Below are 61,894 nucleotides of genomic sequence, written 5' to 3' on the forward strand. Positions count from 1 at the left end.
GCATTCAGTACATTATTTCTATAAGAGTAAACAGAAACATGGGTGTTTTGGAGTATTTTGACACCAAATTCCCTTATGTATTCCTATCGATCACCAAGATTTCTATACAATTTTGGTATAAAATATGACCAGATCAATGGTTCAAAGGTCAAAATAGAAGGTTTCTAAAGGAATTTGGTATTTTTCTTTCATTAAAGTGAATAGAAAGTTGGGCATTCTGAATAATTTGGGACAACTTTGAAGTCCCTACGGCCAGTCGTTGATGAGATATTGAGATAATCCAAATTTATGGTCAAAGGTCAAAACAGGCATTTCCGACCATTTTTTGTTAAACTTTTCCATTACAGTGAATATAAATGTGGGTCTTCTGAGTATTTTGACACCAATTTCGCTTGTGTACTCCTATCGATCACCAAGATGTCTATAAAATTAAAATATGTCTAGGTCAATAGTTCAAAGGTCAAAATAGAAGGTTTCTAAAGGAATTTGGTATTTTTCTTTCATTAAAGTGAATAGAAAGTTGGGCATTCTGAATAATTTGGGACAACTTTGACGTCTCTACGGCCAGTCGTTGATGAGATATTGAGATAATCCAAATTTAGGGTCAAAGGTCAAAACAGGCATTTCTGACCATTTTTTGTTAAACTTTTCCATTACAGTGAATATAAATATGGGTCTTCTGAGTATTTTGACACCAAGATTGTTTACTTACACCTACTGGTTGTCAACATATGGTAAATAATTTTAAGATGGCCGCCATTTTGAAAAATGGCCCAATCGGGTAGAAGCACAACGGGGAAACCCGGGGACTTTTAGTATGTTGTTTCAGACAACATTAGGGACCTATCCTGAAAAATTCAGCTTTAGCATATTTATTTCTACCTCAAAGTCTAATACTCCTGGACTAAAAGTGTTTAATGAACGGAAGGCGCTAAGTAATTACGGTGACAGTTAAACACAATCTATTTCGCTTTCCTATCCTGATATATAAAATCTGGTGTCCTCCGAATCTGAAATAAAAGGAAGAAATATTGAATCCTAGCCCTCACAAACATTATGTTAAGTTAGGCCTATTGATTAAAACAATATTGAGTTGAATACAACAAATTCTTACAACATTCAATTAAGTCAGGATTCCCATTCACATATTGACAGGCATATTGTTTACCACCACACAGTTCTTCACAATCTAGACCGTCTGTAACTCTTTCCAATCCTAAAAGAAAACACTAATTAATTAACTCATCTGTATCGCAAGTTTTGAATTGTGCGTATTGATTACCTTTAAAATCAATAATATATACACTTGAACTTTTAAATAAAATCTCGCCAGAGGGATCCATGTTAGTAATAGGTATGGTATTGATAATACAAATGTTATTTAAATATTTATTTATTGTAATAATGACGATAATTAACCGTATCATGATGACGCAATAATCAGTGACGATGTAGATTATTATTACGAAATGTGAAAACCACCGTGAAAAACTTACCTTCGGTCATTGCTACAATTAGTATTGCAAACAAAACAGCTCGAAACATTTTAGAAACTGACGTGAATAACTGAATATTCTACGGAGAAAATAGAGACAACGGGTAACTAATATTTGCTAATAATAATAAATAATAACGCTAACTATTTATATAATTGGCGGAGCCAAAATGAGGGTAGAAGATTAGACCACGTTTGTCAGTATAAAAAGTAAAACAAGTATTCCTTTGAATAACACTCATTTATAGGTACATTATTGTAAACTTAGGCCCTTTTATTGTTTAACGCTTTATGCGCGTTGTGCAGTGTTGTCTAAATTATGGGTATGTGTCTCCTCCGTCAGGAAAAATCATGGCGTCACCACGAACAAATTACCTGGTAAAGAAATACTCGAATCTCAGCCTGGCCTGGCAAACATGAAAAAGTTTCTCAAAAAAGGATACGCCTATATTATTATCTGAAGACTTAAGCCAACTATAAATTCTAACATAAAATAAAACCCTCTAAAGCACCCAGCAGTAATGCCGAAGTAATAATAATAATGATGATAAAATCTATATAAATAATGAAACAACAATGTCCCTTTGTGGGACAACGTGGATATTGTTATCAAGTGAAAATATGTTCATAAATAAATAAATAAATAAATAAAATGAAACGGTAAAGAAAAGAATGCGACAGCAAAAAAAGGTTTGGCTACTTACAAATCAATTCTGTTGAAACGTTGTGAACTTTTCACGGTGGTGACAGAACGCAAACTATAATGTTATGAAGAGTATGGCACGATTTATAGTAGTTAACTACAAGTTTGTTTTAGATGATAATAGCTTAATAAAGCAATATTTAAATTCGCACATTAACATTTTGTTAAATAACATTGCTTTCTGTGACATTTAGATATTCGGTTGATCTTTTGTCCAATTGTCGATCTTATTAATATTAATGCTTATATATTTGATAATAAATTTGGTAAACATGTCCATATAAAATATTCTATTATATGGGTTCTCGTACCAATGCATTTTACCACTCTGTTTTTTTACCCTATATTGAATTGACTGATTTGTGCCTTTTTGGTTCCTCTAAGGTTTTCCCTGCCTTATTTAATGTATTTTGCTGTTAACTTGTTTTTGTCTGCACCAGAAGGAGAGTACTCGCATAGTGACTTGTTACTTTTCTACAATCCGCCAGACTGGTGTTTCTTGTGTTTGTATTTTTTTATTGTATTATATGTTTTATATGTCTTCTGGAAAATAAATGAATTGAATTGAATTGAATCTATTTCATTAAATTTATTATGAATCTAATCATTTCTGTGACATTTAAATTTGTCTATGACGTAATGGGTTTTTTTCACATTAACATTTTGTTAAATAACATTGCTTTCTGTGACATTTAACTATTCGCTTGATCTTTTGTCCATTTGTCGATGTTATTAATAATAATGCTTATATATTTGATAATAAATGATAATAAATTTGGTAATTAAAGTGTATTTGTGAATCTAATAATTTCTGTGACCTTTAAATTTGTCTATTATATCTAATTTTAACTTAATGGTTTTTTAAAATGATAAATGAAAAGAAAAGTGGATTTGATATATCGTGACTTCTTTCTTTACCTTCTATGAAGACAATTTGTTAACCCACACCTCTTAATCGATGACCATCACGTAATTCTGGATATTCGTCTTCATGCAACGGACGATGATAACATTTGTGAGTTTTGAGAATTGATTTACTCACATAACCATGTCAGAGCAGCACCATGAATTCAATCATTTAAGCTTGTTTCCCTGACCAATCGTCACGACGCGACAGATAATGCGTCGTGATTGGTCAAATCACTTACGTTGCGCTTGCATTGCGTCCTAGAGTGTGAACCAAGCTCAATCGCAAGCGCAAAGTACTGATAATGACTGGGGTAATAATGACTTAGAGAGCTTGCTTGTATGCGCTATGTAAGAATGAACTATTATTATTATTATCAAGTGGTTTGACTAATTGAAATCGAAGTGTCGCTTGTCATTGGTTGATGCGTTGCGTCTACGTCTATGCTTTGCGTCACTAGGGGCGGGACGCTTAAGACATAGATCGCGTGTTATAAAGTCTGTGAAAACCTACGTATACGTATAAGTATCCGTGTCACAATACGTATACGGTCCGGATACGTTTGAGTGTCCTATAGCTTTTTTCATTTGGGCAACATTGAATTTACAGCTTTGTTCATTTGGGCAAAATCAAACCTAGGTTCATCGCATTAGCGCATCTAGCCTACAGTCAACATTTTTTACTTCTTTGTTGTACATTTTTATACTTAAAATCTGTGTATAAGTTTTGCTGTTAAAATGTGTGTGTCGCTAATTTCAACGAATAAATCTTAAACGTGTGAAATGAAATCTAAACGCATTGGAAATCGGTATCTGTAATAAATTACCATTCCTTAACAATCCAGTAACATCTAAGTATCTACATGAACATTCTAGAATATGATGTTTTTATTTAAGAAACCATTTATAATTAATATAAGAACAATCAGGAACATTCCAGAAGTGCTATAGAAACTGTAATCCAATAGAATAAGAAGTATAAGGAATGATCTAGAAGGTTATCAACATATTGTATATAAGGGGAAGTATGACAATTGTAAGGAGGGAGAAGGATTTTTTTATTGAAGCATTTATTTTGAAGAAGGTTGGATATTAGATTGTAAAAGTTATTGTGAAGCTGTTGTTTAAAGTGCTTACTGGATTGTTGAAAGTTGAAGTTGATTGGAATTAAAGCTTTGTTTTTTTAGTTATTTTACAACTTTGTGGATTTTGTGTGTATACTTTTATGTCACAAGGGAGTTCCTAAAGTATTTTCAACCGCTCGGAAACATACGTAAAGGGAGTTCGTGACAGTATCACGTACGGTATTGATGTCACGCTATACACCTAATGTGTGTGACGTAGTTTACTTTAACATTTTAATACTGCAAAATCTACAGTCGCTTACATTAACATTTTGTTTGTTAAATCGTATATATTTGATAGTTAATAACTGCAATATCTGAATACGTTTGAATTAAATTGGTTAAATCGTAATAAATTAATATTCTATATTGTCTATTTGTCATTAATCGTATCTTTTGCTAATGATATTAACTCAATATTCCCTTAACAATGGTTATACGGTTATATATGACCTTTGTGGCCTTTAAATTAAACAATTACACATATACATATTTTTTTTATTGTCAACATATGATACAATAATATGCAAAGAAGAAGTACAGTAAATGTTATCGCTCGCCCCTTGGTCACTTATTACTTTGTTTCACGTTACTCGAATTGGAATTAATTAGGCCCTCTTTGGACAACGGAAGCCCCAGTGCAGTGGGATCGATAGAGGATCTCCTTAAAGCCCCCTTCCCTACGTTTTTTAGATCTAATTTAAGATCACAAACTATATTTAATGTAAAAATAATACTATATGGTCCTATTGCGATAACTTTTTTCGTCTTTAAACGGTTAAAAATGTGAAAAATAAGTTGATTCTAATAATTTTAGCGGCCCGCTATAAATCCCAAAATGCATTGCGCGCGGATTGATATTTTTGTTTTTCCACTGTAATTCGCCCACTTTTCGATCGATCGTGAGGCCAAAACAAATCGAAGACTCCTAACTTTTCAGCGAAAATACCGGGTTTTCCCCAATTTGTATCAACGGAGTCTGGCAAAAATAGAAAGACAATTAATGCAGCAACTATACAACGTCAGGCTAGGTATATAGCTAGCTTACGATGTTCGTACGTTACCGATGTTTACCAGCTAGGCCTACAAAACTAAGCCTAGCTAGGCTAGGCCTAAGACCGTCCACGAGAGGTCGATCGCCGCGAGCTACTTAGGTAGTGCATTGTTTCTCACTTTTTATCATAATTTACCATAAAACGTACATTTAAGACAAGGAATGACATAGTTTAATGTTTTTAAAGTGATATATATGTATTATTTTCCAAAAAACGTCTAAAATTGCAGGGAAGGGGTCTTTAAGCTCTTTTTACACTATCAAACTTTATGTGACAAAAAAATGTGATGTGCCAACATATGGTAGTGATATGCTCAAATATAGTAGTGATATGACTTCATAATGTCTTTATACGGGCACATCATATTTTGTTGTCACATAAAGTTTGATAGTCTAGACATGGCTTTATACTACTCTACTTGTAAAGAAAGAGAGAAACCTTAGCACAATTCTAAAGATAGATAATAGAGTTATAATAACGTTATAAGAAATCTGTGAGAACGAAAAATCGTCCCTGACTGAAGCGTTGGGTCTACTTACTAAACAAACCTTTCCTATTCTGTTGAAATGATGTTAATAACAACGTTGCTATTGTCAATTCACAACATTACTGCAATTTATATGTAGTACGTCATTGGCTTACATCAACATTTGTTTGTTAAATGGTATACATTTAATACACAGAAACAATCTTGATTGGTTCAGGTCGTAAACTCAAGCAGTTTAATTATGTTCTTATTACTTATTTAGGTCAGCCTATTGTTACGGGCTCGCTCGTTAGGCTGAAACCAACAATAATAACATAACAAAACACGTTGTAGTTGTCGTCCATCTTTATTCATCTCCCCTCTTTCTCTCTAGAGGGCTCACTTCCGTGTGACAAACCCATCACACTGTTCAACGTAAGACTTATTTCAAATATTTGGGGATTTCTATTAATTTTATGTAAATGTTTCCGGGAACCAGTCGCAAAATCCGTTGTAAAGAAAGCTTGTAGAAATAGTATATTTGGCGTCAATCTTCTTTTATTTTGGTTGGTTTCATGGAATTAGTCAAGAGTTTAAAAAAAATAATCACTTTTCAAGGCAATTTGATCTCTTCAAGAAACTATGACATGCCATTGGTTATCTAATGTAAAAGATATTTTAAATAAAACAAATTGTATAGACAAATGTAATCAAGAACCATCTATTATTGGTAAGGGTATTTTCGGAGGGTTATGCGAGATGCAATATTATACAAATGTTAATGAGTGAAATGGTACAAATGATTTCAAGAGGTGAGAGATGAAATTCTGTTTTCACGAGCCGACAGCCGAGTGAATTGAAATTTAATATTTCACCGAAGTTATTTGTAACATTACACAATTACAAAACATTCATTATATTATGTCAAAATTGACTATGGAGACAACATTGGAGAGAATTTCAATTTATCCAGTGCTTCTGTGTGAGTAGCAGTGGCTGATCTAGATTTTCCTTTCAGATACCTCTCTACATTTTCACTACGATATCTTTATTCGCTGTGTACAAGTCCTGCCTTAATACAGTCTTTTCATACTTTAAAAGTCACCAGCCTTTATTCCGGGTGTTAACATTGATATCCATTGCCTTCAAGGCTCTTTTACATGCATATTTGAAACGCAAAAATGGACGTCCTTTGGATCTTTTGCAATTCGCTCTCACCGTACAGCACAACCTTTGTATCATCCATTTTTCTGACATGAACAAGCCATCGTAGTCTTAGCTGTCGAATTAATGTAAACATTGAAGGAATGCTGATACCCCTGTTCTGATATTTAAGATAGTCCGTAGACAGCGGAGGTGAAATACATTTAGTTTCTTTTCTTGTCTAGCATAGGTTGTCCACGATTCAGCTCCATACAAGAGGACACTAATGACAAATGCTATATACACTTCGATCTTCACAGCCATATTATATTTTTGTTTTCCCAAACAGACAACTGAACTGAAGCTCTTCCGATTCGAATGTTTAATTCGCAATCAAGCGAGTTATAAGTTATAACTGAACCAATTTAAGAAAATTTACTAACATTTTCATTAAAAAAAATGTTAATTCTAATTCTGTCTTTTCCCTTTTTTTAAATCATACAAACAATCTGAAGCTAATTTAAGTGGTATTCTGGTCTAAATTAGTACATATCACTTTAGAAAAATGTAACACTAATTGAGTGCCACTGTGCCATTGTGGCTGTAGGCCCTAATGCAAAAATAATAGATGTAATGGGTATGGCGTTGTTGGATTTCACGAGTTAAAAGGGACTTTTATATTTGAGTGTGCGTTGTAGTCGACTGCTACTCGTCGACAGATATAGGAACGTTTAGATTAAGTAGATATTTACGTTGACGTGCCAGTGAACGTATGACGGAATGAACTTGGGATCCGACCTTTTAATCTCTAGTAGCGCTCGTCCGTGGAACTATTCCACAGCGCTGAGTCGGTGGTCAGGCTAAGTGTGTAGCTTAGACCGACTAGTAGATTCTTCATTTTCTGAATGAAGGCTGACGTTCTAGTGATATGACCCAGGCCAACCTGTATTATTAAAAGCTTTAATTAAAATAACCACAGTTTGCAAGTATAATTGACTGAAATTCAATTTACTACATTCTGGTACTCATGTCAGAAAGTGCCTTAGACCAAGTTGAGCCACCTTATTTTCTATGCATGATGTAATTCATGTTTCTCCTTATTTGGATGGCCTTATATATTTTGAAATGGGGCCAAAAACAGATTTCGGCGTAAATTGAATGTGACCAGTGAGGACATATACCCTCCCTGCAATTTGTAGCTCCGGATGACGTGTCAGACAAGAGATACAATTTTCATGAATTCTACGATTTCTTTACATACAGTAACTACATTTAATTTAGTGGTCCGTATTTGCCTTTCATTGCTGCGCATGCGTCGGCTGAAACAATATCCAGGATACAGTACCGACAATCTGGCGCATGAATGACACGTTGATGCAACGTATACTTTACAGAGATGTCATGGTCATGGCTTTACAACACGTAGTTGTTATGATAGGTATGTTGAGAGGACATCTTGGTTACAGTGATGTCTTTTTCAACAATTTTATACTTGTATTGAATGTTGTATGAAGTGTAACACATAGTAATTTACAACATGGTAGTATGTGCGTATATTCCTTTATTTTAAAGACATTAACTATAACTAAATAGGATTGTTTATGTCGTGAGGTATTATATTTTGAGAGTCAGGTGGTATTGTTAGTGCACGTGCAAGTGCATGCAAATAAAATGCAAATGTTATGGAAATGAGGAAAAGGTATTTTGCCTAACACTTTATATTATAGCATTAATTAGCGATCGTTATTCTACTTTTCCACAGAACCAGACTTTCATTATCCTCACAAATAAAATCTTACGCCATCTGGACCTGAAAAAAAAAGAATGATATAAATAGATACATTTCGTTGAATATAAAAATAGAAAGGCGATAAAATACTATATAAACTACTATTTACTACTGTAAAATGTTGCTACATAAGAATTCACCGGGAAAAATTTTTATTTTTTATTTTTGTTTGTCTTAATGCTAGCTGTGTACGTGTGATTAGACTAATTTCACTACAACCATGTGTATGCGAATTTGGTGTATGTTTTTTTAACCAGCTTTTCAACTAACAATAGTTTCAGTTGACTAACCATATAACAGCAACGCCAAAAAGAAACGGGTGAATTTGAAAGGAAATTGTTTTTTTTAAACTACTCGTATCAAAAAACCTGCACATTAAATCAAATTATGTTTTAAAATTACAAATCACAAAATTATAACTCTTGCCACTTGTATAAAAATGAATTTTTTTGGACAGGAGTTCTCGACAAAATTTCAGTTGTTACTTGTTACTTTAGACTGCTCGCCTGGTTTCAACTAAGTTGGCCGTTAGTGGCTATATCCATTTTAGTTTTTGTTTATTTTCGGATCGGACCGCGCGTGTGAAAGTACAGTAGTTAAAAAATAAAAATTATACTGCAAATTAATAAAGATCAAATTAAATATACGCCATAAAGCATCGGAGTATATTGTGGGAAATAGTATTATACAATTACATAGGTAGATCTGATGACGATGACATTTTGTTTAAAATCGGGTGAAATCCAGATAGCCGAGTTTTATTGAGTAAGCTGGCAGGAATAACTGTTGCAATGTGCCCATGTTGCAAGCCGTCTAAAACGTCTTCCTTCTTGGACCGAAACGGCCCACTCTGTCGCGGAAATTAGTTTCTAAAGATGTTTAAACTAAATAATGTATTAATTATACCAATTAGGATGGTATTTATTTGAATAAACGCCCAACACCTCCCCAATAAAACATCACTTTGAATAATAATCACATTTATACACATAATATTGTATTATATTTATAATAACACAATTATATTATTTGTAGTAGAATTCATCATTTTGTTATTCTTTTTCATATATTAAAGGATTTTATTTGATTATAAATGTTACCATATTATTAAAACTCAAAAATTAAACATATCCCTTGAATAAGCACCTCCCTCAAATGAACTCCGCCTCCCCATCTCCGCCCTATAAGGGCCGTACCAAACAATAAACACACTTTAAAATGTTATTGATCATCTAAGACACTGTGAAACAGAGTAAGTTTAGTTTTACGAATGTCAAGCACTTCAATAATGGTAACCGACCGAAAACGTCCTTCTAAAACCTTTGCTATAGGCCTACTTGCTAGCGATTAACTTAAGATTTTTATAAGCACTTTACTTACAATTGCCTTCCTATAAAAAATGACCGGGCTAATAATGCTATGTAAAGCGCCTTTGAGCATGATTACTCATGAAAAGGGAGCTATATAAATGTGGTATTATTATTATTACTATAAAAGTACAATACTTGGCAAATCTTGTGAGTAATAGCTGAATATAAGCATTTCTTACCAGTACACAAAATTTGGTTGTTCTCGAACGAACACGTTTCATCGGAATTACATGGATTTGAATCACACTCGCCTATGGCTGACGTTTGACCAAATCCTGAAAGTAACATTAAATTCAATCTCTTCATTATATCTGGCGGCTAACAAATTCTGACGATGTAAATGATGATGGCAACTGTAGGCATGTCAAGTAATCCGAACACAGGGCAGTGACTTCTCAAAAAGGCCGACACCTTTCATTTCTTTTAATTTCATTTGATATAATTTGATTTTGTGATAATATTCTTGTTATTATATATATATTATTTTGGGAAAAAACTACTTTTTGCATACATCTTTTCTCTCTCATTTTAGATTAGTAGCACTAGGCCTATTTTAATTTCCACAAGGTTTCAGATGTGAGGCAAATAAGTGTTTATAGCATGAATTTGTTTTGCACTGTTGTGGTTTTAACGTGTATTATGTTTTAAATTAAATATTTAAATTAAAGGCAAGTATTCATTGGTTGAGTTTTATTTTGCAGAAACTCTAATTGTTATTACTGAGACTATATGGAATGGCAATTAAGATTTAACCCTTTACTTGCTCCTTTCACAGCTTCCATGTAGGCCTATCAGAATCAGAGATTAGTAGATCTTCCTCAATACTAAATCAATCCTGATTATACAATATATAAGAAACCATAATTGTCATAATATCATCATATTAAGATTGTAATCTGAATCATTCCCCGTTTTACGAATAACAAAAAAAAATCTTACCTTCAGTCACTGGCATAATGACTGACATAATTAGTATTGTAAAGAGTAAAGCTCGGAACATTTTGATAGCTGATATTAAATAACTGAATATTCTACGACAAAAAAAATAAGGGATAACATATTTGAAAACAAAACCTACAAAATAGAATATGTATAAAAATTAAAATAAAAAATAGCATCAACATAAATCTCCTGGCAACGCATTCAATCGCCCTTGCCACTAGGTCAATGGGGCTTTTTAGGACATCTCCAATTCCTATAATTATACAGTAATTTATTTCATCTTTCTCAAGTGAGATATGAATGGACCTTAATTAGGCCTAGTTCTAAAAAAAGACAGAGAAGAGTGTGTGTAATTCCACTCTTCTCTGAAAAAACGAATTTACCCTGAACATGGATCGGTACGGTAGTAATTATTACTCTAACTAGAAAGAGAGAAACCAGGCTCTAATGAACTAGAGATATTATAGGGAGCTATAATATATCTATGAATGAACCAATGCTAAATAATAGTACAGTAATATTAATGATAAGAAGTGTGGGAGAACGAAAGATCATCCCGATTTAAGCGACTTGAAAACAAACCTTTCCTGTTGAAACGATTTTAACACCTCAGTACTGATACCGGTATCAACCTTTGCAATATATACATTCGCTTACATTAACATTTTGTTTGTTAAATCGTATACACTAATAGTTCTGTAATATCTGAATTCATTTGAATTAAATTTGTTATATCGTATACATAAATATTCTATATTGTGTATTTGTCATTAATATAAACTTTTGCTAATGATAATAGTTGCCAAAATTTACATAAGAACAAAATCAAACATAAATTCTTTTTTGTAAAAGTCAATATTTCCTTAACAATGGTTATATTGTTATATGTGACTTTATGCGACCTTTAAATTGAACAATTATACATATAAATATGTGTTTATTGTCAACCTATGATATGATATGAAGAAGTTGAATTTTATCGCTCAACCGATTCTGTAACCGTTACTAATTGTTCAACGTTGCGCAGTTATCAAGATACTGTCTGTCATCGGTCACCAGTGACGAAAGTTATGAAGATACTGTCTGTCATTGGTCACCAGTGACGAAAGTTATCAAGATACTGTCTGTCATTGGTCACCAGTGACGAAAGTTATCAAGATACTGTCTGTCATTGGTCACCAGTGACGAAAGTTATCTAGATACTGTCTGTCATTGGTCACCAGTGACGAAAGTTATCAAGTATTATCAAGTTGTCATGTGTATTAAATTTGTAAACTAGGACGGGTCATGCTCAAATTATAAACCCCAAAGCACGTCTGGGAGAAGAGAGTCTATGAAAACATTTGCTGATAATACAAAATACCAAATTATAACAACATAATCTATACCACATGTTAATTATGAAATGACAAGTAATATCTTTGACAAATTTTGTAAACTATTCTTAACAATTGCATGGAAAGAACGCGATGAAATTTATAATACTTTTAATTACTTGATTGATTTTTGTACTATATATTTAAATATACAGTAGGATATTTATACAGTTTTTACTTTAATTTGTACTTTAATTTCAGTATTGTTTTTTTTTTCCTTTTTAAATCCCTTGTACTTTTATTTTTATTGTAATCAATTAAGTGTTTACTATTATCTGTGTACTATTATATTATTTTGTTGCACATCTCTAGTGGATAGTGCCTCTGTTAAATAAAGTTATTATTGTTATTATTATTACTAGAGGGTTCGCTCGCTTCGCTCGCGCACCCTCTAGTGGGTGTACCCGAATGGTCCTCGAAAACATGACCAACGCCTCTGGAAATTGAAGCCCGGGTGACACCTATGCATATGACTGATGAGTAATGTATGTTTATTTTATGATGTTTCATGGTGGTCCATAAATTAGGTACGCCAAAAATATCGCTTCCAGGGTAATATAGCAAATTAGAGTTTTAAAAATGTACGAATAGAGAACAATATAGGATAATTATTATATTCGGTCTTGTGTGTGTGAGATTTGAACCTGTACTGAAAATAAGTTTGATAAGATGCGAAATGTATACCAATTATGATTGATTACGTCCCCTGTCAGTAATGATGTATGGACACTTGACAGCAATCGGTGGTTAGGAATTAGTAAAATTACTAAAACAAATTGTATTTCACGTAAAGTAAAGACCTTTATAATTGATATTTGAATATCTAAAACAAATAAATTGTAGTTCACGATTCAGTTGAATCACTAAAATCACATTGTAGTTCACATAAAAGTAAAGGCCTTCAATAAAAGTTAAATTACTAAAACAAATTGTAGTTCACGTAAAGTAAATGCCTTTAATCAATATAATTGATTAGTTGAATATCTAAAACAAATTAATTTCAGTAGTTCACGATACCTTGAACCACTAAAATATGTTTTTATTTAATATTGAATGGCGCCACCAACGGCCATTTTGCCGGAAGTGACGTACCCGGAAGCCAGTTGAACAACAGCGCGAGTGTGTGAAAATAACCCTGTGATATCCACAAATTTCGATAGGTAACGCTAAATTTTGTCGTTGTAAAAGACAAAAGTGGAACAATAGCGTCGATGTGAAAACTAATGTTATCAAATCTACGTTTCGCGGTACATCTGAGATAGATAAGGTAGGTATCCAAGTCGGAGATTTGTACCGAAGTTTTTGCATTGTGCTCGCCTATGTCAGAATTAACCATAATTTATATATAGATTACAGTATTATATAGATGCATGTAGACAGTAATCTGTAAAATCTTGTTCAATAAATTAGCGTTTTTTGTAATAAATATTTCTTGTTTACATTTCCACCTTTGGCCAGCAACACCCACAAACATTACTGTGGGTTACTCATTAGACCTTTTAAAACTGATGAGAACCTGTAAACCTGAATGCCATATTTCATGTATATCCTTCCTTTTGGTAGGCCAACAAATTAAAACTTTTAGCTAAAAAAGATACACTATTTGAATTTCATCATGCATTTTACAAACTTACTACGCCAAATGAAGCAATAGATGATGGTACATTGTGTTATGCTTGTCCTAAGGTACGCACTTTTATTATTAATAATTTGTTTAAATTACAACTACCTGGTTGCATGTTATGCTAATTGCTTTTATTTAAAGTAAATTGATTTTAATTACATGTAGAATTTTTTTCTTAGGGTAAAGGAACAAAAGTTATTTCCATGGATGCAAATTTTGGTCTTATTAGAAGGAGGAAGGCAGGAACAAGTTTGGAGCCACCAAGGTACAAAACAAATTTTTTCTTGGAAGACGAAGAATCCAATCAATTTGTCGAAAACTACAATGACAATGACTGTAAACATGTAAACAGTACACAACATGTGCCATACTATTTATAGAGTACTGTTAATTAACACCATCAATATTTCTGTAATAATGTTGTTACTTACATTTATCTCATTACTAATTTATTCAACCGAAGTTGAGTTTATTGCTTAGGACTTGTAGATCATAAACTCATCACCAGCGAATAGAATTGCCATTGGAGTTACCGAATCATACACGTCAACATAACCGTTTCTTCTTCAATTTTAACCTTCTTCAATTTTAAGGAGCAAACTTCATAGTTGAAGGCTACTGCTCCATTAAGGGTCCCATTGTGACATCGGCAGCCAACTACGGCGCCAATTCGTCTGTCCACGACAGTGTGTGTGTATGAACGTTTTATTAGTTACGCACCCTTGCGCGAAGACGACGACCGGCAGTATATCTCTCTCCCTTCTATGTCTCGTGGCGCGGGGCCCTTCTGAATTGCTTGGCTTGGGTGATGGCCTAGCCTTCCTAGCTAGGGCCTCGCATTTGAACGCCGCTTTTAACACAGCCATTTTAACCCAATAAAAATTGTTTTTCATTAAACAATTAAAATAGAAGTTCAAATATTATTTAGAGTTTTGAAAATTCCACGTTAAAGTGTAATTTAAACTGTATATTTAAGGTTATATATACATTATTTCTAGTCGTTATCCGTAAACGGGAAAATGACAACTTATGACAACTTTGTCGTTCTCAAAAAGTTAAGACGACGGAATTTCATGCTAAGCTCCGCCCACTTTGTTAAAGCTCATGCATAAATTATTCATGAGCACCGTCCTATGGCTTCCTGTCGTGTTTCGTCCCTATTGTATGTATATTGTTAATTTGTCATGAAAGTGGACAAATGTTGTCATATTTGGAGATACAGCACCGAGAATCGGGTGATTTCAGTTTGGTTATCATTAGTGATTTAATTAAGTTGTGATATTTAAAAAAAAACTCGAATAACAAAATAATAGTGTGTACATCTCTTTATTTCATACAAGAGGAGAGGATAACCTAAAATGTTATTATACTATTTGAACTTATGGTATGGAGTTGTTTATAAATTAATGGAAATAATTAAAACCTTTTCCTTATCCATTGGGGAGAAAAATAAAGTTTGTATGTTAACCATTACGTTGATAGTTGTATATATGGTAGCAGTCATATAAACAGAACCACAACATTGAATATTTCTTGTATTCTATATTTTGCTTCCCTATCCTCCAATATAAAATCTTGTGCGCGTGTTTTCTGAAGAAGAAAAAAACAACACAATAATGATAGCACTGAATGAACGCTATAACATGATTTGATATGTAAATAGTAATATACAGTATAGTAGGTGATAAAAACAATAGACCTATATGACTACAAAGGCTTACGGCATAAAATCTGGCCATTAGGCTCAACCGAGCACGTAAAATTTGGTCCACATGTTGAATTTTGACACAGTGTTGGGTCAGTTCTTCCAAATCCTAAAAATTAAACATTAACACAATTATAAAAATGAAGTGTTACTATCATACTTTCCAATCCTCAAATTGAGGAACCGAATACAATCTCTCCACCTTACATCACAAGTTTTAATAAAAATTAATAATTGTTAGCGATTTCTAGAAAGGAATACATAGACACAAATAAAGTACTTCGTATATATATTGATTGATTGATCACTTTATTTCAGAATAAGTATTCCATATATAGAACAAATAACAAGGCCATATAGATGGCTGCAGTCGCGTGCTCAAGTTAGTGTTTACCGACCGACCGACCAACCGACCGACATAGTGAGCTTACTAAAATAGGATTTTCTCCCATTTAGTGAAGAGATTTGAAGATCGTAACAGATAGTTCGTAGCACACCTAACAAGATCATTTTCACTATATTTAAAACTCTTATTCTTAAACCATAGACGCACTTGCGTACATGCAAGTATATATGTATATATGTAGAAAATGTTGCATTTATTGTTTAAAAATAATAATATTTATAAAATCTATAAACCTCGATGGTGCGTATAATCCTGTAAAGCAGAGATAGAATCTCATCGAGAACCATCTACTCATCCCCTGCGCACTGTTACAGTATTACGAGTAAAAATAGAAACAGTATGCAGGCATTTACCTTCAGGAATCACCGACACAATTAGTATTACAAACAGTAAAGCTTGAAACATGGTAGATGATGTTAAATAGATGAATAATCTATGACAAATAAGACATGGTAATAACAATTTATATTGGACACAGTAAATAACATCCAGAAATATATACAGTAGGCCTATATATACAATACAATATTGCCACAATAGCCAACTTTCGAACTTAATAATATGGGTGAAACTCCCCGATTCATGAACTGTATATGGCATTGTCTGTTCAGTTAGTATATTCTATACAAATTACAGTATGTAATACAATTTCACATAATGTATAACATGCGGTGCTTGTATTATGTTAAGGGTTAGGTTACGCTTATGTTGTCACAGGCGTCACATGTGATACATGTATCACAGAATCATATGATGCAGAATAATAGATACAGTGATATCGAGAGTCGGCCAGTAAAACAGTGCCGTAGGCCTAATATAATGTGAAACGGTGAACGAGAAAATATGTATAGGCCTATAAGAGTAAACGAATCAGTCCCATAAAGGTTTGTGTACTTACCTTTCGAATGCAAACGATAACTAATCTGTGTTATAATGTATTTGTCAAACGAACATTTGTTTGCTATAAAATACATACATAATATTTTACTATTTATTTATTATGAAATTTGCAAAATCTACATAACTATTTATATTTTAATTTTAAAGTCAATATAGCAATTTCCTTAACAATGTTCTGTGACCTTTGAATTTGATTATGATTGAATAACATGAACCTATAAATGAAATCTAATTTATAGATAAATGGTAATAACATGGTTTATATAAGTTTAATGATCTGTTTCATGTACCATAAATAAGTTTACAAATACAAATTGCATTATGGTAATATGGAACATATGTTGTAAATGACATTTATGTTTAATTTGATGGTAATATAATTGGCAATAATTGGTAATAAATATGAATTTTACACAATAGAGATTAGATTAGATTATAGTAATATTGAACTTGTTTTATTGTCTATCTCTTAATAATATTAATTTATTTGATGATAAATTGATAATTGACAAAAACCTACATAAATACAGATATACAATGTAGATTGATAATAAATGTGTAAATATCTATATTAAATATACGTAACACTTGCTTATTATTATGTTATTAAGTGTTACATGTTTATGAGTGGTACACTGACAGGGTGACTGTCGACCTTACCAGAAAGAGCAGCTTTCGTTAAAAGTGTTTGTACGTGTACACAAACACCGATATACAGTATTGTGCAACTTTTCCCCCTGCAATCATTAAGAACCAGTAGGCCCTACAGATCACTAAAAAGTTACCCATGCATAATTAACGTAATGTCAATCAGTGTTTAATCGTATTGTGTTGTTTGAAATTATTCTTTTGGTATAGGCCTACGTAGACCTATCTAATGAGGTCATGTGTGAAAACCCCTTTTGCAGATATCCACATTAATTTTGTCAAGCGGATATATTGACCTGTACCTTTGACATACATACATAAAAAAACTTACTTCGAATTCTCCATCACAATGTAGTGGAAGGCCCATCTTCTTTTTTTTTTTCTTTAGCGTAAGACATGATATTCATACAATTCCATGCTGCCTTAGGATTTTCAGATTCCATGATGCAATTCTAACTATCACCTAACTGATATCACCGCCATAGTTGCCCTATTCAAGAGTAGAGTATGTGAAACAGAATACCATATGAAATGAATGCTTTTTTCCAATTGGTATAAGGTAAATTGCCTCCTGCTAAATGAAAATAAAACCAAAGAAATAATAATTGATTTTGGAAAGAATTGCACTCCACTGGCCCCATAAAAATAAATAATCAGGAAATCGAATATGTTGAAAGCTACAAATATAGGTGTGATTTTTGATAATACATTCATTTGGGTACAGAACACTTTAAAAATACTAAAAAGGGAAATACTCGGTTGTTTTTTCTCATAAAATTGAGAAATTATGGGATAGATAGAACTGTATTAAATGTATTCAACTCATCATCGTCAAGTGTGCTCACTTTATGCTGCGTTGTCTGGTTTAGTGGATGTAGTGAGAAGCGAAAATCAGATTACAACGTATACTAAATAAAGCGGGCCGGATCACAGGATCAAACCCTAATTTAGTTGACCTATGCAAAACAATTGTAGTTAGGCCCCACCCTAATAAGGCTACGAAAATATGATTTAAATCTTCCTTTATATAAATACTATGATAAATTGAGATCAAACATACTTAACTTGCTGAGATCATGCAATAGTCGGACAAAGAGATATTTTAATTCATTTGTACCATATTCCATCAGACTTTTAAATGACGCACAATTTTGTGACTTAACCTTTTTTTTATATACCATTTTGATGTTTTTATATTTTAATGAAATGTGTATTATATAAGTGCTTTAACCTAATGTTTTATATATCATATTATATATATATATTCCTTTTTAATGAGGACGAAATAAAGTTTAAATTGAATTGAAAGTGTAGTAGCCTGTGTTACAATCTGTACAAAAAGCACTGGAAATTACATTTTAAGAAGAGGAATGGATGATTCAATATGTATAACTCTTAAAGAAAAACATTTTCCTTTAAAGCAGGAAATTATTACGTGCTAATATGCACAATTAAAAGTAATAAATATTGTGACGTCACCCGGTCCATTCCACCTGTAAAGTGTTTGCAGCAGCACTACGGAAACAATCACACAACCTGTGTTTATAACTAGAATATGGATCGATGCATGTATGAATAGAGCTTGTATAAGTTTATCACGCAAACCTGCAACGCGTTCACAGTGGTGATGACCATCATAGAAGAGCGTACGACTAGAATCACGAATGACGCTAGGAAATCAACCACGTCTGTTATGTAGCCTTCCACGGATCACATGTACAACATTTTTACTATAGACAGGTAAGGGTAAACTTACATTATTATAAATAAGTCGAGCACTTAAACTAAGTATGTAAGAATTAAGTTAAGTAAAGCAGCGTAGTAGAGATCACTTCAGTGTATTATCGATCTAATAGACAGCCTCTTTTGAAATAGGCCTATATAGATAATTGGAGTGCAAATCGCCGTTGTACAGGAAAGTAGGTCTTCATTAGATATAATATACATGATCGATTAATGACGGTTAGCCTACACTTTTATAGAAACTACAATATATGAGTGGTATTGGATTTCTCATCAGCATGTCCATCCAACATTCGATTATGGTAACGTGTTACGACAGAAAAAAATGAGTTGACCGAAATTTGCCTACGATTATACTATACATATAGAGAGATACAGCACTGGGAATCTGGTGTGCTTGGTTCAATGGACAAGTGAATGAAATAATATCTGGTTGTATATAAAACGACATTTAAACGTAAATATCACAGTACTTATTTTTCCTCAAGTGTTTCCATTACACCATGGGATCTTTTACAAGTGAAATAAACAAAGTAAAACCATGAATAAATTAACAAAGAAACTGAAATAGAAGAAACTAGAGAAACCATTTTGTGTAAATATAACACATTGTTTGGTCCAGTGATTGCTGATATAATTTTAATATATAGAATAATTAGTAATCCATAATTTAACTTCTGGGCCGCTATTGTTATATTATTCTTATTTGTGTTTAAATAGTATTATGTCAACTGATGGTTTGAAGAAGGATGTGTTGGGAATCAACAATACTTGTTAAGTGTTTATTTACCAATGGTCTGTTGTTAAGACCGATTTCAATATGTCCGTGTTTAAACTAATGCCAGCCTCATTCATTACATTATTCTTCTGAGACTTCAAACAATAGGCAATGTAAAATTGTATAAAACGTGATTTCTCAAAAGCAGAACGAATTTACATTGAACACAATCAACCGCACACACGTAAAATTGCTAAACAGATTGAATACAAATTAGGCCTAAGGTTAAGAGATATACTGTGTAGAGATTGTAATTAGTTTTGTTGGTTTGTTATTTATACGATGTGCATAGGGTTATGGTAGTTGGCGTGTGTGGCCGCACCGGCCCAGAATAAATATGTTTCAAACAGATAGTTTGTTTTTGTTGGTTCTTGTATGGGGTGAACGGGGACTGACATGAGATATAGAATATACTTTCTCTATTTGAGCCAATTTACACAGACGAGCGGTAACGGTAAAACGGAAAAACGTGTCCCACATAGAATCTGTATCTATATCCTGAGCGGGTTTTCGCTCAACCACCCACCGGATTAGCTCCGCGTTTTGTGTAAATGGGCATAAGAAATAATTAACATAGATTCTATTATGTTTGTTTTCCGCTAGCCGTTTACCGCTTACCTTTACCGACAAACGGACTGGATCCTTTAATACAGGGGTTACAGGGTTATTCTACTGTGCGTTAAATTTAAATTCGATTTTTATAATTATGTATTTTTTAAACTATCATGTTGTTTCAAGCTCTTCCTTTAGTGTTATTCTGCATTTGTTTTTTTAAATTTTAAAACTTATATTTTAGACCTGCAAGCTGGATTGAAAGATACGCTTGAGTAATCTCCATATGATGACTTGGCACACGTCTGACCGACAAAACAGACTACGAAGTAGAAGTCTACACTGGATATTAGATGAGCAAAGATCTATGGGCAGACAAGCAATGTACTTTAGTAATATGGTCAATAGAAAAGATCGTCTGCTAACTGCAGAACATTACAACACAAAGCGCGCCATATCCAGATTTGAAGGCAACTGGTCATCTCAAAGACAGCGATCCAATACATCACCTGCGCGACTTCAATGTAATAGTTCTCGCTACTCCCAACTGTCACTGCCTGCTCCACCTATTATTTTACACGGGCAAGGAATATTTGAAAAAGGACAAGAAGAAACGAATGGACATACACTTGTTATTTCATCTAAAAGTGTTGATAAGTCTGTAAAGAAATTACCTTTCCAATCTTTAGATGAATACATGAGCAAAGTTCGCTATTTCGATCAACAAATAGTAGCGGCTGAAGCTAAAAAAACACTTCTACCACATATATATGTTGAAAAAAAGCGTCAGCTTACACCGGCAAGAAAGCCGACGAAAGATAAACAACTCGACCAAATAAGTAGACACTATCAGAAAATTAGTTATCGAATCGAAGACGAACCAGAATATTTTGTGTTACCAAAATGCAGAGGGTTGACATCTAGGTCTAACCGTTTGCCGTCTCTCGAGTATCTGTACAATAAAGGAAGAGAGCCTAAATTCAATACTCCAACACCGACACCACAAATATCGCGGCAGAATTCTTACGAGAATTTATCAGATATGGTATTAACTGTTGACGACGAATGTGCCTCGATACGAGGAAAATTATTTGATCACTGTTTGTCTCATTCATTAACAAAATTAAAATGCTCTGAATTATTAACACATGATGTAAATAATGATAATAAAGCTGTAAAGGTTTTAAATCATTCAGTTAATATACTGAACTCTGTTAAGAGTCTTCCAAAAGTTACTTTACAATTGCCAGAAATAGTAATAACTCCACCTGTACATAAAGATCTTGAATGTCAATTTGAAACCTGGCAACAATGGAAGCTTCAAAAGTTGTTATGCCAACGTGAACTTCGAAGACGGGAACTAGTTCGATTGATAGAAGATATTAAAGAATTTAATGATTTAAATAAAACATTAGCACAACAGCTTTTCACTCAAACCTAGGCCTATGTATGTTACAAGTTCTTTGATTTTCAATATGACGCATCGGTTTGATTGAGGGATTCCGATGAATGGGAAAATAAAAAAATAAGGTCGGTTGTAACACAAAATATGGATGTTAATAATAAAACATAAACCATAAAAAATGAGGCTCGACAAATGGACATTGTTTAAAACCATGATGGAATTTAGTCCATCAAGGTAAATTGTGACGTAACGACAACATGATGTAATCTCTTTTCATCATGTATCAAGGAGGAATCAGTATGATCATTTACCAATAGCATTTAGATAAACATTAACCTTGTATTAATCTGCATATACAAAATGTAATTAGCATAACTATTTAGAAATAGATGATGCTCCTTTCAAAGAGGAATAGAAAGAATGGACCAAAATACAATTGAAGTAACCGACTGTGTTCAAGCTTGGGAAGAAAGACAACAAACTTGAACAAACATATTGTTAAAAGTAAAGGCTGGTTTGACAATTCCCTTGGTTTGGTAATAAATTGGAATTGGAAGCAAAAACTTGCTAATTGTTTTTGTTCAGAATCAATGTTATATGAACATTAATTGCCCGTTTATCTTACATTCTAAAATATAAGACTATTACAGGTAATTTTGGATAAAAAATGGATTTGAGTTTAGTGTCTTGTATCGTTTTCAAGAGAGCCTCCCCAAATCTGTAGTACAGCAACCATTGTACAATATTAGTAAATAAATAGCAATCCGTTATTCAAGGCGTGTTATGGAAGAAATAATATTGAGATGAAATAGACAGGGTTTTGCTTCTGGCATTGTTCTAACTTCATTAAATCAAATATACGTATTTACTGTATACATTATATAAATTTAATATATTTAATTATTTTATAGGCCTAAATAATTTTTGCGCAATGTTACTATAAAATGGTTTTCTTAAAGTCTTAAGAAGAAATATTCCTTACAAAAAACGCCGCTCGCTTGTTGACGTAACAATTTGTCATTTTATTGTCACATAATAGTTATTCACGTTAACCAAAAAGTATTTACCTGAAAAAATACTTACATTGTCTGTCAGGCAATGGTTTTTGGTTAAAATTAAACGTTTCTTTTCTCTTTTTTAAGTGAATAATTTTGTACTTGTTACGGAAGTGAATAACTTTTGTATTTGAAGAAAGTACAAGAATAATACTTTGATATCACCGGTGTTGATATGTCATAATTGTGCAATTGAAAATGAAAAATAAAAAATACTGAATCTGTAAAAGATGATGTGCTTATTAAATAATTTAAATAAAAATGATGTCTAAATAATATATTAAAGACCACTAAACAGACTCAATTTCTGTCACTTTAGTTTATTTTATTGCTAAGTCGGGGGGTCACTTTATCAAGCCTACATGTCAACAAGTGATAAATTACAATATCGGCCTAGATTGACAGTCAAATGGGAGTCATTGTAAATACCCATTGCCTACTTTAAAACAATGTTTACCATTTTTTCAGTTGCAAAGATTTATCAACTAAAGTCAATTATTTTGTAGAGGTTTATAGTAGACCTTTATGCCAGCACCCATGAGAAAAATAATTTATCACAATGGCACTTGAAAGTAGTTGCTATAAAAAAAATTGCTATAAAAACATAAAGTATTGAAGCCAATTGCCCGTTTTTTTACATTCTAAAATATTAGACTGTTAGAAGGGATTATGTTAGGCACCCGTTTACAAAATTGACCAAGGTAGGTAATTGTAGACGTACCGGTTGCCTATAAAAATTAACCAATTGGAACAACGGCATTTAGCTATCATTGTTATAATAATCGTACAAGCATAATATTACAAGAACCGGTAATGAGTATTAAACCAAAATTCGTTTGAATATGTGGATTTATTTACAGTGAGTGTACGGGATGGCAAATAATATAGGCCTACATGAATACGGCCAAGATGAAGTGGACTGGCTTAACTGTATATCTGCCATCGATACAAGTCGCGGAACAGTTTTCTTCTGCAATCGCAAACTCTTATCTTTGCGGCAGGATCTTCAAGTTGTCGGTCACTTTGGTCAGAGTGGACAGTTGATGCGTGGCGTTGTAATGTATTCAATAACAGCATACAATCCTATGAATAAAATAATTGAAGTTGTCGAAAATGTTAGACGTAACGAATTTTTAATGGAGGATTTACACGCCAAACTTCAGGGTTGTGAGATTTTAAACAATTATTCATTTTTTCCAAACTGTCCGAAACATTTTGAGAGAGGATTCACGATCGTGTTTCCCCTGGATTATCCAGTTAGTGACCATGATGGAATTGTCTGTGAGTTGGCGGTCAAGTACCATCAAGCCGCCTACTTTCGCAGTGTGATACACAATAATGGGGATGTTGAACAGAAATTGATATTAATGATTGATAATAAACCAAAAGAAGTGAATGAAGAGCTGATGGTCATTGAAAGAATCAACTACCACCCGGCGTTTATGCACCATACAAACCATTCCGTGTTTCATGATTATAGAATTGCTCTCGACGTCTTGTCCCGTGTAAGTGGATTATACATTATTAAAATATACAATAAAATAATTGACAGTTCGAGTAGGCCCACGTCTCCTCTGCCATTATTTAACTGCATGATAACGTTTATTCGTAGACAGGTATAACCAAAGGTCGTTGTCACAAGTAACATCAATAATGTATGTAATGAAATTATAAATACACTGTTAACATAGGCCTAATTATATATACAGGATTGAAAAAAACCCTCTTTTGGTTTCAATGTATTCAGAAAAACAGTTGGGATGGATTTGTTAGGGTTTTGTTTGTTGGCGTACATAATACATGCCGCTTTTTATAAGTTCAAGTAGGCATGGAATACATTGTGCCATTACACTAATTGTGACAATTACATATACTATTTGTATAGCCTCATCGACAACATTATTGAATTACCAGACTCATAAAGGAACCAAATAACTAATAAAATGCAGTATACAAAGTGTTGGCCTATTTTTCAGACAACTAAGCCTAACAATTGTTTAAATACTTTCCGTGACATACTTGATTTCAAGTACAAATTTAAAATGAAAGTAACAAGTGAAATAGACATAGAAAATATTACAATTATTACAGGTAATTTTGAATACAAAATGGATTTGAGTTTAGTGTCTTGTCTCGTTTTCAAGAGGGCCTCTCCAAATCTGTAGTACAGCAACCATTGTACCTATATTAGTAAATAAATAGCAATCCGTTATTCAAGGCGTGTTATGAGATGAAATAATATTAGGATGAAATAGACAGGGTTTTGCTCCTGGCATTGTTCTAACTGCATTAAATCAAATATACGCATTTAGTGTATACATTATAAAAATTAAGTATATTTAGACATTATTGTATATGCCTAACAATCAATATACATTTGTAATGTTTCAGTGGCAATCTAATTGCACCGCAGTGGATGAGTTGATCTCAATCGTTTCATCTCTTGACGAAAATGAAGCGGTAGTCAACAACAATCTCTATCCTATTATTGCGATAGAAGGTCCAAAATTAAAAGGTAGATGCGATTTTCTTAGACTAAATTAATTATTATGGTTCAAATATCATACACCGTGTCATCCGTAATCATACTTGATATTATGACTATTTCCAACATTCGTTTCTTGCCACGAGTCTAAATATATATTTAAAATACTTAGCAAACAATATAAGTTTGTATACACCATCATGCGTTCAAATGGTTTCTAATATCACAACGTTTATGTATAGCAGACTTCATAAGAATTATTATGGAAACAACCTAATGTACTAATTTTTGTTCTGAATGCGTTACATCTATAGGAATATGCCTAGGTACAGTGTGCAGGCAGTTGGGTTCTTCATTAGGGACAGTGTATTTGAATTCGATTCCTGTTTGTCTACAACACCTTAAAAAATCGTTCGACGCCCAACCTCAGTTGATTCGTGGTGCATTCTATGCGGTCAGTAATTACATATTGGGGCTGGAGCTTTCTACAAACGCAAAGAATTCACCTGTTTTTGTAGATAGGTATGTCATTAGTTAATTTTAATTAATGTGATTTTATGAAGAAAAAAAATGGAGAAGATTGGCTAACCTATTCTGGGAGAACCACATGTGGCTGAGTGTATACGGCTTAATATACTATATTAACCTACGTAACAATCAACAATGTTTCAATCTCAGTTTCAAGTTTAAATAAATTTTTTTCCAAATTGCTTATTTATAAGATAATTTGATATAAATGATTAGGATAAAGCAAACATGGAGGGCAAAAAACAAAAGAGCAAAGCTCGTTTTTTAGACAATGTAAAGTTAACCAGTACGTAACAACTTAATTTCTGCTACGTTGTTAAAATTAAATTGTTACGCTAGGTGTCGATTTTTGTTTATACGTTAGTTGTGACATTAGTGATTGATTATCGATCGTTACATTATATTATTATTAGTGAGCGATATACGAATAAAGGAATAGTGATGGAACAGGATAAAAAACGTCAAATATTGAAATATAAAATGATATTGTTGTACTTTACTCACTGTAAGAAGAAATCATAGGATTGTTGACTTACTGTGAACTTAGTTTACAAGGTTACTTTTTAAATTTCTTTTGAACAATACGCTAGCTTGCAATCCTAATCTATTATAATGCTTTCCAAATTATACTTAAACTCTACAACAATGAATAGGATTGAAATGACTAATAAACTGAATCCCCTTTACCTTTATCATCCTTTTATTTCGCATCAATACAGTATGACCTAGATATAACAATGGAATATTCACCCGGAGCGGTCAATTGTTTATTTTTATTCCATCAATATAAAAATAAAAGCTATTTGCGTGTTGTCATGTTATGATCATGCCTATTTTGTTTGTGTTTATAAACTCGGTTTAGGTACTGGAACAGCACTGTTGCACATTGTATTGTTAACGAAGTTGGAGAAGAAATTGGAAACCTACCACCTAAAAACCACATGGTGTATGACTGGCCAACTCATCTACCAGAACCTACTTCAGTTGTCCTTGTGAGCTGCAAGAAGAAACTAAGACAAATGAAGGAGAGAAGAGGAAAAACTACGTATGAAAACATGTAAGTTAGAATAAAATTGGATTTATATATATATTTTTTCGATGGGTTTTACACAGAACTGCCTTATTAAACGACGGTGAATGTGTTTGAAACATTGTCTATCCTTAATCGAATCGGAAGATACAGATGCATTGTCCGGTTAGATTTGGACACATAAAAACATGAATTTTAGCATATGGATTGAAGTATGGATAATTCAGCATGTTTATTGTTGTTGTTTTTTATTCAGGGTTTTCGAAACTTTTCAGCGGATGCGAAATCAATCTTGGATTGAAATAGACATTGCGCAACAACAATGTACGGATACTACCCACGTAGTCTCACACATTATCGATAAACTCCGGGAAGAAAACTTGTTCTGTATTAAATTGCCAACGTCATTCTGCCCTAGCACTGGGCTTCATCCATAAATCTAAGATACCCTTGCTTTTGAGAATTTTCCGGAAAAACACATAATAATAGACGATGGAATGGCACATTTGCATATCAGTTTTTTGTGCTGAACTGTCCCGTCTTTGATTCTTAGATCCGGTGGACCAGATAATACAAACACATGAGTGCGTAATATTTCATTGATTTTTTAGTAAAAAGCACAATTCCTCCATGGACTGACAATGAGGGACGAATGCATATTAGACAATGTAGGCCTATACCTTGTTTTGCCGCCTGTGGCACAACAGTGGAACACAAATTATATATCACACAGCAATAATTAAAAAATAATACCTGTAAATGATGTATGAGTATTATTAATATATTATACAATTTGTGCATTGTACATAATTTTTAATTCGAATTAAATTTTAAATTTTTATATATATTGATTATTTTTAATAATAATGAATAATTTATTGTATATTAAATAAATAAAAATAGACAAAATAGGCCTAATTTACAAAGACCAAACCATAATTTTTTCATCTTTCATTATTTAAATAAAAATCTGCTTTGTTTTGAACTTGAATTAAAGAATAGGGCCTATGCAAATATTAATAAAATCATTATTAAGCAGCTGTTTAATATTTTGAAAAACAGTAGGCTATACGTAAAACAGCAGAGGGCTCTATCACGCGACAGGTGCATGAATTACATCATCATTTTCTGTTTTTCAATATGACGCAACAGTTTGATGGATTCCAATGAGAACCGGGATATTTATAACAAAGCCAATTACTTGCAATAAAAAGAAAGGATGTTAATATAGATAACCATGATATTACCAATTACCAATAAATCATATTCATCATCATGTATGTTTGAAACTGTGAAGTACTGTATTAATTATGTGGTTAAATTTGTATAATAACATGGAGCCACCGTTTACAAAATCGACTAGGCTAGTAATTGTTGTCATATAAAAATTGACCAATTGGAGCAACCTTTCTAGCACGCTTCATTTAACAATGTCATTGTTGTATATTAATCGTCTACATACAGTATGCTACGAAAAGCGCCGGTGTATTAAAAAGTGTATATGCGTTAAGATGGCTAATAATATGGATGAATATGGTCAAGATGAAGTGGACTGGCTTAACTGTATATCTGCCATCGAGACAAGTCGCGGAACAGTTTTCTTCTGCGATCGCGACCTCTTGCCTTTGCGACAGGATCTTCAAGTTGTCGGTCACTTTGGTAAGTCTAAGTGTGGACAGTTGATGCGTGGCGTTGTAATGTATTCAATAACAGCATACAATCCTATGAATAAAAGAATTGAAGTTGTCGAAAATGTTAGACGTAATGCATTTTTAATGGAGGAGTTACAAGCCAAACTTCCAGGTTGTGAGATTCTAAACAATTATTCATTTTTTCCAAACTGTCCGAAACATTTTGAGAGAGGATTTACGATCGTTTTACCCTTGGATTATCCAGTTAGTGACCATGATGGAACTGTTTGTGAGTTGGCGGTCAAGTACCATCAAGCCGCCTACTTTCGCAGTGTGATACACAATAATGGGGATGTTGAACAGAAATTGATATTAATGATTGATAATAAACCAAAAGAAGTGGACGAAGAGCTGATGGTCATTGAGAGAATCAACTACCACCCGGCGTTTATGCACCGTACAAACCATTCCGTGTTTCATGATTATAGAATTGCTCTCGACGTCTTGTCCCGTGTAAGTGGATTATAAAATATAATACAGTTTATAAACGTACACTTAATCTGCTATTATATTACTGATAACGTTGATTCGGCCAGTCTATCGAGTATATAGGCTAATTGTATTTTTTAAATATATTATAAATACATAACAAAATATAAGCTAAATCATATATTCTCATTTAGTGTATAATGTTAATATTATATATTTCAGTGGCGATCTTGTGCTGCAGTGGATGAGTTGCTCTCCATCATGTCATCTCGTGCCAAACATGAATTAGCGATTGCTCACGACAACAAAGATCTCCACCCTATTATTGCAATAGAAGGTCCAAAATTAAGAGGTACTTCACGTGATTCTTTTATAGTTTAGCATTATGGTTCATACGATATTATAATCATGTAACATTAACATTATATATTATGGTGTATAAAATAAGATGTACATTTTAGATTTGTTGTTTATGTTTTCTTATGTTTTTACCTTTTACCTGTTGTAATGTACAATTACATAAAATGTCCCTTTCTTGTGTAAGATCCATGCTATTGCCTTTTTGGTGGCTAAATAAATGTGAACTTGAATGTGCATCATGTAACAACGGTAGAGAGATTTCGATTTGTGACAACCTAGGATACGAACATATTGATTCGTTTGTCGTGGCCTGAATCCACTGGTCTAGGTTCTAAACTGTGTTTCTGTTCAACTTAATGTTAGTAGAAGATAAATATTTTGGAACATATGATACTTCATACGTTAGTACGTATTTTCCATACACAAATTGAAACGCCGACTGGTTGGCGAACATAAAACAAACACATTTAATACAGACTTGAGGCAAGTCTAGGAATCTACCAAAACTGTGTCAAGAAACCAAGATCATTGATTATAATTGATATCAGAACCATCATTATGCGAGTCTTAAAAATGCAAAAATGATTATAACAATTTCAATTTTATTTTTTCCAAACATGTATTACATAGGAATAGGTGCAGTGTGCAGGCGGTTGAGTTCTTCATTAGGGACAGTGTATTTGAATTCGATTCCTGTTTGTGTACAACACCTTAAAAAATCGTTCGACGCCCAACCTCAGTTAATTCGTGGTGCATTCCATGCGGTCAGTAATTACATATTGGGACTGGAGCTTTCTACAAACGCAAAGAATTCACCCGTTTTTGTAGATAGGTATTTCATCAATAAATTGTAACTTGAAATTATTTGAATTATAAAAATGCATTAGTATGGAACACATCAGCTTGTGTTCATATACTAAATAAAGGTTGATTCGTTAACCATTTGCATCGATTTTGGCATTTTTAGTGGCCTATTTTGTTTATGTTTATAAAATTGGTTTAGGTACTGGAACAGCACTGTTGCACACTGTATTGTTAACGAAGTTGGAGAAGGAATTGGAAACTTACCACCTAGGAACCACATGGTGTATGACTGGCCAACTCATCTACCAGAACCTACTTCAGTTGTCCTTGTGAGCTGCAAGAAGAAACTAAGACAAATGAAGAATAGTGGTCCCAAGAGAGGAAAAACTACGTATGAAAATATGTAAGCTAAAGAAAGTTTAAAACGGTATTTCATATTCATTGATTTGAGATACGATACAAAATCAGTAATCCAAAATAAACTGTCTTACCTTTTCTTTATTTAGTGGAGAATTGATTTATATATCGGGTTTTTCTTTTGTTTTACTTTGATCTAGGGTTTTTGAAACTTTTCGGCGAATGAGAAACAAGTCTTGGATTGAAATCGACTTTGCTAAACAACAATGTACGAATACTACCGACGTAGTCTCACACATTATCGATAAACTCCAAGAAAAAAACTTGTTCTCTATTAAATTGCCAACATCACTCTGCCCTAGCACTGTGCTTCATCCAGAAATGCCTCATGATACCATTGCTTTTGAGACATCCTTACCAGCAAAACATCTACAAATAACAGACGATAGAATGGAACATTTTGCATTTCCAAGCTGCTCGTGCCCAAGTGTCCCATCATAGAGGTTCAATTTCAAAACTTTAAATCCAGATAATAGCATTCCTACGATTGGTTCTCACCAATAGGTTTTTCACGACGTCGGCGTTTTATAGATTCACCTCTTCATGACTACAGTGTATAACATTTCGTTGGTTTATTTATTCATTATAATAAACACTGGGTTGGTCAATTGTTTTCGATAGTTTGGTTATAGTTTCTTTAAAAATGCATAAAACGCACAAAGGATCGGTTTATTTACAACAAGACAACAAACGATATTGTATGTGTTATTATTACTTATTTAATTTACCAATTAACCAATACCGTACAATTTTCGAAGTAAAATCAATTACTACAATCAAAGTATCATTATATTTATTATTGTTACCTATTAGAGAAATCTTGATCTATTGTAAACGTTGTAATGTTAAGCTTATTTCAAATTAAAATCATCATACTTTTATTACTATTAATTATTTTTATTAATTATTATCTAAACTATGTAGATTCATGATTAAGGCTTAGTTCCTACTTGAACGCAGGGACGTAAGTACAACGCAATTTAACCAATCATTCAACAATTGAATGCAAAACGTTATCAAAAATAATGTTGCTTGTAACATTAATCCATTATCCATTCCAGTTTGTTAATACATAGTCTCGTTGATAAACTGAAAAATGAAAGATGAAATGAACATACATTTTCCTTAAATGTCACAATACAAAGACAAATTGTATTATAAGACCGTTTATAAAAATGTTTTACTTGAAATGTTAATGGGCCTCTATGCATATAAAAAAAGTCGTGAGCCACGAAACAAGTCATACAGACAGATAGAAATTAAAATCATTATATTATGATTAGTTATTATTAATAATGGTTATTTTTGTGTTTACTTTTTCGCACTGTTTTCATTCACACTTACCTCGTCCAATTTAAATGTTAAATGTCCATTTGCTGAATACTTCTGGAATGTTTCTAAATTGTTAACGCAACAATAATCTATTATCATTACTATTTTATCCATTTCTATTTCATAAACATTTTCTCATATACGTTTCTTAAATCCTCAAATTGAACAAAACATATACTAGAATAATGTAACGTCCGAAACATTATTCCTTTGGCAGATGTCTTCTGGTTATCATCCATTATCCCTACAATATTTTCTAGGCTTATGTACGTCATACTTCTCTCATACAAAAGTAACATTTTACATAACAATAAAAGCAAATGATTTCTTACCATTCAAATGTCTGAGCTTTATTACGCATTGAATAAAGTCATCAATACCTATGGTTTTTGGACCGAATCTAATAACCATCGCACTGACTAAACGGGTGCTCAGACGAAATCCTTAAAAAAAAAATGTTTACATACAGTAAAACTCCTCCATTAGATTTAATGAACACATCTGGTGAAAGGAACGAGGGAAATGGTATCTACAGTACAGTCAACATTTTATGGGAAACTCCCTTTCAGAGGACACCTTGTCATGGGGTAATTTCCCGAATGATCGAAATCAAAACGGTACTGGATTTGCTCCCAACCTGTCATCTATTCAAAAAGCACTGATGGAGAAAGTCTATCCGTGGCCACTATATAATGGTCCCGAGACATGACTATACTTCCGCTTTAGTTTAAAGAATGTTGAAACCCCTTCATAGAGGTTGTACTATATTTAAACAACATTTTTGTGAATTTCCAGTGATGGTACGGTTAGGCTGAACAATGTAGTTTAAACAATAGTCATTATCCGCAATGTATTGGTAAGCTACAATTCAAAAATTCATTAAAAAAAGTGTAATATTAATCAATGTCAGTACAGTAATAAAAACTTCTTACCAACTTGTTCAAGAGCTGGTTGTAATTCTGTTACATTGAAATTTCCACTGCGGTCTTTATCATACTTTTTGAAGATATTCTAAAGAGTGACAAATATATATATATATGTATATGCTTAGAACCGACTTGCAGATGACTATACGGTATCAACAAACTAGCGTGGAGACGTTGTTCGAAAGAAAGACTGACCTAAAGATTGAACTAGGACGGCTAAATGAAGCAGTGGGTAGGATTAGAATTTGGTCTAAACAATTATTTAGTCAGATGTTTCCTAAGTCGGACGTGAATACCAACGACACATCAACGCAAGCCTCACGACTCGAGAGCGTCATCATTCATTGATTAGTCAACCCACTTGCGTTGCATTTTATGTCCCTCCCTGCGTGGCACTTTACGTCCCTCCCTGCGTGGCACTTTACGTCCCACTTTACGTCCCTCCCTGCGTGGCACTTTACGTCCCTCCCTGTGAGGCGCTTTACGTCCCTCCCTGCGTGGCATTTTACGTCCCTCCCTGCGTCCTTCCTCTAGTTGCGTCCTACTATTTGCTATACTTTGTAAATGGTACTATATAAAAACAATTACCAACAATTCCTTTAATTCCATCCACACAGAGAAGAATTCGTCGAAGTCCAGCATACCCACGTTCTGAGTAATTGTTGTCAAAGATCATCAGTTATTCATAATGTTTCTTGCTAAATAATATGTGAGGAGGAAAAATGATGTTTTGTATCGACGTAATCCACACAACCCATCCGGTCCGGTGTTGTGGGTAGTGGTTTTTATTTTCGGTTGGTAGTCCTAAATCTTGGTTGCCACACAGCAGGCCTATATGACGAGCAACGTTTGACAAGTGACAAGTGAGAAATTCCGACAATTATCGCCAAAGGGCGTGTCTTCTAGATTACAAGTAAAAGTTCTACATTATGTGAAACAATATTCGATCTTGCTTTGCGTTCTAGTGGGAAAATTCACGTGAAAACACACATTCTTCCTCCTCCAAGAAAAAAAATGACAATCGTTTAACTATCCGTTTCTGGATTGGTTATCCAGACATAGAACTCCAGCAGCTTAACCAAGAATTGCACAGATCCATGAAACTACTACAAAGCAATAATACATCTTAATGTAAATAGTAAAGGATACACTTTTGAGCGCCACTATGCTTCTGCAAGTTCCCAGGCTAAACTTGGATGAATCTAGAACTGAAAAATAAATGTGTCATAACCTACGGTACTCATTTAAAATTGAATTAATGAAATTGGTAACGACATGTTGAGACTTGATAATATTAAAATATTTCCAATCAGATTTAGTGTCAATAAAACAATTACAGTAACAAATCTAAAATATGATGCTGCTACAAAACATACGACATCATTATTACTTTTTTGACATTCAGGGGTTAAGTTAAACATATGTGCGCTATTAAAATCCCAGCTATTAACAAATATTATTTCAAGAAGCTTTCTTTCAATTAATATGAGTTTAAGCAAAGGTAGTTCACCCAATTGTTTGTGGAACTTTTTTTCACGTACTGATCGGAATTGATAGACATTTCTGCCATCGCTATTACTGTTGACTATAGATCTGCGTTCGAAAATCAAGCTGTATAGTGCGCGTCTTATAAAACATATCACCCTGTTCAAAATTAGAGTACTAGCTTCCTGGTCTAGTATAGCCTTAAAAAATAATGGAATGGAAACAATGATCATTAAATAAACGTTTACTTTAGAGCAGTACCGGTAGGTATGTTGTAAAACATAATACTTTCTATTCGTTGAAAGTTCCATTTAACTTGTTAAATAGAGAAGTAACTAATGAATATTATGATTAAACATTTTTATAATAATTTAAAGCACCAACCCGATTTGAAGGCAGAAGTCAAACATTCTTGAAGTTCAACAGAATCAATGAATTCCTTAAAAATATTAAAACATTTGTTTAAACAGATCAATCAAATTACCTCATTCAAAAAGGAAATACCTGATATACATGTATACGTCGTTACAATGTGATTCATCATTATGGGTAATCAAAAAATAAATACTATATATTATCTTAATTATAACTCCTAATTTATCCAGTTATATTACTATCAATTACATAACTCACATCATTTCTAGTTACTTCAGTTATTATTACAAGTACTTTAGTATCGTAATAATATAACTAATATCTTTTCCAGCTCTTTCGATTATATTATTATAACTCGCATACATTCCAGTTATTTCAGTTAATACAATTATGATTATAGCTCAATTCTTTTCCAATTATATTATTATAATGATAACTCACATCTTTTCCAGCAATCTTGTTGTAAACTGTTTCAAATTTACTTTTCATAGCCTGTTCTTGTTCTAACTCTTCATCAGTCTTTTGCTGAAAGTGTGTAAAAGAGTAATTTGAAAAACTTTCAATTCAAAACTTAAATTCAGTGTAGTAGTACGTCCTAAATTTTTTTGTATCTATGCTTGAAATAACGTTAGAGTTAGATAGAAAAAAACGTTACCTGAAAGGTATCGAAACATTATATAGGCATATGATGTTTTTGTATACTGTACCTGTTTCGTAGTCACGATGACACCGGTTTGTTGATCCATCTCGCTGAAAGACCAAATATTTATTATAGCCTAATAATGCGAAGTTTGCGGTACATTAAGTATGTATAGTTCTGAAGAGCTTTAAACAGTTTTTCAGTACTACTGACGCTAACTTTTATTATATTGATTTTTGCCATGCAAACCTCCTAACAATATAATAGTTAGTTTGGTACATTCTTATGATAATACAGCATTAATAGAGAATAAAACCAGTATGAAAAGTTGTCTTCTGTTAACTTCACAAGATTAGATTGAACGTACACAATTACAATAATAAAAACAATAAGATTCGTCATCAAAATAGTAAATGTTTACATTATTACTTGTTTTGTTTGTTTGTATGATTATTTACATGATAATGACAACTAGTTATTGTCTCCTGATTTTAACTAGCTATATACCAAAATGTCTATTGATTTTCAGGATATATTGGGTGACTCATTTTGCCAAATAGTTCACTTAGTACATGAGAGCCTAATATCTATGTTTAGTGTTTAACGAAAGACAATAACTACCATTCTTCCGGAACTCAAAAACTCACCTAGCATTAGATTTCTTCGAAGAGAAGATTCTCAAAATATATTCTCCTACTTCGTTTGGCTTGAAAGTTGAAGGTATAATGCAATATTCTCCTTTTGGCAGTTTGAATCGACCAATGATCTCTCTTGAATTCACGAACTGACATGAACGAGCAGTTGATTGGTGATACAGAAAGAAGTCTTGTGGTAACTTTTCAAACTGTTTGAACTCGTCGTCTATCTGAAAATTCAATAAGCAAAATTGCCATAACATTACTCTACCTTTTATGTAACTGTTTGTCCCGCGTATTGTACAAGTTTGACAAATATTAATCATATTGAAGATTAATAAGGAGCTAATCATTACCAATCTATAATTTCTCCTATGTTTCATAATTTTTAAGATTTTTATTGTGCCACACGATTTTGTTGAAAGTAAGTATTTTCATATCAGTAGGAGAATAGTTCAAATTACACAGTAAAATCTCTATTCATTTGTACACAACTTTTGAAAATAGATAGGCATTTTGAAACAATTAGGAAAAATAAACGGTTTGGTATAAATATCTTTTTTTACATTCATTGTGTAATTTAGAAAGACTTAGTTATTGATTTGTATAAAAATATATTATTTATGAAACATACAATTGTAGCCGATTCTTCTTCTTAAAATCAGATAATAGGCAAATAACATGTGATACAGCATTGCAAGTGTTTCACATGTATCCCCTATATCGTTGACCCTAACCTAACTGTTAACCTATACAGACATATGTGATAAACATGAAATGCTGTATATAAAGATCTTCCATATAACATGATACAGGGCAAACACTCTGATTCCCAGTGGTGTATCCCCGAATACTATCATATGAATATTTGGTAATACAGCATTCTCATTCATATCACATGTGGTGCCTGTAAGGTTAGGTTAGGTTACTACTAGATACATGTGAAACACATGCGATGTTATATTAGCAAATACATAGATAATTGTCATATGTGAAGAATTTTAAATTCACCTCGTAGATGGCAAATCCAATGGTCAGGTTCTGGGCTCCTGTGCTCTTAAGCCTGCGACGACTTTTCTGCATCAAACAAACAACTAATGTATATCCTTCTTCATCGTCGTCATCTTCCTCCAATTTCACTCGAAATTGAGGGTTTGTATGAAAAGTGTCTAAATGTCGAAAATTGTATCATTATTAATCACCTGTTGTTCGTCTTGTAATTCAAAGTTACGCCTACTAGTTTCTAAACAAAGTCATTAAACATTGTAGATATATATTTATATACTATACATAATATTGTTAAAATTGTACATTGTTTTAAAAAATTGTTAAAGAGTTTTCTTTTCCCTAAGGAATAATTTAGATTTCTCCTACTGCTCAAATTAATGTACAGCGCTTTGGACTTTTTTTTGGAAAAGCGCTTTATAAATCTGTATAGTATAGTATATAGTATACAACTTTTTGAAATTTTATATTTGTAGTTGTGTATCTTCCCAGGGAAGAACAATCATGAATTGATCTGGATCTTCGTGTTGCCCCAAAAATCATGAAAAATAACGATTTATAAAATCAGACTTTGAATAGGCCATTTTCCAGTATTAATGAAGTTATTCACTTCCATAAGAAAAAAAACGAAAATAAAATATGATTTCCCTTATAAAAAAACAACATAAACAGTTAAATTTAACAAAAAATTCATTGTCTGACATACAATTTGACTAATTAAATTACATTTTTTTAATAATTTTTTGACCCAATTTTTGGACATTAAAATAGCATATTACACAAACAAATTTAAAAAAAAAATTTTTTTTTTAAATTAATTTTTCAGGGGGAAAATATATGTTTAAATAAATTATTTATTATAAAACAACATAAACAGTTAAATTTAACAAAAAATCTATTGTCTGACAGACAATTTGACTATTTAAATTACATTTTTTAAATAATTTTTTGACTCAATTTTTTATCAAAGTAAATACCTATTGTATGACATTAAAATAGCATATTACTCAAACAACTTTAAAAAAAAATTTTTATTAAAAAAATTAATTTTTCAGGGGAACAATATATCTTTAAATAAATTATTTATTATATACGTGCTATGTTTATTGGTCTTGTTTCTATTTGTATAACAATTATAGGTTTACAACCTGGGAAATTCCTGCATCCTCCAGCGGTAGAACCCTTCACCCAGCTGTGTTGGTTAAGACTCATTTCATAAGACATCGTGCTTGGTGCTGTGATTTCCGGTGAAAGGCTACACATTTCTAGTTTGGAAAATTCTTTGGTGAAATCGTCAAACGACATCCTAGATACACAAAATTATCATTACGTTATTTAGTATTTAGTCGCAAACAGCAAGACAACAAACTATGATCTTAACCTAATCCAAAATATTCTTAACCTTTAATAATCGTGAAAATTAAGCATGTATTACATGACTTATGAAACGCTAAAATCTCAAATGCAAATAATAAACAGTACTGTTCAAAGACCCAACCCCAGCATTTACCAGAATTCCCCATCATCTGAAAACTTCAGAGCAAGCTGTTTCTTTTCTTCCGTAGTTACCAACGACCACTCGGCGGATCTGACGATCAGAGAGATAAGTTTAAAATAAAATCGATTATAAAAGCAAAGTAATGTATTTTTTGGTTTTTATATTTTATAAAGATAAATATTTTCTGGTTTTATTCACAAATTCACAAATAAAAACATACAGATTAATAAAATTGGCCATAGTAATAAGATTACAATACAACAAGTACAAAGAAGGCCGATTTTAAAATATAATTTGTTATAATATGTTATGCTGTTCGACAGTCGTCTAGCCCAAGTACTGTAATAATTTATTTGAATAGATTCCGAAGTACATCGTACACTCTGATTAGTGTATAGTATGCGTTGCAATATTACTTACTTATCGCTCCAGGCACCTGTCCATTCACTTTCATTTCCATAGGGATTGCGGATCCTAACAAGACTGACGTCTAACTGACCAGAGCGTGTTTTAGCATTGACCTGAGAAAAGATAATTAAGTTTAACATTTTAAACTGTTTTCTAATGGAAATTTCCTTATGTGGGCATACTATGCGCACTTCCTTTTATAAATCGTAGAGGTCAATGTGACTATCGGGACCACACTAAAATCCCAAGCAGTACACAGTGTAGGAGATATAAATGGAAGAATACCCTTACCTTACTTACACCTGTGATTGCATAGGCGTGTCCCTTGATGAGCCCATTATTCAATTTAGCCTCTATTTCATTAGGTTTAGCATCAATGCTACATCCCATCAGAGAGCATCTAGCAAACCCTTCCTGCATTATCTTAAACAAATCCTTGGGAGCCTTCGAAAGTTCAAAAGTTTCTACAATACCTCCAGTAAAGTCAGTCATTGCTTCCGAGGTTTGACCTCCTTTTAATGATTCATATGAGCCACATATTCTATATTAGAGGTTCAAAGTAAATTAATTACAAATGTGTTGCTAAGATTTCATATTGTGTGAGGAATCAAATCTAAATAAATTTGAAAATATATTTTGTTTAACGTGATTGTGCGAGTATGCATGTATGTAGTTCTTACAAATTTCCTTTAAAAAAATATATACAATATATCCATCCCATCGTGGAGGGGGAATAGGTAGGAGGAGAAGTAGGAGGGAATAGAGGTAGTACTGTAGAGTAGAGGTAGTACTGTAGGGTAGAGGTAGTACTGTAGGGTAGAGGCAGTACTGTAGAGCTTTGTTGCATCCGTATTGAGTGTTGCCACGGAATCGAAGAGAATGCAATTCTACGTTTAGAAAACTTGCTTTTCGTATATTCCCTGTAACCATTCTAATTACTTCTATTACAAATGATTTATTTGATTTTAACTTTTTTTGTAAAAAATTATCTTTGCATACTTTGCATAAGCCTTCTCCATAAGAGCACTCCAAAATTCATTGTTATTTTCTGAATGGAGAAACACTAGTTTTCCATTGTAAGTTGGTAGACGGTCATCTACAACTACATCAATCCACTCGCCAAATTGCCAGAAACGAAAGTGGAAAATCCCGGCATAATCTACTTTAAAATTTTGATCAACTAGACAGACCTTCTGAAAAAGAGATTGATTGGTACACAGGGACGAAACAGCCGACAACAACCAGCAATCACCTGAAACAAATACAATTAATAATTAGAAAACAAACCAAAGGGGGTCTTATTTGTAAATTTAAAAAAATATCATTTTAAAGAATGGAGAAATGATCATTTAAAATAAGGGTAGCTGAAACTTGCCCTTTGGCTGTATTAGGGAGTATTGAGATTACAGATTTTATTCTCGCTTTTCTCATGGTGGCAATTATTTCTTTATTGTTTTTTAGTATTGGAAATGAATTATAGGATTTAGGATTAGTCATCACCAGAAATAAAAACAGAAAAAAAAACAATTACTTATTGGCTTTATGTAGGATTTTCATATTTTTTATTTCTTATTTCAAGTTTGCTTTAGTCTGCAATATTCTAATACAATTTTACTTAACCAAGCATTCCCTGGACAATGTCAAATCGACTTGCTCCTTCCGCAATAAATTCAGGATTTGCAACAATTTCCTGAAAGTAATGTTTAAAATGTTAGTTGTACTGAACAATCTACATAGAACCTTCCGTTTGTTTCAAGGAAAAGTTTCCACTTAACATGGTCCTCCGAAAATGGGTTACTGGTTTCAATTTAAGCCAATAATTATGTTCTGTGGGGGATGAGTGTGATGGTGCAATTCAGCCTGTTGTTGAAACTCATAATGTATAAAGCATTCAATAATTAGACTTAAACACAGGCCATGAGGTCAGTTGAATAATTCGACCAACCTTAATCCTATTTCCATTACAAATGAGCTTTGTTATGACTAATGAAAGAATGTTTTGAAAAATTTATATTCAATTTAGACAACCTTATTTAATGTTTCATTATTTTTTTGGTATACTATTACAAAGACTAAGCACAAGGGCAACTCATTTGTGGGATTTTTAAAATCTGCATATATTAGATATAATAGGATTATAATGCTTTGGATAAGACCTAATGGATTTCCGTGTGATTATAAAAAACACCAATCCTGATAATGACTATGCATTTAAAAGCCTGTGTACTCAAATCTCTAAAAAAAATCTTAAGCCGATCTTTTTTCAACTTCCTTTCCTACACTAAACTGGGAGTTTTTGAAAGTACAGTAGGTCTATAACTGGTCATGGTTGATGATTTCAGATTAAAAGTTATGTAATAGTTATTCTTATAACCCTGCAATGCTTAGGCCCCATAACAAATATGTATACTTACACTCGGTCGCTTCCATTGAAATGGTTTTGGTGGTTTTCTACTATAGAATAAATTTTTATCGACTGCTGGGAATTCTTTGTCTTCAAATAAGGTCCCGGTTTTCAGGCATCCCCTTTTTATTTCTTTGTAATCTTGGCCTTTGAACATTTTGAATATCCTTCTTTATGAAACTTCTAAAATACGAAAGAACACGTTGATTTTCCATTCCAAATTTTATTTGTTTACGCCTGATATATTATGCAGATTGTAGGAGAAATGGGTGCACGCCAGATTTGCAGGAGTCAAGAAAGTCTTAAGTAAAATGGCGGATCATTTATTTGCAAAAAATGTATTAAGAAAGACAAAAGAAATTAAATTGAAGGCCAGTAAATGGAGGATATTGGATAGTTTTTGTTTTCTTGGTGGTAGGCCTACACTTGAACAGTGGAGGCGGTTGTGAAGTTACAGTTGCAAGAAGAAGCAAGTTTGGATGGACAAAGTTCAATGTTCTGGTCACGGTAGGTTGAGTGGCAAAAGATTCACATTGGGAATGAAAGGGAAGATCTGCAAAGCCTGTGTAAGATAAACGATTGTATATGGCGTCAAAATATGGAACATAAAGCGAAGAAGAAAAAATGTGGGTATGGATCACTATAATTTCTCCAACGTGCAAAATACACTCTGATCTCCATGCTATAGAAATAAGTAAATTTTATAATTGTTTCAACATCTTGACATAATATCAAGCATTAAGTAGATCAATAATAATAAAGTTTAGAATTTATTAAATAACTATTATAAATATTAAATACTTACTAGCTTCTATAAATAGTATTTTAAGATTACACAACTTGCTTTTCTACCAGAATCAAACACAGGTGAATCAGGCGGCGTAGTCACAGTGTGTGTTTATCCCGTCACTGTATAACTTCTTGAAAAATGTATTCTTTTAAATGAGATCTGTTATTTCAATCAGGTCACCGTAATATTGAATCTATTCTAAATCAAGGTTTGTATTGTTGTCTCTTTGTCATTTCGATTACCAAGAGTGGCACACAATGTCTTCTTTTGCATTGTTGGACCACTATCATATATTAACTGAAGATCTTGGTTTATTATCCCATAATCCCTTCCTTTATGATGACAGTAATAAAAAAAAACCTTACTTGCACGTACGTACTGTATCGGTGGAGACGACAATTGTAATCCAGAACCATTTAAAGTATAGAAATAATCCCAAACCATTCGAAGTATAGAAATGTAATAGAACGGCGGTGGTTTCTGTCAATATCGCCTTGGCCCGACAGGATTTGTGAAAGTAGCGTGGGAAGATACCGGTATACTGTATTCGTCAGGATTATCGAATTTTACTTATTGTGCCGGGAACGTTGCTGCCATATAAAGACCCGGTCTGATTCAAAATTCAAACTGATCATAATGTAGGCTGGTTCATACTAACGAATCTATTATATTTTAGTACGGTATCAAGGTGCGCGTGCAAAAAAATAGTTTCTAGTGAATAACCTTAGTGACAATAACTAAGTTTTTACTTAGCCTATAAGGCTGTTTTTCCATAATAATTAGGACTTACCTTAACACTTACCTTAAATGAGGTTTTAATATCATGTATTGCCTGATGCTGTGTTAGGTCTACGGACGTACTATTGTCAATAACGAATGTGGTGGACGTCTGGAGAATGGAATGTATAATTTGCAGTTGCAATTAGAAACTGGGCGATTCTTGGTGCATACTATGTCGGTTGTCATAATAAGAATATGCATACCACGTGGCCTGTGTTAAGAATGCCACACTTTACGCTGTTTTCAACCTAAAATGTTTCTATGGTCAGAATCTCCCTGATGCCTAAATTTGTACAGCAGCTTTTTGATTTAAATTTTATATTTAATAAGGCCTATATACAGTATATATTTTTTTTTTTTTTTTTCTAATGAGCTCGATGTATTTTTTCCTTTTGGCTTTTGACGGAGCATTATGAGACGTCCTATGTATAGGCATAATAATGAGATTTGGCATAGACGAAAACAGACGGTATACAAAATATTAATCTGCGCATCCGTATAAGCCCAGTATACTCCGTTCTGTTCATTATCGCGATGACTGTATTTGGTTGATTTAACCAAGGCAATTATCTTCATTTAACGTTTGGTCCGCGATAGAAGAAGCAACGTTTATGACGTCATTAAACTTTTCAATAATAAAAAATGGACAGAGCACAATAAATACCACTTTTGTGCATTTTGATATACAATGCAAGTTTCTGATCGAGTTTCTTCGTTTTTTGAGCGATACGAAAATCGCTAGGCAACTGAAACTAATCTAGACAAACGATTCCATGTTTTATGGGTGACCCCAATAAATTAATCAAAATCATACAAATGATTTGAATCCAAGTAAAGTGCTTTTTGGTCTGAAAATTTTAGTTCCGATCGAGTACCATGTTGAATGTTATTGTTTATGCCAAAGCTCAACAAATTGGCGGCGCTCATCGGATTTCCACCGCCGAAATTGCAATACAGTACCCCATTGTATTTACCGTCGTGAGTGCTTAATAGGCCTAGACTAGTGCAGTTTATTCATGTGACCCACAATCGTCAAATTAAATAAAAGAATCTACTTAGATGTACACGCCTGCTTCTATTCTTGCCATTTGATTGGTTAACGCATCAAACCCATAAGCATAATTTGTATACGATTTATACTACGGTAATTTATATGAAAAGAATCTTGTAATTTGATTGGGTATCAGCGGGTTACACTATACTTGTTAAACGATTGATACTCATTATCTATTTTGCTAACCTAGAAACCGAATATAATTAAAAATGTAGAAAAAACAAATACTGGTCTAAAAATGAATATTGAGATTGATTAAATTGTATTCGCTTATTTGCATACTTATACATTAATACTATTAATTTATTACTGTATATTTTATAATAAAACTTCAGTTTTGCATGATAATGCCAAATAATGAATGTTTATGATTTATAAACGGCACAGCTCGAATAAAATAGTGTAATTTGATTGGACGATATCGGGCCACATTACATTGCGTCATTGAATTGATATTAGTTTTGTTTTGAAATATAACCCATTGTAATATAAAATCAAAACTTATAAAATGTATGATCATCAATCAATCAATCAACGCTAGCTACAGTTAACCGGAGTTTCGACTAAAGTAAGTGGAATTTTACTTTAAACTAATAGTTAAATAATAATTTAACAGTTTGAATATTGCCGTACATTAACATTGAGAAATTGTAAAACAATTGTTTAAAAATAATTTTAGATAATTGGAGAAAACATTTTCTATTATTATTATTATTATTATTATTAGGCCTATTATTATTGTTGTTGTTGCTGTTGTTGTTGATTATTATTTTGTTTTATTTTATTCAAGAAACAATGCTTGGATTGACAATAATCGTAATGTGCATATTATGCTATCAGCCTATAAACGCTAGACCACCAGGTTGGTAGTTTTCTTTTCTATTTATAAAGAACTTTCCGTTATTGAACCTGTATTTGTTAGTGTTAATTAATATTAATGTGTGAGATATATTATCATAATGGTATATCAATATTACAATTATCATAGCCAATTAATACAATATATCTTAATCAATTAGAATTGAGGAATATAACTTTCTGTATATTTCGATGTTTTATGTTTCTTTTATATCCATGTAGGCTGAAACGTTTTACTGTGTAAAGAAGGTCCAGTATGCTCTACTGAATCAATTGTTGTTATATTTTAGGCCTACATTTAAACTGTTTGATATGATCTAAAATTAATATCAAACTTAGTGGCAGTTGCAGGAAATTGGAGGAGGGGCATAAAAATATGGAATAATGTGCTGAAAATTAAATATTTATATATTTATTTTAATATTGAATTGCGTAAAAACCCCACCTTACTTGCCCACTCTATTTTTAATATATTTTCAATGCTGGCTACTATTTGAAATTTTTGTTTAAGATATTCCCAAATCAAACACATTAAAACAATATTTTATCTATGAATTATACAAAATCTACATTATCAAACTAGTGTGATGTGCCAAATCATGGTAGTGATATGCACGAATAGTGATATGCATAAATATTGTAGCGATATGACATCATCATGTCCATATATGGGCACATCACATTTGTTGTCACATAAAGTTTGATAGTGTTGACAGAGCTTTACTTTAATCTGTTTATAGCCAAATCAGACGATACATTTTGTAGTTTATGTCCACCAGGCTATAAATGCGATGCGGAGAAGAAAGAATGTAGTAAGTGTTAATACATGTTTTTAAAATGTGTACACAATGTCAAAACACCGGAATTTAATCATCGTAAATGTACGGAAGCGTATAGTGACCACGACATGTTTAAATCCTTTAGAAGATATGGCAATTATAGTCTACCACATCATTTAGGAGACCGCTATCAATGAAATATGTCTTATTCTTATTATTATTATTGTTTATTAATATTATTATTATATAACAATATAAATATAGCTTTCAGTGTAATATTAGTTAAATTACTAAAACAAAGTAGTAGTATATATACTAATCAATATAGTGAATTAGTTGAATATCTAAAACAAATAAATTGTAGTTCACGCCTTATTTCTAGAATGTTTACTCGATGGTATAAAAAGTTGGTTCGTACCTTCGGTACTGATTTTAACCACCTGATGTAACCCTGTTTACAAATTAAATTGAGTTCGATAATTAGTTATTGACAAATAAAATTAATTTAGGTTCAACGATTTGCTCCAAATAGGGGTGTTTTCCTTTACGTAAGGGCAAAATTCGGTAAATCGCGCCTTATTTCTAGAATGTTTACTCGATGGTATAAAAAGTTGGTTCGTACCTTCGGTACTGATTTTAACCACCTGATGTAACCCTGTTTACAAATTAAATTGAGTTCGATCATTAGTTATTGACAAATAAAATTAATTTAGGTTCAACGATTTGCTCCAAATAGGGGTGTTTTCCGATCGTGGTATACACTGTCTAATGGATGTCCATTTTGAAAAATACCCGCACACAATAATACGAGGTTCAGGTTTTGTTATGCATGTTACAACCGCTAATGTAGAAAACGCCAGCTAATGTCGAAACAACCGTTAATGTAGAACAATCCACCGCTTATGTAGTAAAACCTCCAGCTTATGTAGAAACACCAACAGCTAATGTAGTAAATAAAAATCAACACCAGCTAATGTAGAAACAGTCAACAGCTTATGTAGTAACGAAAATTGCCTTCCAGCTTATGTAGTTACTATCGCCAGCTAATGTAGAAAATGCTAATTCATGTGCAAACATCGATCTTTACTTAGCTATCTTTCACCTCTCGTAAGCAACCGACTTTCTAAAACGACCACACATCGTAATAAGCTACCATCTCTGTTAAGGGACCGCTTCTAATAATCGACCACCTCTCTTAAGGGATCACCTCCTCTCATAAGGGACCGCTTCTCATAATCGACAACCTCTCGTAAGCGACCACCTCTTAACGACCATACCTCTCGTAAATTACCACCTCTTTAAAGGGACCACGACCTCTTTTTCTCTATTAAAGGACCGCTTCTCATAATCGACTATCTCCCGTCACAACGACCTCTGGTAAGTAACCACCTCTATTGAACGTCCACCGTTTCTATTAAGGAACCACTTCTTATAATCGACCACCTCTCTCGTAAGGGATCACCTCCTCTCATAAGGAACCGCTTTTCATAATCGACCACCTCTCGTAAGCGACCACCTCTCTTAACGACCACACCTCTAGTAAGTGACCACCTCTTTTAAGGGACCACGACCTCTTTCTCTCTATTAAAGACACAACGACCTCTGGTAAGTGACCACCTCTATTGAACGACCACCGTCTCTTTTAATGGACCATTTATCACAATCAACCACCTCTCGGAAGTGGTCAATGATGAGAAGTGGTCCCTTAACAGATACAGTGGTCGTTCAATAGAGGTGGTCACTTTCGAAAGGTCATTGTGATGGGAGATGTCGATTATGAGAAGCAGTCCCTTAATAGAGGTGGTGGTCCTTTAAAAGAGGTGGTCACTTACGAGAGGTGGGGTCATTAAGAGAGGTGGTCCTTTAAAAGAGTCGTCACTGACGATTATGAGAAGCGGTCCTTTAATAGAGAGAAAGAGGTCGTGGTTCCTTAAAAGAGGTGGTCACTTACGAGAGGTGTGGTCCTTAAGAGAGGTGGTCGCTTACGAGAGGTGGTCGATTATGAGAAGTGGTCCCTTAACAGAGATGATTTTTTACGATGTGTGGTCGTTTTAGAAAGTTGGTTGCTCACGAGAGGTGGAAAGACTGATAGCTAAGTAAAGATCGATGCATTTGCACATGAATTAGACATTTTTGTAAAATATATAACATTTTCTACATTAGCTGGCGATGGTAACTACATAAACTGGGAGGCAATTTTCGTTACTACATAAGCTGTTGACTGTTTCTACATTAGCTGGTGTTGATTTTTATTTACTACATAAGCTGTTGGTGTTTCTACAAAAGATGGAGGTTTTACTACATAAGCGGTGGGTTGTTCTACTAACGGTTGTTTTGAAATTAGCTGGCGTATTCTACATTAGCGGTTGTAACAATGCAATTTGATTTCAGACTTAATGTCCACTTATAATAATACACTTTAATTATTATATTTTCTCAGCTCTGCGTGGGTTTACCACCGTCTTTGGCAGCTTTCAAGACGCGGCAAGAGTAGGTTGAGATGAAAATGGATAGCAAAGACGTTACGTCTATCACGCCTCTTCTGTGTACATAGATATATTCGGTGAACAGACCGCAAGGCAATGTTAAAATAAAGTAACTTACGAATAGTTCTGCAGTGTATCTTTTTTCCTTATTTCAACTCGTCAATTTCCATTATATCTTTGTAACTATAAAGGGTCGGTTAACACTTATTTGGGAAAGCTAACCGGATGTCCAAAACATATAAAATCCTATTAACATATTTATCATTACATTACTCATTTGATCTCATTTCGACTCATAAACTGTAGAGCATTTTAGGGGGTATACAAGACATATAAAACTCATATAGAAGGACCTGATCAGGCTACGACAGGCTAATTTCTCTCATTCATTTGTCTTAGGGTCGTTTTTTATCATTTATTGTTTCTTATCTACCACATTCTGGAGTAATCTTAATATAAGTTATGGTCTTACGCAGTCCAGTTTCAGACGGCGATTGTGTAATACTGTAAAACCTCGAAAAAAAGCCCATCTCGAAAAGAAGCCTATGTCGAAAAGAAGCCAACTCTCTTTGGTTGACAAAAGTAATCTCGAAAAGAAGCCCATGTCGAAAAGGAGCCAACTCTTGTTGGTTGACAAAGTAATCTCGAAAAGAAGCTTATATCAAAAAGAAGCCCATATCGAAAAGAAGCCAACTCTCTTTGGTTGATAAAAGTAATCTCGAAAAGAAGCCCATGTCGAAAAGGAGCCAACTCTCTTTGGTTGGCAAAAGTAATCTCGAAATGAAGACCTTATCGAAAAGAAGCCAACTCTCTTTCGTTGACAAAAGTAATCTTTAAAAAGAATCCCATAACGAAAAGAAGCCAACTCTCTTTGGTTGGCAAAAGTAATCTCTAAAAGAAGCCCATGGCGAAAAGAAGCCAACTCCCTTTGGTTGACAAAAGTAATCTTTAAAAAGAATCCCATCTCGAAAAGAAGCCAACTCTCTTTCGTTGGCAAAAGTAATCTCCAAAGAAGCCCATCTCGAAAAGAAGCCAACTCTCTTTGGTTGGCAAAAATAATCTCTAAAAGAAGGCCATCTTGAAAAGAAGCCCACTCTCTTTGGTTGGCAAAAATAATCTCTAAAAGAAGCCCATCTCTAAAATAAAGCCATTTCTGAAGCAAGTCCACTGGGTTAACCCATTATATTTTTCTCTTATATCAGGACTATAAGGACTATCTGTGTAAATTGGCCTTTAGGCGGTAAATGTTTGAACGATCAATATGTTAAACGATTGACATTCATTTTTTTTTTATTGCTAATTAACCTTAACCAACGACTACGCTAAATTTAGTTTTACTTACTTATTTGCATACATTTACAAACATGTTATTTTAATTGTGCTAATTTATTAAAAATATATGCTATATGATATTTTATGATGATGTCAAATAATGAATACAACCTGAATATATTTTTTAATTGACATTGTATTGATAAACGATTTATAATAATTTAGGTTTTGCTGACCTAACTGAAAATAATCAATAATAAATGTACTTTGTTAGTTTATTTGATTATTTGCATAAATTTACCAACATTATTTTTGTATTATACTACGGGATACGGAAATTTATTTGTATATGATGTAATTAAAGAATCAGTTTTAATAGTCATCCAGCTCTGTACAACAGCAAGCGGCTAGCTACAGTAAATCCGAGTTTCGACTAACAGTAAGTGTAAGTTTACTTCTTTGTTATCATTTTTTGTTATTATTATTTATTTATTCAAGTTTCTGGTAGATAAAAAACAAGCAGATAAAAGGTAAGATAAAGATAAACAAAAAAAATTAATCTACAACATCTACAAGAAATTGACCAGCAAAATGTCTGTCGTTGAACAAAAAAAAAGAATTTATGAGACAAATGACAAATTTAGTTGTTTAGCATCATCATCGCAATATTGCCATATATTTTTTTATATTTACACAATATTTTTATTATAATAATAGAATTGAGATTTATTGTAAAGTATTTAATTATACATTTTTCCATAGATTCATATGAGAAACAATGCTTCGATTGACAATGATCGTAGTGTTCATTTTATGCTATTCGTCTATAAACTCTGAGATGTCAGGTTAGTATGTAACACTGTTACAATTATTTATTGTCATTTTAACAACGAGGTATAAATGAAATGTGGTTGGTTGGTTTACATTTTGAGTTACATACAATTATACAATGAATAAAAAAAACGTGAAATCAATGAATCTAAAGAGATCTTACGAACTTGTTATTACATACGACTTAGTGGGCTTAACTCTCAATTAGTATGTACGACATTAATCAACCATCTTTACTTGTGTGATCTGCTTTATTATAATACTTAAAGGAGACCTGCGCAGGGGTGCAGAATGTAAACCATCAGCCATGTGTATTAATGGACAACCTATTATTGGTAAGTAAGTTATGAATTGAGTTGCGTGATTCGAACGCAAATTTCGTCGTTAAGTTAATTTTCATACACATGATAGATATTTTGTTTTTGTCGAGCAAATATTTAGTTCATGCAGGGAAGAGTGAAATTAGTAAATTACACTGAAATTCCACTCTTCTGTGGTTCATGTGTGCAGGCCTATTATTCTCTCAATGATACACTAATATTCTATTATCTTCTTATTGCAGGAACGACGTACAGAGTCTCTATGTTTTCCAACAAAGCAGATGTTAATAGAGCATTGGGATAAAAATAGAAATAGGTGATACATGTGTGTAGTCTTTTTGTGAATCGTTGTATTCACTGCTGCTGAGGCCCAACTGATTCTCGATGCTAGAATAAAATAACATACGCATATTTTTGTTTTGTTTGTCTTTCTTTTTGTTTGTGAAAAGTTTAGAAGTCACGGTTTTTATTGACATTTTTTTAAACCCTCAGGATAGATAGAATCCGAGATCTCAGCTGTGAGAGGCTGTATAGTCCGGTGGCAGGAGGGGAATATCAACACCCGACGGGTGACAAATTGTCATTCAACTTTTCTAGACCAGAATTTTCCGTATATTACGAATCCGAATCAATCAGGCTAAGAAAGCGTTTTTGAGATATAAGGGGTCAAAGTTCAAAATTGACCAATTAAAAAAATATAGTATATTTCAATTCACGTTTTAGACTATCTTTTATTCCAAAAGCAATATGTTTAAGTCAAAATTTAAGAGAAATTTTTAACTCGATATTTTAATTGTTGCAATATTTGTATTTTTTATCGTCTTTTTACCTTTTTTTAATGTCTTTTTATAAGTATTTTAAATGTATTTTATATCCTGTATCTTGCCAAAGAAGACAATTTTCCAAAATAGTCTCTTTACGAATAAAGTGTATCTATGTGTAGTCGTTTTTTGGATAGTAAACGCCGTCATGATAGAAACTGTATTACGTTATGATTTATAATTTGAAAAGAGAATCCTGTAATTTTATTGGTAATCGTGTTACTGGCCTACTTTTGATATTCATTAGTATATTGCTAACCTTATGTAACCGCTAATTTTAATGACCTTGTGTTTATATGTAATTTATTTCTCTTCATCTGAACACAAAAATACAAATATATAAATACAAAAACAACAAAAGATTACAGCGAGAGAATAAGGTGAACTTCCTGTAGCTTCTTGTTTCTAGGTCCAGGGGTCCTCCTAAAGTTAGTTTATTTGCTTATTTGCATACATTTATAAACTTATTTTAATCTTGCTAATTTATTCATATATATGCTGTATGATATTTAATAATAATAGTGGGAGGGGGAGCATAATCTTGTAATTTTGATTGGACGACATCGGGCCGATAAACGATGGTGATAATTTATTCATTCATTCATTTATCTTTTTATTTCGGAATATCATGGTGACATAATATTATATCCATAGCAAAAGAGAGAAAAAAAAATCTTAATCTAACAGCTCATAGAACAAAAACAAAGATATGTAAATATATAAAGTCAATGCAACAAAGCATTCCATTGTATGTGCATTCTTGACACATTAAGAACGTGGCGATTAATGGCCATGATCAAGGAATTACTACTTGTGTTCACACGATTTTTAAAACTAAAAACAGATTTTCTAATGAACTCATCAAAGGATGGGACGTCATTTAAGACAAACATCATGCTTGCACTAAAATGTCTAGGCTGCTTCAGCAGCAAACGTAAGGCATTGTTATAACATACTTTCAGTGATCTCAGAGTGCTCTTATTATATCTACACCATAAGGTTGAACAGTACATGCTGACACAGTAACTCTTAAATAGATAACATTTAGTCTTAGTAGAACATTTTCCAAACTTTCTATTTAGAGAGTTGGCCCTAATGCAAATAGATCGATATTGACGTTTGATGTCACTTTCATCACTCAGATTATTACTGATCATATGAGCAAGATAGGTTATTGAATTATCAACGATTAGAGGTGCCCCATTTAAGGTAATATGTGGAACACCTTTGAGGTTGCGGACTTTCGGGCAAAATAGCAAGCATTTGGTTTTGTTTTCATTAAAAGTAATATCATGGTCACTAGCAAAACCTTCACAGAGTCCAATTAGGCTTTGTAAGCCAGTCACTGACGGAGCCAAAAGGACCAATTCATCGGCAAAGCTTAGGCAATTCAGTTTAAGACTGTTAATTTCACAACCTTCTTTTGACTTAGTCAGTTCAACAGTTAACGGATCAGTGTACACATACATAGTAAAGTAGAGGGGACATAACGCCTCCCTGGCGAACCCCATTACGAACAGTGAAAGAATCGGAAACGGAACTACCCCACCTGACAACAAATTCCTGATTCCTATACTATGACCTCAGTATCTTAACTATAGGTGAAGGGGTACCCCTGTCAACTAAGTAAGGATTCAGTTATCTCATTCAAATTGTTTATATCCTCCCTCTTAACATTATTCCAGTTAACTTTGATAAATTTTGAGGATTCATGCGTATTTTCACCCTTGTCATTACAATCATCACAAATATCAATGCCTAAATAGTCAAACGAAATAGGAAAGTGATCAGAACACATAAAATCATAATTAACTATAAAATTACACAACAGAGAATGGGAACTATGAGTGCTCACAACATGGTCTAACCAACTTGTGGTACTGTGAGCATCACTAAAATAAGTAAACGTATCTGAGTAATGACCAAAGTATTCCAAATCAGATATAACCAAGTTATACTCAGTGCAAAAATCGAATTTTTTCTTTGGATCAGAATTAAAATCACCAACAAGGACTACTTTGTCATTGTCAAACTCTTCAACAATACTTTCGATTTTACCTAAATATCGTACATATTCACCAAAGTTGTCGTCGCATTCATAGGGTAAGTACAGGTTAACAAATAAGGTTTTATCCCTACCCTTGCCAACCTCAATAGCGACAAGCCTATTATCTAAGATCAACAAGTTTAACAACATCGTGTAATGTTTTCCTAAATAGTGTCGCTACACCCCCATATGGCCCTCCCACAAGTAATGAGGCAGAATCCATAAGGGAAACACTAAAACAATCAAAATCGGGGTGAAAATTTTTAAGCATGGGTAGCTCATCATTTGTCAACCAAATCTCTTGTAAACATACAATGTCATGAACATCACAGAGATCATAAATTTCTTTTTGAGCAGATTTAAAAGAATTACAGTTAAGGGAGACCACCCTAAGTTTGTTAATTTTATGTGAGTCATTCATTACCCTGCTTATATTTAGGTTCATAAAACCTCCTAATGAAAGCATACTTTGGCCAGATATTAGTATCATTAACAATATCTTTGTCATTAAATTCACATTGTATCATGAAAGAGGTACAGTCTGTTCGTTTACTTTCAAGAGCATTGACGGTTACAGTAATGTTCTTGGCTCTTTTCAGGTATGATTGCACATCTGTTGCTTTAGTGTCATTATCCATATTACCCAGGTATAGTTTATAAGGTGGTGGAGGCCTAGCCTTAAGTTCAATACCCTCATTACCGGTTCCTCGTTTAAATTTGGACTGACGGCGTTGTTTTCTTCTTTGAAAGCGAAATCCATCCTCATCTTCACTCCAGCCTGAGCTCACCTTTGTGTTCTTTACAGCAGACGCGAATGTGTTCCTTGGATTAACAGGAATACAAGCTGATGATGCAGTTTGAACATCGCCTTCTTTAGTATGGGGATTCCCCTTACGAGGATTCCCTTCTATACTCTTGGAAATTTCACCAGCAATTGCTTCAGCGGACGGAATTTGAGAATTCTTACAATCATGTGGTTTATAATACGGTTCGTCAGGAATAACGATTTGCTTTGTAGGATAATTCTCAGGTTTACGGGTAGTCAGTGCAGGAGAATGCTGTGTCTGCATAGCTTCTCTCACTTGCTGGGCCAATTTGCATCTCTGATTAGTTGCATAAGCGATATCTGCCTTCATCATGGTAAAATCCGATCGCAGTTTGTGAATCTCTCTGAGCAGCAAAGTTGCATCAATGTGTTCCACATCTACAAATGGGATTTTAGACAGATTTGCAGCGGTGAATGTAGGCAAAGACGATGCATCACAATTTACCAGGTAACTCAACATGTCAGTTACTATAATATCACCTTTTCGTCTTGGTTTGTGCACATTATTTTCCTTATCAGGGACACACGCACATAGTAAATCCTTTGCAGCTTTAATGTCATTTAACGTGAAATTTGCAACAGTGATAGCGTGAAGACGGTCAAATGTCATTGAACCCATGTTATTAACAAGAAAGCACAACAATTCATTAATCAAAACATCACCTGGTTGGTGAATAGTAGTTTCACTTACAGAAGATAGTAGATCACTGGTACTAGTTGATGGCACGTCAATGTCATTAGTTAATTCCATCTGGCTACCCAAGGTAGTATTTTGCACGCCGCAGCTGGATGACGTCATAGCGAGTAGCACACCTGTGAAGCCCTAAGGCAAGCCTGTCAATCAAAATGATTGATTGGTATTGACAGGGGCTAGCTGTCAAAGGCCAAAATTAATGAAAGTAAACAACAGTACACTGATGCAAACTGTCCTCCTTTTAGTCACAATACCTTCTTCTTTTGAAACGTATAAAGCATAGTCATCAAATAAGGCAATATATATAAAAAAAAACGAGAGAATTATCTCAAATTTTGGAGCCGTAAAAAAGGCGGTCATCGCCTCCAAACGCCCTCAATCAATTAGTTTTATTAAAACTTATAAGGCATTTAATGTGAAAGAGAATAGCATGAAAAATCAATCAAAAACTGTTTTATTTAATTACATAAATTTGCCAACACAACACAAAAATATACAAATATGTGATGTTTTAATATAATAAACCATCATCTTATACTCTAGTAGCTAGATCAACTTTCGTATGCACTTTGAGGTCCAGAGAATTTGACTTCAGAAATTGGTTTAGGATGGTAAACAATCATTTTTGGCTTGGTTACACATTTTGAAAATGTGGCGAAAGGTCAAAAGGTCAGGGTGAAAGGTTATAATACCAAACACCAATACGTCCTTAAATCTCGACAACCACTGGTCACAGCAAGGTAATTTTGGTCTCAAATTGATCGGAAGGTATATATTTATATTCAGTCTAATGGGACAATTTAGTCAAAAATGACCGGAAATGCCATTTCTGACCTTTGACCCACTACAGAGGGCATGTATGTATCTCCGTAAGTACTGGTCATAGACACTTGAATTAGGTCCTAAAATGTTCGCAATATACATATATTTATTTGTTGCACATTTTGAAAATGTTACAAAAGGTTAAAGGGTCAGGGTCAAGGGTTATATGAACAAACACAAATAGGTACTTGTATCTTGGCAACCATTGGTCGCAGTAAGTCAATTTTAGTCTCAAAATGTTGAGAAGGCATGTATTCATATTCAGTCTAATAAAACATTTTAGTGAAAAATGATCAGAAATGCCATTTCTGATCTTTGACCCACATACCAGGGCATCTTAATATCTCTGTAAGTACTGGTCGTAGAAACTTAAATTTGGTATCAAATTGTTGGAAATATACATATTTACATTCATTCTAACAGAAAATTTGGTGAAAAGATGATCAGAGATACTAATAATTACTAATGTTTCAAACAAAAAACATACCTCTACACAACTTATTCTTATATAAATGGTATGCAATAACTGATGCTCTAAATGGTTTCATTATAGGAATTACAACAAATCCTTTACTGTTTGTAATTGTACGTTTGCTTATAATAATGCTAGAAAATACTGTTGACCTCCCCGAGGACGATCAAGCATTGATAGAAACGTCGAACTCAACAGTTCTTTTCAGAATGCTAGAAGTAACTTACCGTATTTATCCGAATAAACGCCCCGGACATTTATTGTTCAGAGGGGTGTTTAGGGGGAGGGATGTTTATTCGGTGGAGGCGTTTTTTGTTTGTTTTTGGTGTAATATGGTAAAAATATATGTATATCAAATAAATACACCCTAGATATAAAACAAGGCCATATAGATGGCTGCAGTCGCGTGCTCAAGTTAGTGTTTACCGACCGACCAACCAACCGACCGACGTAGTGAGCTGTAGAGTCGCGACGCGACTAAAAGTACAACACAATTAATATTGTAATAAGAATAACTGGATTAAACCTCCTTCATCCGGGTGCAAGTACAATCATGATATTGAAAAGGTATCGGAGACAACTATAATAGACCAATTCATTGTCATCATTCTGTATATAACACTGTTGTATAATATTTTTGAATGTCACCGACAAATTATACATAATTTATACACGTCTGTTCCCAGTGTACATAACAAAACAATATTTCTGGAGATTTATTATCAATACCACTAGAAACTTAGGTTTTTTATTTTTAAGTACTAATGCATTGACATTAAAGCATCAGAAGTGTATTTTAAAATCATGTAGATCATGATAAAATCATACTACAACACACTACAGTACACAAGGGTGTTTTCAGGAAAGCTGGACATATTGTACAATAGTAATGAAACTATGTATTGGCATATATATGCAAAAGACAGTGTTGATTGTTGACAAATTGTAGTTACAAACAAACAGATGACAAATTGTGTAATCGTGTCTCATATAGTGTCTCAGGATAATGATGTGTCATTGTTTTATATCATTATACTGGCACCTGGAGAGGATTCGTTAAATGGAGCCTGTGACAGTGTCACTTTTATTCTAAAAGACAGAAACATTTTATTTTTTTTCTCTTTCGTGGGGGCAACCCACTTTTATTTCATTCTTCATATTACACATTGTAGTTATATATAGAAATTGTATAAAATGTCATTAAAATAAAGTTTTAAATATATATATATATGAATAAAAAATTAAAATAATAATGAAACAATTAAAAATTAATACATGTAATTTTAAGAAATACAAGTTAATAATTTTCTTTTTACGTTACCCCATTTCTTTTTTGCCTTGTTTATGTTACAAGCATATTGATTCTGTATAAGATTTTTTAGCTCAAATCGGAACAAGTTCCAGACGACTTTTGATCTCATTTTTGAATGCTTTTCTAATGATTTAATAAAATTTGTTTTATAAATACAAAAAGTAAACAATGATTATAATTCATTGACATTTTCACTTTTTGTTCCAATAACAATGTCTAGCCAATCATGTACGGTTTCTTCAAGTGTATAGCATTTTATAATCATGTTGTTAAATTTTGTCCATACTTTTTGGATACTTTAACATTTCAGAAGCATGTGCTTGTCTGTCTCAATTTCGTTTTGGCAGTGTTCGCACATTTCTTCAGGAGATATTTTCCATATCTTCATTCGTTGTTTACATGCCAGAATCCGATGTAGCAGTTTAAAATTAAATTGTGCTACTTTTGTTACATGTTTCATGCTATAGACTTTTTTTAACCATATTTTATTCCACTTAAAGTTCACATTTCTAAATTCCGTTTCCCATTTCGATTGACAAAATGGAGTAATAGATATATTGTTTATAATGTGTTTATAATAAAAAGAATTTTTATACTGTTTACAATATATTGTTTGTATTTCTTGTTTGTCTCTCTCTCTTTCATTGTTTATAAATATTTTCTTCCAATTTGAGGGAATTGCATTTACAATCCTAAAATATTCAATTATTCCATTTTGTTGCTCTGAAAGGGTAGGTATCAATTCTGTCGGAGTCATTAATCTGTGATTAACTATTATATCTTTTATTGTTTTATACCCTGCTTGTATCCAACTTTTAAAATATAATGTTTTTCCACTGCATTTTATAAAAGTGTTTTCCCACAAATGTTGTTTTTCAACTTCGTTTACATTTTGCGGGTATGTATTACTTATATTGTTAAAATACACTAACACTTTTAACATTTCTTTATAAAATTCAGGCATACATTTCAGTTCTACATGACTTTCAAAATTGGGCTCACTAATATTGACAGTATAATTAAATGGATACATATAATGTTTTGGTAAATATTTCCATTTACCTGGGTCAGGGCTTAACAATCTCTTAACCCAACTAAGTTTTAACGAACTAACCATTGTGCTAAGATGTACCATATTTAGACCACCTTCTAGTATTGAATTTATAAGGGTTTTTCTTTTTATTTTTTCTCTTTTTTTACCCCACAAAAATCTATATAATACCTTTTCTACTTTTGGGAATACATATTTAGGCACATTTATGACACTAGCATTATATACAAGTTTGGAAATTGCAAATGTTTTTATAATAATTATTTTTCCAAAAAAAGAGAGGTTTCTTTTTTGCCATAATTGCAATATCTGATCAAGTTTAGTGATTTTTTCATTCCAGTTCTTTTCTTCGCACACTCTTTTATTGTAGCCGACATATATCCCTAAGAATTTAACTGGATTCTTCGTCCATGTTAGATTAAAAGGTGCTGTTTCATTATTTTTGCTGGAACCAATCCACATTCCTTTAGTTTTTTCTTTATTTAATTTTAATCCAGATATATTACAAAAAACCTCTATTTCTTTCAAAAAGTGTTTTAAACTAGTCTCGTCTTGTGTAAATAAGACGGTGTCATCTGCTAATTGACAAATTTTAACAGTACTTTCATTTACATTATCTATATTACATGGTAACATAATGCCTTTACATAGAGGATTATCTCTTATGTTATTAGCCATTATTTCAACAGCAAGTGTGAATAAAAGAGCAGACAGTGGACATCCTTGTCCTACTCCACTTTCCATCTGAAAACTTTCAGATAGCCAACCATTATTTTCTATAATACATTCTGTTTCTGTATATAACAATGTAATCCATTTTGTAAATGACAAACTTTTGGAGGCATTTAAAAATAAAGTTTCTATCTAATGAATCGAAGGCCTTTGCAAAGTCTAGAAAAACTATTGCTCCGGGTAAGTTACATGTATTGGTCTGGAAAAGAACGTCTTCTACTAAGCGTATGTTTTCTCCTCCAAATCGTCCGTTGATATAACCTTTTTGGTCGGAATCAATAATTGGGGCAATTATTTTTTGTATTCTACTCGATAGGGCATAGGCCATAATTTTATAATCAACATTTAACAATGTAATTGGTCTCCAGTTTGTTAGTAATTCTCTTTTTCCATTTTTAAATAATAACTTTATTATTCCCTTTTTTTGTGTTTTAGGTAGTTTACTTTTATTGTAGCTATAATTTAAGGATGCACATAACATTTCTTTTATATGATTCCAAAAAAACTTGTAAAATTCTACACTTAGTCCATCACACCCCGGACTTTTATTCAAGTGCATTTTATGAAGAGCACTTGTTAATTCATCTATAGTTAGTAAACCTTCACATTGCATACTGTCATTTAATGAAAGTGTTTTGGATTTTGATTTATCAAGATAGCTATTTATATTATTAACAGAAATATTTTTTTTGGAATATAAGTTTTTGTAAAAGTTGACCTGTTCTCTTAAAATTTCATTAGTGTCGGTAGTATACTTTCCATTAGTTTTTAATAGGGTAGTAATTTGTTTTCTTTTTCCATTATTTTTTTCAAGGCCGAGAAAAAACTTAGTATTTTTTTCTCCCTTTTCAAACCATTCTATTCTCGAACGGATTTGGGCTCCTTGGGCCTCAGATGTGTATATTTCATCAAGTTGTTCTATTTTATTTTTTAATTGACAGTCAGTTTCTTGGCTGTAGGTTGAATCAAGTTTTTTTGTAAGTTCGCTAACTTCTTTTATCAACTTTTCTTTAGTATAATTTTTTTTAATTTTCTTTCTTGAACAATATTTACACGAGAACTCTTTTATTTTAACTTTTAAGTATTCCCATAAACGGTCAGGTTTCAAGTTATATTCGTTTTTTTTTGTCTTTTCAATTATGTGTATAACATTTAACGCATATATTTCATCATTCAAGACCTTATTGTTTAGTTTCCAGAATCCTGGACCTCTCTTTTTTTCATCATTTATTATTTTCAAAGATATCGCTTGATGATCAGAGAAGATACAAGGTCGAATATCTGTAGAAATGATGTCACCATTTTTATAAAGGGCGTTTGATATGCACCAAAAGTCTAACCTTCTGTACGTATCCTTTCTTCTCCATGTAAATTGGGATTTATCTTTATGACTTTGTCTCCATATATCAATTAAATGTAACTTATTCATGCATTTTTTTAATGCTATTGGTGATTTGTCGTAGCTATTCACGCTGTTTTTCTGATCTACCTTTTTATCTAATATGCAATTCATGTCACCTCCTATTATTATGTATTCATTAGTTACATCACATAATGTGTTTATCTTATTTTCAAGTTTCTTAAAAAATATTGCTCTTTCCTTGTAATTGTTTGGAGCATAAACATTTACGAGGTTAAAGTTGGTCTTATTATGAATAAACAGAAACATTTTAAATAAACGCTCACCCCTCCCTTCGATTTAAACGCCCCGCCACACGCATATACAAAACAAGGCCATATATATGGCTGCAGTCGCGTGCTCAAATTTTAGTTAGTGTTTACCGACCAACCGACCGACATAGTGAGCTGTAGAGTTGCGTTGCAAGCGACTAATAATTGTATCACAACACATTTCAATGACTACCATAATCTACAATTTACCAAGCATTTTTGTATCACTTTTTAGTCGCGTGGACGTGACTCTATAGTTTACTATGTCGGTCGGTCTGTCTGTCGGTCTGTTTGTCTGTTGGCCCGGTATCACTAGGCGTTTTATCGCTTTTCTGTACTTTTTGAACTGTTTTGATGTACAGAAAATTTTTAAAGTACATTACTTTTTGAAAGTTAATTTTTTTCTGAGAGCACGCGACTTATGGCTGTTGGCCTTGTTGATAATAATTGTGCTGTATTTTTTTTTCTGCTGTAGGTAGTATTTATTTGATTATACATACCATATTACACCAATAAAAAACGAAAATACCCTTCTGAACAATAAATGCCCGGGTCGTTTATTAGGATGAATTCGGTAAGTTACTTTAGCATTCTGAAAAGAATTCTGTTGGGCTCGACGTTTCTATCAAAATGTTTGAT

The 61,894-nt window shown here is 32.9% G+C and overlaps 4 protein-coding genes and 5 long non-coding RNA genes across 13 annotated transcripts; 5 read left to right on the forward strand and 4 right to left on the reverse strand.

The window, feature by feature from the left end:
• Positions 1–912: 912 nt before the first annotated feature.
• On the reverse strand, positions 913–2,287 carry LOC144836195 (uncharacterized). The gene is made up of 4 exons (XR_013611154.1): positions 2,200–2,287; positions 1,497–1,575; positions 1,115–1,216; positions 913–1,010 (listed from the first exon to the last, which is right to left on the reverse strand). It is a non-coding gene; the product is annotated as an uncharacterized LOC144836195 (long non-coding RNA).
• A 6,183-nt stretch (positions 2,288–8,470) lies between these two features.
• On the reverse strand, positions 8,471–11,113 carry LOC144836259 (uncharacterized). Its single transcript, XR_013611166.1, has 3 exons — positions 10,991–11,113; positions 10,231–10,326; positions 8,471–8,702 (listed from the first exon to the last, which is right to left on the reverse strand). It is a non-coding gene; the product is annotated as an uncharacterized LOC144836259 (long non-coding RNA).
• Positions 11,114–15,352: 4,239 nt separating this feature from the next.
• On the reverse strand, positions 15,353–17,017 carry LOC144858652 (uncharacterized). Its single transcript, XR_013616650.1, has 4 exons — positions 17,003–17,017; positions 16,458–16,537; positions 15,715–15,807; positions 15,353–15,583 (listed from the first exon to the last, which is right to left on the reverse strand). It is a non-coding gene; the product is annotated as an uncharacterized LOC144858652 (long non-coding RNA).
• Positions 17,018–19,263: 2,246 nt separating this feature from the next.
• Positions 19,264–22,646, forward strand: LOC144836327 (uncharacterized). Its single transcript, XM_078691576.1, has 2 exons — positions 19,264–19,392; positions 20,970–22,646. The coding sequence occupies exon 2, from the start codon at positions 21,012–21,014 to the stop codon at positions 22,164–22,166; it is 1,155 nt and encodes a 384-aa protein (XP_078547702.1). The 5' UTR covers positions 19,264–19,392; positions 20,970–21,011; the 3' UTR covers positions 22,167–22,646.
• A 1,346-nt stretch (positions 22,647–23,992) lies between these two features.
• LOC144834803 (UMP-CMP kinase 2, mitochondrial-like) lies at positions 23,993–27,835 on the forward strand. Its single transcript, XM_078689755.1, has 5 exons — positions 23,993–24,690; positions 25,577–25,700; positions 25,985–26,192; positions 27,061–27,255; positions 27,485–27,835. Exons 1-5 carry the CDS (start codon positions 24,058–24,060, stop codon positions 27,663–27,665), a joined length of 1,341 nt encoding a protein of 446 aa, XP_078545881.1. The 5' UTR covers positions 23,993–24,057; the 3' UTR covers positions 27,666–27,835.
• An 845-nt stretch (positions 27,836–28,680) lies between these two features.
• On the forward strand, positions 28,681–31,541 carry LOC144842451 (UMP-CMP kinase 2, mitochondrial-like). Of its 2 annotated transcripts, XM_078698907.1 has the most exons (6): positions 28,681–28,887; positions 29,125–29,372; positions 29,571–29,700; positions 30,339–30,540; positions 30,712–30,915; positions 31,070–31,541. In XM_078698907.1, exons 1-6 carry the CDS (start codon positions 28,740–28,742, stop codon positions 31,368–31,370), a joined length of 1,233 nt encoding a protein of 410 aa, XP_078555033.1. In that variant the 5' UTR covers positions 28,681–28,739; the 3' UTR covers positions 31,371–31,541. The 2 variants fall into 2 exon arrangements, with proteins under 2 accessions (XP_078555033.1, XP_078555026.1); XM_078698900.1 differs by having other exon boundaries at positions 28,681–29,372.
• Positions 31,542–31,879: 338 nt separating this feature from the next.
• Positions 31,880–43,370, reverse strand: LOC144842417 (calpain-9-like). Of its 3 annotated transcripts, XM_078698879.1 has the most exons (20): positions 43,230–43,281; positions 42,443–42,620; positions 41,648–41,820; positions 40,854–40,923; positions 40,233–40,485; positions 39,525–39,774; positions 39,246–39,346; positions 38,838–38,915; positions 38,476–38,633; positions 37,334–37,491; positions 36,335–36,552; positions 35,755–35,797; positions 35,489–35,572; positions 35,057–35,111; positions 34,337–34,395; positions 33,776–33,838; positions 33,194–33,272; positions 32,594–32,704; positions 32,274–32,326; positions 31,880–32,018 (listed from the first exon to the last, which is right to left on the reverse strand). In XM_078698879.1, exons 3-20 carry the CDS (start codon positions 41,792–41,794, stop codon positions 31,995–31,997), a joined length of 2,004 nt encoding a protein of 667 aa, XP_078555005.1. In that variant the 5' UTR covers positions 41,795–41,820; positions 42,443–42,620; positions 43,230–43,281; the 3' UTR covers positions 31,880–31,994. The 3 variants fall into 3 exon arrangements, with proteins under 3 accessions (XP_078555005.1, XP_078554995.1, XP_078555001.1); XM_078698869.1 differs by lacking the exon at positions 42,443–42,620 and having other exon boundaries at positions 43,230–43,370; XM_078698875.1 differs by lacking the exon at positions 42,443–42,620 and having other exon boundaries at positions 43,218–43,347.
• LOC144842569 (uncharacterized) lies at positions 42,528–48,473 on the forward strand. Of its 2 annotated transcripts, none has more exons than XR_013612133.1 (4): positions 42,528–42,635; positions 45,052–45,123; positions 45,860–45,931; positions 48,339–48,473. It is a non-coding gene; the product is annotated as an uncharacterized LOC144842569 (long non-coding RNA). The 2 variants fall into 2 exon arrangements; XR_013612131.1 differs by lacking the exon at positions 42,528–42,635 and adding an exon at positions 44,743–44,829.
• Positions 48,474–50,053: 1,580 nt separating this feature from the next.
• Positions 50,054–51,172, forward strand: LOC144858974 (uncharacterized). Its single transcript, XR_013616686.1, has 3 exons — positions 50,054–50,095; positions 50,757–50,822; positions 51,050–51,172. It is a non-coding gene; the product is annotated as an uncharacterized LOC144858974 (long non-coding RNA).
• Positions 51,173–61,894: the final 10,722 nt, after the last annotated feature.

The sequence above is a fragment of the Antedon bifida genome, chromosome 1 (genome assembly GCF_963402885.1).
Source record: "Antedon bifida chromosome 1, ecAntBifi1.1, whole genome shotgun sequence".
NCBI classification, from domain to species: Eukaryota; Metazoa; Echinodermata; class Crinoidea; order Comatulida; family Antedonidae; genus Antedon; species Antedon bifida.

Bases quoted from the DNA above. Each gene is read 5' to 3' on its own strand.
- LOC144842417 (XM_078698869.1), bottom strand. From the start codon at position 41,794: ATGTTCAAAGGCCAAGATTACAAAGAAATAAAAAGGGGATGCCTGAAA. The intron at 38,916-39,245 runs GTAAGTAATATT...TCTGATCGTCAG, and splicing joins ACAGGTGCCTGGAGCGATAA to ATCCGCCGAGTGGTCGTTGG. The intron at 35,112-35,488 runs GTGAGTTATCAT...AATATTTTTAAG, and splicing joins ACAAGATTGCTGGAAAAGAT to GAATTCATTGATTCTGTTGA.
- LOC144842451 (XM_078698900.1), top strand. From the start codon at position 28,740: ATGGCTAATAATATGGATGAATATGGTCAAGATGAAGTGGACTGGCTT. The intron at 29,373-29,570 runs GTAAGTGGATTA...TATATATTTCAG, and splicing joins CTCTCGACGTCTTGTCCCGT to TGGCGATCTTGTGCTGCAGT. The intron at 30,916-31,069 runs GTAAGCTAAAGA...ACTTTGATCTAG, and splicing joins AAAACTACGTATGAAAATAT to GGTTTTTGAAACTTTTCGGC.
- LOC144836327 (XM_078691576.1), top strand. From the start codon at position 21,012: ATGATGACTTGGCACACGTCTGACCGACAAAACAGACTACGAAGTAGA.
- LOC144834803 (XM_078689755.1), top strand. From the start codon at position 24,058: ATGGCAAATAATATAGGCCTACATGAATACGGCCAAGATGAAGTGGAC. The intron at 24,691-25,576 runs GTAAGTGGATTA...GTAATGTTTCAG, and splicing joins CTCTCGACGTCTTGTCCCGT to TGGCAATCTAATTGCACCGC. The intron at 26,193-27,060 runs GTATGTCATTAG...AACTCGGTTTAG, and splicing joins TCACCTGTTTTTGTAGATAG to GTACTGGAACAGCACTGTTG.